The sequence below is a fragment of the Homalodisca vitripennis genome, chromosome 4 (assembly GCF_021130785.1).
Source record: "Homalodisca vitripennis isolate AUS2020 chromosome 4, UT_GWSS_2.1, whole genome shotgun sequence".
Lineage (NCBI taxonomy): Eukaryota > Metazoa > Arthropoda > Insecta > Hemiptera > Cicadellidae > Homalodisca > Homalodisca vitripennis.
This window is the reverse complement of record NC_060210.1, coordinates 167,285,726-167,357,814: the sequence shown is the minus strand read 5'-3', so window position 1 is coordinate 167,357,814 and position 72,089 is coordinate 167,285,726. Positions and strand designations below refer to the sequence as shown.

At 33.9% G+C, this 72,089-nt stretch overlaps 2 protein-coding genes across 2 annotated transcripts in view; both read right to left on the bottom strand.

Annotated features, from left to right (window-relative positions):
- The window catches only part of LOC124360568 (carbohydrate sulfotransferase 6-like), a 25,153-nt gene extending 6,521 nt beyond the window's left edge, over positions 1–18,632 (bottom strand). Inside the window, exons 1-3 of the mRNA XM_046814294.1 lie at positions 18,468–18,632; positions 8,759–8,903; positions 6,187–6,344 (exon numbers count right to left, since the gene is read on the bottom strand). Coding sequence (XP_046670250.1) covers positions 6,187–6,344; positions 8,759–8,903; positions 18,468–18,493 — 329 coding nt within the window. The 5' untranslated portion in view covers positions 18,494–18,632. The remainder of the gene's footprint in view (positions 1–6,186; positions 6,345–8,758; positions 8,904–18,467) is intronic.
- A 21,899-nt stretch (positions 18,633–40,531) lies between these two features.
- On the bottom strand, positions 40,532–71,116 carry LOC124360567 (carbohydrate sulfotransferase 5-like). The gene is made up of 8 exons (XM_046814292.1): positions 70,977–71,116; positions 60,870–60,936; positions 58,456–58,594; positions 56,038–56,174; positions 53,460–53,695; positions 53,148–53,346; positions 49,570–49,749; positions 40,532–42,945 (listed from the first exon to the last, which is right to left on the bottom strand). The coding sequence occupies exons 2-8, from the start codon at positions 60,914–60,916 to the stop codon at positions 42,624–42,626; spliced, it is 1,260 nt and encodes a 419-aa protein (XP_046670248.1). The 5' UTR covers positions 60,917–60,936; positions 70,977–71,116; the 3' UTR covers positions 40,532–42,623.
- Positions 71,117–72,089: the final 973 nt, after the last annotated feature.

Sequence of the window (72,089 nt, the reverse complement as noted above, 5' to 3'; positions counted from 1 at the left end):
CGACACCCACCGCAGACACCTCAGCCCCACTGCCACCCACGACTGAACCCGCGGCTAAGCAGCCCGCTGTTACCCTGCCTCAGGATCTCAGGCAGGGATCACGGAGATCCTCTCCCAACTCACCTCCATGGTTGGAAATAATGTCGAGACTACTCGACTTACTCAACACCACCCATGGGTAGACTCAGAATTGTAAGCTGGGAAACGCCGACGGGGCAGCGGGTAAGCGGCAGGAACTCAGCCAACTACTGACTGACATGGACGTGGATGTGGCACTTCTCCAGGAGACACACTTCAGGCCGACGGACAAATTCAGCATCCCCAACTACCAGGTGCTCCGCACCGACAGGCAGCTTCAGGGCATCAGGGCAAGCGGCGGCACAGCGATTCTTGCCCACCGGCGAGTGGCTCACCGGCTCCTAGTCACACCTCCTGCTCTGGGGGCAGAGCTCACCCGGATCGCTGTCCACCACAACGGGTCGGAGCTAGAGCTGACTTCTCTCTACAACCCACCTGGGAGGAAGCTTCAACCTCGCTGCCTGGACGCCCTGCTTCGTCCTGACTCCCCGCGCTCGTCGCCGGGGACTTCAATGCCAAGCACCCGGACTGGGGATGCCGGAGGCCCAACAACTCCGGAAAAGACCTCAAACGTCTCTTGGAGAACCGTCACCACGTCCAACTACTGGCCCCTACAGAACCGACTCACTACCACCACAACGGACATTTTCAACCCGACATTCTTGACTTCGGCCTAGCTGGATCACTGAGTGGACACATCGAGGTATTTGCCGTATCCGACCTCTCGTCAGACCACGTGCCAGTTGTCTTCGACCTGCCTGATGATGGAGCTCCAGCCTACCCTCCAGCTCGCTCCACCAAGGTCAACTGGCACAGGTACGCAAACTACCTCGCCGACAGACCTCGGCCTCCACCAACTCCAGCCGAGTCATCAGACCAGCTAGACCGTCAAGTACTGGAACTTACAAAACACCCTCCAGGAAGCAGTGACCGTCATCCTCATCACCTCTCTCACGGGTAAACTTCACTCCACCTCTACCTGAGGACTTGAGAGAGGAGATACGTCTGCGCCGTAGACTGCGAAGAGAGTATCAGCAGTCCCGTTGTCCCCCACGCCAAGCACACCTTCAAACCGCCAAGCCAGGAGATGCACCACGCCTCCTGGCAGAACACCGAGCGGCCGCGTGGGATGACTACGTGGAACACCAGGCTGACGGTGGTGTCGGCGGCATATGGAAGATCTCCAAGGATCTCCGAGGGGAAAAGAAGACCATTCGTCCTCTCCACGGACAACGTGGAATCGTCCTACTCCCCCGAGGACAGAGCAGAAGCCTTTGCCGACACCATGGAAGATCAATTCTCTCCACACGCAGACATCTACGACGAGGACACCTGCGAGGCGGTCGAAAACTTCCTCGAGGACTACTCTCCTGACTCCACAGACCCACTGCCACTCGTGACCACACTCGAGGTGAATGAACACATCCCGACGACTTCGCCCGAAGAAAGCTCCCGGCCCTGACTCCCTGGGAACACCAGCCCTGCAGAACCTACCGGCTTGGGTGATCGTCACGATCACCTGTATTTTCAACACCTGCCTGCGCCTGGCACACTTCCCCACCATCTGGAAGGACGCCAAGGTGATCATGATCCCCAAGCCTGGCAAGGACCCCCTCTTTCCGGAGAACCACAGGCCAATCTCCCTGTTGCCCGTGCTCTCCAAGATCCTGGAGAGGATCATCCTGTCAAGGTTCCCAGAGGAGTTTTTCCAACTCTATCAGGACCGAACAGTTCGGCTTCCGGAGTGGACACTCCACCACCCAACAACTTCGCCGAGTCATCAACCACCTCTCAGGGGCGATCGAGAGGAAGCACCACTCCACTTCGGTCCTGATAGACGTCAGCAAGGCCTTTGACAGAGTGTGGCACGAGGGCCTACTCTTCAAACTGACCGAGTCTCCGCTGCCAGGAAAGATGTTCATGCTACTCCGGAGCTACCTCCACCGTCGGACTTTCTCCGTCCATGTTGCACGATCAGCCTCCACGTTCACGGCCAGTCTCCTCCGGTGTGCCACAGGGGTCGGTACTTGGGCCGATACTGTACCTGTGGTACACAAACGACTTCCCAGTCGCCCCGAGGGTACAGCTGTCTCTCTACGCAGATGACGCGTTGCTGACGGCCACCTCTGCCAACCTGAGGATGGCCAGAATATACCTCCAACGACAGCTGGATCTTCTGGAGCCCTGGCTGACCAAGTGGAGGATAAAAGTCAACGTGGACAAGTGCGAAGCTATAAACTTCACCCGACGACCGAGGCAAGCCGATGGACGACATCTGACTCTAGGCGGAGACAACATTCCATGGAAGACGAAAGTCAAGTACCTGGGGGTACTCCTGGACAGTCCGACTGACACTGACACCCCACGTCACGAGAACCTGCAGCCTAGCAAGGAAGGGCTTTGCAAGCATCAGCCCACTGCTCTACTCCACGAAGCTACCGACCAGGACAAAGGTCCTCCCTCTACACGGCCCTCACGCGACCAGTGCTCACGTACGCGGCCCCTGCCTGGTACCACCTCACCTCCAAGACCGCCAGGAGACAATTGCTCGCGGTCCAGAGCGTGTGTCTCCGGAAGGCAACTGGGTCGCCCTGGTTCGTGAGGAACACCGTGATCAGAGAGTCCGCCAACATCCCGACCATCAGGTGCTTCGTGGACCGCTTGACATCCACCTTCGAAGAGGCTGCAGAATCCTCGCCGTGGGAACACCTACGGACACTACGTGCCCAGGAGGTCCCCCAACTTCGTCTTCCTACGGACGACTGACGGACTACTACCAACACTACACTACTAGACCACTGACAGGCAGCGAGAGCTGCTAGGGCTATGACCCGTATAGTCATTGGGTAAAAGCCAGACAACGGCAGAAGCCCAACTAGACGTGGAGGACACCCCTCCACAATCGTACAGACTTGGACTTGGAAAAAATATTTAATGATTAACATTTGCTGCAATGTATCCTTCACATATCAACACGTTGAGTCCATCCAAGTATAAAGTACGTATAAAAAACGTATTAATGTCATTCCACAAAACTAAGAATGCTTTTTTTCTTGGATTAAAAATAAATAAACGAAAACACTTTTGTAAACCTGTTTTCAAATTATTAAATTGATGAAATTTACAACGTGCTGAAAGTATGAAAAGAATTTAAATCCCTACAGGGACTTACACGATGTATTTCAGGGCTAAAAGTTTAGTTGAAACTTTAATATATGAATTTAATAGTTAGTAAAACGAGAATACTGATATTTTCAGGGAGGTTCATGCTTAAGATCAACAAAAATACGATGAGAACAATTAGCAAGCACATCAAAATTATTTTTTTTTTAATTTGACATACTAGTGGGAAAATAATTTTAAAAGTAAGTTACAATTTTTTTTAACAAACAGTCAGAAGTTATTAGCTATATAAAGATAAGCACATAATTAATTCCTTTGAAGTTTGTGATGAGTGTTTTATGCATAGATATTATAATATCCAATGACAAGAGTAAACAATCATAACGCACGTTCCTTATATTTTACGTGGTTGAGTAAAGTTAACCCCCTGCCGGTATTGGTGTTGTAAACTCTGCTAGGCTAAAACTGTCGTGACAAAGCCACCAAGTTAAACCCTACGAACTGTATCCATATGTATTTAATTTTACATTTTGAAATCGTTAGTAAGCCTAGTATTCAATACCTGGTTTTCAAGATAAATTAACGTTTAAAAGTTTTCATGGCCGCCATTTTGAAAATACTAAATATTATATTATAATTGGCCTTGTTACTATAAATATTTGAGCCAAATTTGGCAGGATTTCATTTAATATTTTTTTAATATATAATTTTTTATAAAAACACATACAGACAGGCAAAAAATTAAGCACCTCATGGGGTGAATTCGTTTGTCTAGATCTGAGCAATAATAATAATATACGATTATCCTGAGAATTACAGGACATCCTGTGTATGAAAAACATAATAGGTCCGAGAAGACTACTGTGAGAAACTCATAATCCGGTGTGTTAGATTAAGAATCTCCCTAAATTCACTATCTAGTTCTACTAGAAACTTTCTGTTTTCTAAATAAGATCTAAACCAACTCAAACTATATGAATAGTTCTGCATGTTTAATCGTGTCGAACGCTTTACTAAAATCAATGAATAAGGCAAATGCATGGCTTCTTACTATTTGTAAATCCAATACTTTATCTGCAAAGGATTGTAATGTGTTCTCAGTAAATTTATACTTCTCAAACCTAGCCTATACCAAGCGTTATTCAGAATATTGTTTTCTTTTAAGTATTTACTTCAGTGAACCGGAACGTAATGTTATACAATCAATTTTAAAGTAATCCAATACTTTATCTGCAAAGGATCGTAATGTATTCTCAGTAAATTTATACTTCTCAAACCTAGCCTATACCAAGCGTTATTCAGAATATTGTTTTCTTTTAAGTATTTACTTCAGTGAACCGGAACGTAATGTTATACAATCAATTTTAAAGTAATCCAATACTTTATCTGCAAAGGATCGTAATGTGTTCTCAGTAAATTTACACTTCTCAAACCTAGCCTATACCAAGCGTTATTCAGAATATCGTTTTCTTTTAAGTATTTACTTCAGTGAACCGGAACGTAATGTTATACAATCAATTTTAAAGTAATCCAATACTTTATCTGCAAAGGATCGTAATGTGTTCTCAGTAAATTTATACTTCTCAAACCTAGCCTATACCAAGCGTTATTCAGAATATTGTTTTCTTTTAAGTATTTACTTCAGTGAACCGGAACGTAATGTTATACAATCAATTTTAAAGTAATCCAATACTTTATCTGCAAAGGATCGTAATGTGTTCTCAGTAAATTTACACTTCTCAAACCTAGCCTATACCAAGCGTTATTCAGAATATCGTTTTCTTTTAAGTATTTACTTCAGTGAACCGGAACGTAATGTTATACAATCAATTTTAAAGTAATCCAATACTTTATCTGCAAAGGATCGTAATGTGTTCTCAGTAAATTTATACTTCTCAAACCTAGCCTATACCAAGCGTTATTCAGAATATTGTTTTCTTTTAAGGATTTACTTCAGTGAACCGGAACGTAATGTTATACAATCAATTTTAAAGTAATCCAATACTTTATCTGCAAAGGATCGTAATGTATTCTCAGTAAATTTATACTTCTCAAACCTAGCCTATACCAAGCGTTATTCAGAATATTGTTTTCTTTTAAGTATTTACTTCAGTGAACCGGAACGTAATGTTATACAATCAATTTTAAAGTAATCCAATTCTTATCTGCAAAGGATTGTAATGTGTTCTCAGTAAATTTATACTTCTGAAACCTAGCCTATACCAAGCGTTATTCAGAATATTGTTTTCTTTTAAGTATTTACTTCAGTGAACCGGAACGTAATGTTATACAATCAATTTTAAAGTAATCCAATTCTTATCTTTTGCTTGCTTTTATTCTGGTAAAGCACATTTATTTTTGTCTTTAATTAATTAATATCTCGGCTCCAAGCCAATTTCTGCGGGGTTGATTTCTATGTGTTCGTGGTGTCAAAAATTCGTGGGGCTAAGGTTTGTGGAGTCAAAATTTGAAAGTCTAACTTTTTATTTATTGTACTGGAAGTTGAGCTTCACTTTGGGACACCCGGTTATCAAGGGAGAGGCTTGAAAGTACACAAAGTATTCAGTTAAAGAGGAGTGTTTTATTTTGATTTAACTGGGGAACTTTGCGCCTATAAAAGAAATGTACATGCTTGTGAAGGGTTAAAGACTATGCAATTCGTCTAAAGCATGGTAAAAATACTGTAACTTAGATGAATATTTTATCAAACTTTGCAATCACTGTAGAACTATTATAAGCCCTAAAATGACAATTTTTCTTTTGCTCCCTCCCTCCTCCTGTACTTTAGTATAATTTGTTACTTGAGAACAAATTAATAATATTTTCAAATATACAAATGTAATTCTCCAAATTGTACGTAATTGTTACACTTTAACCTCTATAAAGTGTACTTAAACGAAACCACTAGAGACGGATGGTATTACAAGACAAAAAGTTCGTGTATATGGCCTACAACGTTATAAATAGTCTTACCGGAAGGTTTACCTGAATGACGGTAGCTTGTATCCTTTTGTTTCTTTTTTTATTTGGATCCTGAGCTCATCTATAACTTTTTTCATTTCATCTGTAATTTCATCGTGTATTTCTGCATCTTCATCTATGTCAAGATTTTGATTGGGGTCAAATCCTTTTTCTAAAAATTCCTGGAACAGTCACATTACGGGATTCCTGGTAAGCAATTTACACTAATTTATTAGTGATTTTAAAATTTGAAAACAATAACATTACAACTGGCACAAGTACACTTTTATTAGTTAATGCTTAATTTATCTAACTCAGAGTTCAATTCTGCGAGTTGGGATAGTAATATTTTGTTTAAGAAGACCTTTTCTTGTATATGATTTCTCTACTTAAAACTATTGTAGCCTAATTAATTGATCTTTTAGATAATTTTAGATGAACGAGTTTTACATGAATACTGTTTCCTATTCAATAACTATCACCACTCAGAGTAAGTTTCCCATGCAATAGGTTTTATATTATATTTGTACAGTAAACCACAAAAGGTCTATATTTTCTATGTAACAACAGCATTAGAGCATAAAGTATTTATAGACACTAAACCGTTTGATTGATAGGGAAAAAGAATCAGCAAAGATACTAATTTAAAAAAAAACTATAATGATAAATAACAATTTACAATTTAACAGCAAGTATCTGAAAATTAATATACAGCCAGGTGAAAATAATAGGGTTTCAAAAATCCTGTGCATGGTGAATTTATGTAATGAACCAAACATGTGTGGTGGTAGCTCTTCCTCTATCTAGTACCAAATTTTATCACGTCTCGTGTAAAAGGCTTCGCTAAGGTTGCATGCAAACTTTCAAATCTATGTAGCTCATTTCATTTTCTAGGTGCCTTGTGGACAGAGAGGCAGACGTACAATCGTACAGAAAAAATATATTTACATCCTCGCGGTAGACAAAAGATAATTGTGTTAGCATACTGAGTGATGGCAACAATGACGCTCAGCCAAATTCCATGGTTGTACATTCTAGTTTGTGTAGAAATGAAGTTTCATTCAAATTTAAAACTCAGATGGAATCCTTTTAGATTCCACACGATTCATTTACACCTTTTTTAGTAAGTTAGATGTTATAGCAGCGTTCAAATAAAAGTTCCAGTAAGCAAGCGAGGGTATTAGAACGTAAGAGTGCGCTGAAGTCAAATATTGTCACCGACTTTTAATATTGACTCCAGTCTATTACATTTTCTTTTTACTCTAAGAATAAAAGTGTCACTGGAAAAGAACTCATATTATTGTACACAGTTTGTTTTCAAATTTATCTATTCAGCTAATATCTCGTTTCCATCCAAGTTACCCGTAAGACCGATGTAAAAATATTCACTAACTCTCAGTCAAATCCCATGGGGTGGCATGTACCATCGCCGAACTCAGTGTTTCTCTTATATAAATGAAGCTTGATACCAAATTTCAAGTTCGTACGTTAGTTAGTTTTACAGATATCGTGCGTGCAGGCAGAAACTGAAATGTTTCAAACCCCCAAGAGTGATAGGCTTCGCTAAAGCTCAGCCAATAACTAATTAATTTATGAATTGACGTTTATTGTAAAACAGTTTTCAATATTAACCAAATATATTATAGTGCACTTGTGCTTGAACTACGTGTATACTATACTCATCATTACTTTATGAATTGTTATAGCAATAGAAATTAGTCTTAACTCTTGCCTACGATACAGTACGAAAACCGTTAAATAGCCAATCCTCAATCAAATGCATCGATTAACTCTTTGTTGCGAGTGGATAATAGTCCAGGATCGAGAGCCAATTAGCACTGACTGGCAGAACAAAAACTAGCTTTTCAGGAAACCTATAGGGGATTCCATCATCAGTTAGGTCGGGTCAAATCAAGATGGCAGTAAAAGGATTGATACTCATGTAGGCTACGTTGTAAATTTAAAAGCAACAGTTAATAATCTGGGTTAGCAAACAAAACTCAAAGACTAAAAGTAACAAATTTTATATAAATGAATCTAAGTGACTGGTAGTTGATTTTAAGTGTCAATCCAAAAGTATATGATTTAGGGAAAAAATTATCTTTTGATATTATTGACCCTAGTTGCCTTTCCCCATTCGAACCCCATCGGCAGATAAGCGATTTCTTTCTCAAAATATTCTTCTATTGATTTCATAAAAATATAGGTTATGTTCTTATGTAATGCAAAATTGCTCTTATCTCCCGAGTTTGTATGATAACTATTTTCTTTTAAATCGCACGATAAAAGAATTTGCTCACAGGACGTCAACGGAGGTGGTGCATGTTCTTTCCTAGTGGATTCTTAATAAAAGATTATTATCGTATTAACAGACTTTATGTTTTAGTTTAAAAGGTTTTAGTTTACTACGCCATAAAATTTGAAGGTTGAGAGTTTTTGTTCCACATGTAAATGACGTATATAATATAAGAGTATTTTAACGATTGAAAAATGCCTAATGCTTACTACCACAGCCATTATATAAACAAAATCCTCGCTTAGCACTCGGTATAAAAATGAATATACTTTCAATTCAATACAATCTGACATGCCTTACCTTTTCGGTGAGGTTTCTGGGAAGAGCAGTAGTAGTTGTTAATGTTTCCTCAGTACAGTAATTAATTTTAGGGAACGATGACCTCATGGAGTAAAGCTTCAGAGTGAACACAAACACTATGACGATGGCTAGTTTTGTTGTATTGCTGGAACATGTTCCATTGGTTATATTTTATTTAAGTTACCAAACTATTACTTTGACTAAAGGACATGTCTCAAAACTAATTATATAGCTAAGTTAAACTAAATTAATTTATCTAATTGTTAATAATGAACGTCTAATTATCAGAGCTTTGTTATCGCGTGTGTATTTGCTGTTCGGTTCACTGTTTTTTAATTTATATAAACATCTTTTCACAGCTCTAAGATACCTTTCCTAAAGATAATAAAAATATATAATAAAATCCGGGTCACTTCAGGAAGTATTATAGACATTTAAAGTAGTATTTAGGTACCTTATAATCAGGCTCATATAAAAACAGCTGAAGATAAGGATACATTTATCAGTTTACATTATGGATAACGTGAAAGTTGAGAAGTGACATGTTTTTTTTTTATTTATTTATAGAAATATCCTAATTTTAAAATACTCATAATTTGTTTAACATTTCATTACCTGAGGAGCTACTCATACACATGCTATAAAATTAACATTCTTCATATTCAGCCAATTTTCCTTGGCCTTGAGTACAAAATTCAATATAATTTATTTCTAAATGCTTCCATTTAAATCTCTCCTTTTGGAGTGATCAATTTTATATTAACTGAGAAGTTATCCTAAAAGGAAAAAAGACTCTGACATTTTAAACCCCTAACCAAAACGGATTGCTCCAGTGTATTGATACAGTTTTTATTTCAGTTTGGTGTTTGTGTAAAATGCTCCCAAATGTACTTTTTTAAACAAATATATTTACCACTCTTCTTGCTGACCTTGTTTTACTCTGTGATGATATACAGCCGCATACATAATTCCCCAGTTTTAATTTAATGATATTTCCAATATAAGAAATGAATCTTTATTTATTTTCAATTTAAGAAAAAAACTCAACACTCGTCAACAGTTCCCTTATACATTCCTTATACTTATAGCAAATACAGATCTATAATAAAAAAATAAATATGGGTTACAATGTTCCTACTTTTTAGGCTTTAAGATTAACGTTAAGAAACAATATACTTTTATTATTTAAAGTTTGTTATTGACGATAGAGGAGTTGAAAGGATAATAGGATTTCGGAAATTTGCCAACGTTAATATTGTTACAAAAAAGTACAATACTACCTTTATCTTCGAAACTTAGTGTTATACTTGTTTGTAACATATAATGATGGCAGATGTCTGGAATTCTAATAATACTTTCATACTTTTATACAATTTTATTATTTTTATGATTTTATATTTAAAAGTGACTTTTTGGTTTTTCTCAGAAACTGCTATACCCATGTTAAGGGTAAAATGACTGACGTGATCGTTGCCCGTTGAATCATAAAACCTGTAAATTCACTAATCATCTAGTGATTATATTTTAAATATTATGCTAAATAATTGGTAACAAACATCGATAATTTGATGCTTTGTTATAATCATGTCTAAGATTTGTGGAATTTAGTTTTCAGCTTAAAATTACAATGTTGTGTCACATGGCAAATCTACAATTAATATTGTAACACATTCATGCAATTCGATATCGAATAATAATTGGTTTCGATCAATTGTATCGAATAATTCAAAGCCAAATAAACAAAACATAAAAGGCCTATAAAGAGCGTTTGATGTATAACTGTGATTAATTCTAAGTTAACAGGTGATAGATGTTTAGCTTCCAATGAAAAATATATATTAAATGTTTCATATGTGATGAAGTACAGTATAATACTAATTTGATATTATATTACTGTACGAGTCTTACCGTGGTTTAACTTTTTACAAGAATAAAAAATTGCACAACTTTAGTATTTGTAATTTTAAGAATGCCCGACTGCTTTCATATTATAAGATTAAACGTTTATTATTTTTAATTCGTTGAAATTTGTGAATTATTGCTTGAGAGTGGAAAGATTACATTTTTCCTGTACCACTATTTACTTTTTTACTCATTTCTTAAATGCTTCTTCTGCACATAAAGCACATCTTAGATGATCATTCAAACTATCGCACTTTCACTCGTATGAAGATTGTAGCATTGGTCTGTGAGGTGAGTAGGCCAGAAGACGGGAACATTTTGCATGTACAGGGTGTCACAAAAAGCTCAAATGGCTATCTAAATTAGAACCGCATTCTACACGTAAAAATAACTTGGAAATGTTCAGTGGGTTTAACGACTTCAGCTTAGTTTATCCATAATACACACTTTTATATTTAGTTTTTGAAACGTTGTTTTAAAATAATCCTCCAAAATATTTTTATGAAACTTTGCAGGTATATTACTAACTGACATATGTACAAAGGCTTACAGTTGCGTTGTTTCCTTTAAATTTTTCAAATTGAGCGTTTTTATTTAGGATGTACTAGCGGACCCGGCGCGCTTCGCTGCGCATTTCAATAAGTTTCCCGCGGCTTCGCACGCAATTTCCCGTTGAAAACAGTACACTATATTCACTTATTCATTTTCTATCACATTCTAAACATTGCTGAGATAATTGATAGTCGTTCCTTCGTGAGCTTCTTGGGCGCATTATGAAGGTATGTACCACATTCCTGATACTTCTGTCAAAAAAAAAACAACTAAGGTTGATTTTATAACATTCTTTATATTTGTAGCCAACGTAAGATAGTAATTATGATATCTGCATTGCTCTTCTGATCAAGCATGAGCATGGTTTATATTAAATAAATATTGCAGTTAAAGGTGAATTTTTACGTCAAATTTGAATTGTATTATCTGGATAGTAAAGTCTATGTTTAACAGTGATTGCAGAAACAGTTTAAACAAAATTTGTCGTTTCTCTTAAGCTTACTCTATGCTTTAAAACTATAAGTGTAGTAATTAAATTATATATAAATATATTTTTGTCGCATTATATATGTTTACAAAGAACAGCTGATTAAAAATTTGAAAAGACTCTTTCACTTAATAACATATGTTTGCTGCAATGCATTTCTTACGGGTATTTCTGTAACCAGTGGGGCGGAATCCTGAATCGGGAAAGGGATAAAAAGTATCCTATAACCTTCTACAGATCAAGACGAACAAATTAAAAAAAAAAATTAGGCGAATCCGTCCAGCCGTTTGTGAGTGATGCTGTTACACACGAACAGTTTCATTGTTATATATATAGATTGCAAACCATCAGAAAACACATTTTAATTGCGGTAAAGAAAATTACTATTGAATATGTTACATTGAAATTCGTTTGCATAAAGCTACAGTACTTTCATTTTATAGCGAAATAATGATAGCTACTTGAGGTCTCATTTCCCCCATTATGCATGCGACCATTAATGACTGACCTTAAATAAAATATGCTTTCACGATCACAGCCTGGAATATTTATCCATTACTTGATAGATGCTACCTTTGAGTGCTGCCAAAGCCCGCCCTGCTGGCGAGAAGCGTTCGTGATCAGACCTTCTGAAATATTAATTTCACGTAATGGATAAATATTTTAGACCTGGTCACGAATGCCTTACGGTGCTGCTCCCTTATTTCTGGCGACGAACGAAAAACATCTAATGAAATATCATAACATCCCTAACAGGAAATGGATAAAGATGCCGAGGGCTCTGAAATAATAATAATGTTTCTTAATTGTTTGGAACAATCATTGTTGTATACAACGCGTCAGTGCGACATGGTACGCAACCCATTCAGACATACAGAGTCAGAAAAACTCGCAAGACATACACGGTCAGTTAGTTCATGCTGCACAGCCCCCCCCCCCAGTCAAATTTGGGTTTGCCGCTCCCGCAGTTGTAAAAGCCACTGGCACAAATTGACGCTATGAAAGAGTTTTTAACGCCTGAGGCTGTTGACCTTTTTCATATAATTTGGAAGGTGCTGTTCATTAATATAGCATCCGTCTGTGGAGGCAGTCATATGCTCGTATACTATCGTCTGATGTTGCCCCCTAATTGACACAACTATATTCTGTGGAGAAAATGAAATACCCCTTCGGGGACATTGGGCCACTGACGGCGGAAAACCCTTTAGAAAAGGTGGGCAATTTTCGAGCGTTGCTCGGGTACAGATCAAACTAACGGTCGGAAAATGCAATGGAAAAACTCTACTGCTTAAGAAGTTCGGCTACTTTGGATTTCACTATTTGAGGTGTTTATGAATGAGTTATAATGACGATTTTTTGTATCATTACACTGTAGACGAGTATATAATTATCAGAAAAAAATTTAAAAAATCACTTTCGGTCGGAAATTAAATGCACCTGAAAAACTCTAATGATTAGAACTTCAACTACTTCGGACTTCAGTTATTGAGGTAAACGTGATATTTTTGATTGAGTTAGGACGACGATTTTTTGTTATCATTAAACTGTACTCGACTACCTATATAATTATCGAGAAAAAAAATCACTTCCGGTCGGTAAATACCGATGAAACGCTCTCTACAGATTCAAGTTTTGACGATTTTGGATTTCACTGGTTGAGTGGTTGAGGTAAAAGTGGTACTTATAATTATGTTAGGACATTGATTTTAGGTATTAATTCAACGCCGACTAATAAATATATAATTATCGAGAAAAAAAAACAAAAATAATCACTTCCGATCGGAATATACTAAGGAAAATGAAATAATACCTCAGTCAGTAAAATCCAAAGTAGTCGGAACTTCTTATCAGTAGAGTTTTTCCGGTGTATTATCCGACCGGAAGTGACTTTTTCAATTTTTCTTCGATAATTATATAGGTATCAGTCGGCGTTCAATTGATACATAAAATCAATGTTCTAACATAATTCTAAGTACCACTTTTATCTCAACGACTCAACCAGTGAAATCCAAAATCGTCAAAATCTGAATCAGTAGAGTTTTTCCTTGGTATTTTCCAACCGGAAGTGATTCTATTGTTTTTTTCTCGATAATTATATATGTATTAGTCGGCCTTGAATTAATACCTAAAATCAACGTCCTAACATAATTCTAAGTACCACTTTTACCTCAACCACTCAACCAGTGAAATCCAAAATCGTCAAAACTTGAATCTGTTAAAGAGCTTTTCTTTAGTATTTACCGACCGAAAGTGATTTTTTTCTCTATAATTATATAGGTACAGTGTACAGTTTAATGATAATAAAAATCGTCGTCCTAACTCAATCGAAAACACCACGTTTACCTCAATCACTAAAGTCCAAATTAGTTGAAGTTCTAATCAGTAGAGTTTTTCAAGTGTATTTTCCGACCGAAAGTGATTTTCTATATTTTTTTCGATAATTATATACACGTCTACAGTTTAATGACACCTAAAATCAACGTCGTAAATTAATTCTAAGCAGTCATTTTACGTCTCCCAAGATGAATTTGAACGAAGTGGTCGCTAATTTAAACTGTTCTTTGCGACATCACGTGACCGCGCCCTACACAAATACCGTGATTACACTACACTATCCGAAAGGCCGAGCCCAAAAGTATCGTTTGATACTTTATTATTTAAACGAATGGACAATTATATTTTTAACAACGGTCACTTTAATCAATTAAATCAATCAATTTAATGTTTGTAGACAAGATTAATGATAACTCTCCTTTTTTCTCCCTCTCTATGCTTTATTTTTTAATATGTCTTAAAATTTTGGGGAGGGTCCGGACCCCCTGAACCCCCCCCTTCGCTACGTCACTGCCCCCTATCGTAGTTGTGTATTTCTCTACTACGTTAATAAAGTTTGTTCATGCAGAACAGTATTGTTTCCAATGTGTAGATAAAATTGATTATTAACACCTTTCAGTTTCAGGATATATGAGACCGTAATAGGCAATGAGGAAAAATGTTATGTAAAATGTAATTCAGTTTAATTCCCTTTTGGTTGACTTTTAAAGAACCTCAGTTTTATATTTTTAAATTGGTAAATAAAAATTGAATCCACGAAAGGTTTGGAGACAAACCGATGTCATCATTTGCACAGTGCTTTGTAACTTACAGCAACTAGCCTACATTGAAACTGCTGCATGTTTTAAAATATTTATAATAACAACATAATATGTATGTGAGAACACAGTTGTATTAAGTCTGTGCAAGTAGTAAAGTGTAAATAAGACGTAATATAATTTTAAATCAATAATATTTAATCCAAATAAATAGACTTTTACAGATGGCGTTGCTAAATTTCAGATTTGGTAAACATTGAGTTTGTTATGGGAAAACCCTAAACTGAATATAAATTATAAGTAATTAGTATTAACAAAAAATAGTATTTTTACAATTCATTAGCATTGAGACACTAAAATGCATTCTGCCACTGAAGAAAATTATTGGTTACAAGTTTTGTGTGGCTGACGAATATTTATTACGAACCAATATTTTTTAATTATTTAGTCTTGGCAAGTGGGACTTATTATTAATTTATTTCCAATCTGTTATGATATGTTATTTGAATTTACAATTGACTATGAAATGGCATTGTTTTTAGCAGCTTTCATGAAGTTTCTGTGAAGGTTTTTGTTCTACAGGTTTTGTTTTGTGAACATGCTTGGTGGGTTTTAAACCGACGCGACGGGCGTCATCCCGATAACCGCTTCCTGCCCTTAATGGTCCAAGATCATCGCTTCGATCACCGGCACGGATGTGTCAAAGTCATTTGTTATAACGTTGTCTATTGCTGTTTTCTAAGTGGCCGTCACCCGAGTAGGGGAATTTAAATTTACTTCACACGAACAGACCGAATGAACCTTTAATCTCTCAGTAAAGTGGTTTTCTCATTGAACAAAACTATATCAAAATCCTCCAGAACGATATAGTCTCACCTTTTGTGAGGCAGTTCCCCAATGATGGCTCTAGCCACCACCAGAATAGGGTATCGACGTATCCACTGGGAGAGCGATGCAATCCAATTATTGGATTTGTGGGTTAAAGTCAAAGTTAAAAGTTAAAATTCCAAAGTGTTTTATGATTAATTATGTTACTTTTAAGGATCCTGATTTCATGGATTGTGTTATAATTTGGAATTTTGAAATGATTCATTCTTGGTTAACGGTAGTCAGTTTCACTTGCAACTATAAAATCTCCGGAGTCGATTCGCTACAAAAATAAGACTGAGTTCTCTTTTTTATTTGGTAGTTATTTGTGCATTTTGGCAGATCAGAACAGTACTGTTCGAAATTGGCAATTTTAGAATGTAATATTCTGTAACCTTTTTGTAAAACTGCTCCAAAATAGAAGGTTATGGCTTTATTTGACACCCCATTTTGCCCTAGGTATAATGTTTCACGACTTCTGAGATTACTAATGCCCCAGGCCAGCAGCAACATCAGCATTAACCCACAATCATCTCTGACTCGTAACTAAAATCAGACCGGCCGGCCACAGTACGTGAGGCCTTGACATTGCCCATGAGCACACAATGTACCTGAGCTTCTTAAATGGTTCTACATAGTTGACTCTACGTCACTTAACAAATATGTCTAATGATTATGCATTCCTTTTATGAATAACATCCTAACCTTAATAATACTATAAATTCGAAAGTGCATTCGTTTGTTTGTTTTGCTTTCACGCGTAAACTATCCAACCGATTGTACTGAAATTTTATATCGATATTCTTACCGTTCCTCGAATTAGTATAGGCCTATTCTTATTTCCAAAATCCCTCCGTGATATGCTCCACTGGTCTTAAAATTCCATTAAAAATCCCATCTCGGTCTCTAAAGTTGTGAAATATTAATTAAAAGAGCATGTCTAATGTAATCAACTGTTTTGTGTAAATATTGTTTATTATTTTCAATTTGAATATATTTATAGTGAGTACATTCTCTAATTGTTTTTGACGCAGTTTTAGATTTTAGTGATTAGGTACGTACTCATCTACCTTATAAAATGTCCTAAAACATTATATCATCAGAATTTGACTCCGAAGACTCCCTTTGAAGCAGTCGGCAAGAACTATGTTAAATAAAAGTTCACTGTGCTAATCTACCAATTCCAGATCTAAATGTTCTAAAAACAAGTATGAAAACAAAACATACTAAAAACAAAGTAAATTACAGTGGCCATAAATATACGCTTTTTTATATATTTTCTTGATCATGGCAAAAAGGCAAACTCAGAATTGGCGTTGGAAATATAATTCACTCAAACCAACTTACAGTGGTTATACAAGTGCAACGCAGTGTGGGTATGAGAGATAATGTACTCTAACTTTTAATTTACATTTAAATACTGTTATGAAACCTAAATTAGTTGTCCTTTGACAAAAGGAGGCTTCTCAAAGCTTTGTATGTATATATTTTTTTATCAGGAAAGAGGCAACATCAGCAATGGAACAAAAAATACTAAGATAGGAGTCAATTACAATGACCATAAATATACACTTTTTAACGTATTTTCTTGATAGTGGAAAGAAGGCAAACCAAACACTGGCGTCGGAAATGGTAATTCACTAGAACCAGAAGTACTCATACAGGTAGAGGTACCCATTGGTAACTGGTACTATCAGTATAAAAAATGTAAGGTGACAACGTAACGTACAATTATTTAATTTATTTACCCAAAATTTCTAGAAAAAATAAGTTGTTATTTGCTATACAATGACAATTGGCTCATTGCTTCTAGACTAGTAGGCCTACTATGAAATTATGTAGCCCAAGACTGAAATGAACAAAAGTATTTTATTAACAGCTATCAGTCCACCAGTATAATTGATTATTGAAAGAAAGGCAGTCTGATTGATCATCTTAGGTTTACTTTAGTCACCACTTTAAGTCTTTCACTAATAATTATTTTAGTCTATAGCTATGTTTAGTTTAACATGAAATTTGCAGAAATGTTAAATCACAAAATAGAAAATAATGTTAACATTCAGTTTAACAACAAAAGCTACATTTGAAGGCACATAAATCTTCTTCTTGACGTCTATTTTGAGGTTACCACAACCCAGAGAATATTTTATAAGCTATTATAAGACAAGACTGTTCAGAAAGGACTACTTATTGATTAATACAGTGATTTCATTGACGATGATTGTCATTCTGATCACATTCTCAATATTAACAGATTGATCATCTATGATCCCGTTTACCAGTGGTATTCATAGTTTTAGATACTTTATAGTTAATCTATTAACTATGTGTTTAAAATCTATTTATTTTTCAAACAACAACACATCGTAATCTTAGCCAATAAAAAAAATCATATGAGATTTATTTCTATAATATCTGTTATAAGGCTTTGTTACAAATACAAGTTGTGCACCTACTATCAACACAAGTTGCATTGATGCTTGTGCTGATTTTATTCTCAAAAATTTACTATGCAGAACTATTTAAAACCCACAAAGCATTTGTAGTAATTTTGTTTAACCACTTAATAATTATAAAATATTAAAACCAATCAATAATTGTTTGATTTGTAAAACACATTTTCAAAATTTTTATATTATTGTTTATTTTCTTCTCTTTTTACCCCTCAATGTAAAAATAACTATTTCTAGAGATGAGAACCATTACAGTAAATATAAACATAAATTGTAAGAAAATTACTTACATTCAGTCATTATTTTTATATTAAATAGTGAAAATGTTTTTAGAATTTCAAAACGAATAAACATACCTGCATATAGAATTATTCCTAATCATTGTTTTACTTTCACTAGAATATAGATGGAGAACAACTAAAGCTCGTAACTATATCTGGAGTGGTGACACGTTAACAAAAACTAACAACGGAAAACTGTACCACTTGAGATAGACTTGTCACGATACTTCAGAGCTTACAACTGAATTATCAGTGGAGCTCTGGTAAAAGCCAATTACTTGTGAAATGTTGTATAAACTTCCACACATCTTAACAGTCTCTTAAAATGTGTCTAGTCTGTGCACAAATGTTGCTAATGTTTAAAGGAAAATTATTTGCTCGCATGTATATAAATATATATCTCACCATCATTTACCCCAGTAAGGTTTTTGGAGAGTAGGTAAGAAGTATACCCTGTACTAAAGAGTAGTTTATTATCTAACAGCAAATGTCAGATTGGTCATAATTTTGACTTGTAAACTATTATATGTTTATTATATTTATGTCCTTTTTAATTTGAGTTTGATACTTTAAAATCCTTGTGAGTAGTAGTATTAGTAATTTTAAGGGCTTCAATATATTACTACTAAATTACATGAAGTAAGGACTAAGAGTTACCATAGTTTTTCTTCAGTACCGTAACTCTGTTATACCCTCCCCCCTTAACCAGAACATTACATGCTAATGATTAACACACTCAATTTTATTATTTCAGGTTACAGCAATGAAACATTCTAACACTCAAAATAAAAAATAAGACACTCCACTACTTACTGATCAAAGTATTAAATAGCAAAAATATCCATATACTCAATCACCATACAAAGTTTATTCAAAACATATTTATTTTAATATTAGCCTTAAATGGAATTCATGATCTGATACGGATTACTCATAAACTATGATTTTGTTGTGACTTGTAAGTATATAGAATAATTTTTCAACTTGATTTATTCTTTTTTTAATCAATAATCTAATATTTTTCAAAGTCATATTTATATTTATTAAATTATAATTATTTTTCAATTCATTTATTCCTGAATAACAAATTTAATTAAAAATAATATATGAAAAACATTTAAATATCTTTCTTGATTTGAAAATGTTTTAAATTGTATTATTCAAGTGTTGTATAAAAATATTATTTCTTTGGTCATTTTAGCTGAATTTAATTAAATATAAAAGAAGCATATAGTGAAACAGAATGAATAGAAGACACCGATATTTACAATGTAAGTCAAATCAGTTCATGAATCAAATCACACCAGACTATTCATGTAACCTTTGACAGAGTATCCGTTTGTTTACACATAAAGTGGATGGTAAGATATCACACTGTTCCACTTGATAAATTCTTCAAGCATGAGGGAGTTTATCTCAGTTGACCAAACCGCAAGGTGTTTCCTCAGTGTCCATAGCCTCCTCTTTTCTCTAAGATGTATCGGGAGAAGGGAAGAACTGCTCCTTTCTGCGAGGTTGAAATTGATTACATTGCTGGTGTTGTGGTTATGAATTTCAGTGAAATGCTCAGTACTGCTTCCAGAATATGAATAATTTATTGAAATATAAACAATGCAGCTACATTTGAATACTGTTTGAATGTGTTTTCTACTGGCATTTTTAGGTCTCAGGGTTGCCAATACTTTACAGTTTTTCTGCAGGACAAGTCTGTTCAAACTTCCAGCAGATGATCCTTCCCATACCCCAGCCCATTTATCTTATATATAGGACTCAAATATTAAGAAATACACAACAATAGCTGTTTCTAGATTAGTGATAGTTCTCAGTCTCTTGAGCACATATAGGACAGGACAGTCATTAACTTGTAGAAAATATCCAAATATGATATCCAAGATAGAACATTGTTCATAATAATTCCAAGTATTTAGTCTCTTCTTCCACTTCTAACACCGTTTGGTTACCCCCAATTTTCATTCTTGGCTCTGCCAAACAGAACTTGCTTTATTTTGCCCTCATTTAGAGCCAAGTTGTAACTGTAACATTATTGTTTGACTACAATTACACCTGTTAAGTTATTAGATTATCGGACTGTTTTTTACCACCATTGGTAAAAACAAAACATTGTTATCAAGGCACACCCACTGAGAAAATTAGGCAGGTTATTAGTGAACACTGTATAGAACACTGGGCCTAAAACGTATCCTTGAAGAATCTTTCTAGAATTAGGATTTTTAGAACTACAATCCAGAATAAGATTTTCTACTATTTCCTCACTTGATTGGGAGTTGAAAAGATTTATGATAAATTGTATTCCCCATGTATACAATCTCAACCAGCTGATTCTATTTCTGTTTCTAAGTAAGTTGAAAACCATCACTCCTCGGTACTATGAACTCCTAATCTTTAACATCGCCTGGCGTAGCAATAAATCGTGTTCTAGACTGTCAAACATTTTATCAAATACAAAAAAACATGGTGTGGTCATGTTTCCTTCCTGAGCTGTTTATTCAACAATGACTACTTTTTTTGTAGGGTAATAAACCCTTTATTTCAGATTTGTCTAAACACTTTTGGAAAGATTTATTGATTTTTTTTAAGCTACCACAGAATTGTTAATAATGAACTGCATCAGCTGACAAACCTGTAACAATTTTAGTATGATAATCTTGTGTTGGAAAAGAAACAAGTGATGTGTGTTTCTACACACAGTGAGTTTTTCATCTTTGTGTTGAATGACCAGTATATGAATATACCAGGACATACCAGTATATGAACATACCAGGACATACCAGTATATGAAGAGTCTTGAAGGTTTTACTTAAGGGAATGGCGAATCTCTTATCAAAGGATACATTATATAAAATTTTCTTTCAGGCAAATTGAAAATTCTGTAACAAATATTCAAAGTTACATTTCTTATATTTAGTTCTTCAGGATACTAAAGTGTTCAGAAATAGAATAATTTTTACAACTGTGTTTCTTCCATGTAAATATTTTAAATAATGGTTAAATAATGATAATAGTAAATAATAAGAAAATTTACTGCCAATGTATGGTTATTTTGTAGAAGAAACCACAAAAAACTAACTTAATGTTATTTTTCATACAACTGCCAATTATTGAGGTTCATTATACAACAAAAATTGAAAAAGTTAATCGAACTAAGGTTTTGGATTTAATATTAGATGAGAGCTGGTCAAATAAATAAATCATCCAAAAGAAAAACCTTCTGGTCTACAAATGTAAAAATAATTTCAATATATATTAATTAGAAAACATTAAAATGGTTTATTACTTACTCTTATATTCACACCCATAATTCTTTTTGTGTAGTTTTATATAGAGCAATGAGTAATACAAATTTGCAAAATATTGTTAGTCAGGGGTCAGTAATACAAGTATTTTCACTTTTGTATTTACATATACATATAGTATACATTTCTCTTTTGTAGCTTATGTTTCATGTTGTAGCATACGTATCACTGTTCCTTGTCAAACATAAAGGTGTTGGGAGTAAACATACTGGCGTATTTAGTGAAAGGCATACAATGGTGATCATTGAGCTGCAGTTCCCACTACTGCTCCACACGCTGGCAGGAAATACATCCACATCCACTTAGGTAGCGGGATTTGATGGGTTTCCCGTCAAGTGTAGTAGATCATGTGAGGTCAATTGTTCTACTCCACTATCAGTAATGACAAATTCATGTCAACTTCTGATAGATGGAGCAAGTTGTCAGGTTTCAAGAAATAATTGGGTTTTTTAATTATTAGTTTATTCCGCCAATTTTTCTTGTCATTCAAATTGGCAGGCTCCTTCCTTACAATCTATGATTATATTATTACTTCAGTTTAATAATGAAATAAATGAATCAAAAACAATAAAATTCTTCTAATACACTATCAATGATATTCTGGAACATCCCAACTGCTTTGCACTGTTTATTGTATTAACATTCTCAAATACCATTACTACTTTGAATAAAAGTGTTGTATTCTTAAAAGGATTAAAGAACATTTGTCCTACTTTTTGTCTATTTTAATTTAGATCTAGTGAAACCTGCTACAGAAAATAAATAGGAAAGGGTTAGAGTTGTTAGTAAGAGCTGAATATGCCATAACTAGTATAGATAAGAACTACGAGTATATTGTGAACCAATGTCAGTTTTTTTAAATAATTTTATTGCATCAACCAAATTGATGGTGTACTCTCAATGGCAGCTATCCTGACTAACTTGGAGGCAGATACTTTTTATCCTACTGTAACAACCATCTTCTTCAAATGTATCGTTTGTACAGTCAAACTTATATTTCTTAGCAGATCTTTAGCTAAGAATGGCTGCAGTGAAACGAGTTTTTCTTTGAGAACAATTTAAAACTTTTAAACACTTTCACACCCATATCTTTGGTCATATGTCTAATTAGATATATGTTGATGTATAATTTGAAAGATATGTTTAATAAGGCAACCTGACACTTATTTTGTTTCTTCTAAAACGTGTACTTTTTTTAATTGTACACAGTAAAGATAAAAAATGTTTGACATTTTTCTGAATAACCCAAAAAGTACGTAGATTTGTGTTGATTATATATTTAAAACCAAATAACTCTCATTAGCATATGACCGAAAGTAAAGAGTGTGAAAATATTTAAAGTTTAACATTATTCTTATGGGGCTAAAATCAGGGTGGCCTCATGTACAGCCGGCTCTTAATGGTGTATTCTCAATGCACCATTAAATCTGTCAAGCCAGATCCTGGCAAAATCAGAGGAAAATACCTTTTTAAATCATAAATACAGTGCCTCCAAAAAAGAATTTCAAGATTTTGAATGGCCGTTACTTAAAAAACGATTTAAGATAACTAGACAATTTTAAAATCAAATTGAAGTTGAAATAACTAAATTTTGTGTTCCGTATAGCATGTGAGGAAACATTATCTTGTAATGCTCAAAACAGCTGTGCTATTGCAACTGACACGCCTGGTGCCAGTTGTGGGTGCAATGTTTACGGTACCACAACAGAAGACACAGTTTTATTGATTGTTACTGTGCAGCATCGTTTTCGAGTTACGTTTCGAGACCAAAATTAACCAGCAAAAGTAATTCGTCACTGGTTTAACCAGTTTCGTGACACAGGAAGTGTGTTGAAAGGACATTCAACTAGCTGGCAAAAACAAGTGATGAGTTAGAAATAGAATAAATCCGACAATCTTGCATCAGAAGCCCAAAAAATGAATTGTCCAACAAAGTCTTCAGTTAAACATGCCCAAATCGACAATCCACACACAATGTTATTCTTAAAATATGGGGACTTCATACCTACAAAATTCAGTTAAGACGTCAGATTAAACATACTGATTGTACTAAGCGTGCAGACTTTGCCAGTTTTATTCTCAATGAGATTGATGACAATCCCAATTGTATCAACCCTTTCCGGACGAAATACGGGCACTGCCCGGTGTGCTATAGTTCCACTAGCAGACGAAGGCACTGCACGCCTGGCGTACTGTGTCTTATTTCACTGACGTATGAGATGAATTCAGTGGGTTCTACTGACTCTACCTTATGATGCTACTTCTCAGGAATAGTTTGAACTATTTGAAACATTATTGCAGCTCTGTTTTCGTAGTACATTTACTGGTTTGTTGATGAGCAACAAAAATTCCATCTAATTGAATTGTCTACCGATGTAAAAAAAACTAGTTGAACCACTGTGAATCGGGTTCTTTGTACTTTCATTGTTGTTTTCATCATTTTAAGTTTGTGTGATTTTTTAAAATATGAGGGCAAAGTGCAATTAAATAACATAATCAATTTTAGGCCTCATTTTCACATGAAAATGCGTAACTTTTATTAATTAGGATTGGGATGCTAAGCTATAGTGTTTAAACAATGTATGTATTATTCATTTAATACTATTTATTTTTCTGATGACTGTACATCAGTCTTACTATTAGTAAGTACAAGTGGATTACAAATTAATGACATTAGTGATATACTAGATGATGATTTAACATTCAGTGATGAAAACACTGATTTCCTTCCTCCACCTGATCTACTCCTAAATATCCTTAACAATTTTAATTTGTATGAATTTTATTTTTTACAGTTTATTGGAGTAGAAATAATATTACAAAACAAAAGAAATGTTGGAATATACATATTCTATAAAACAAATATAATTTGATGCACCTACAGCTTTAAAATAAACATTAAACCTGGAAGGGTTAGAAGAGTGCTGTCCACAGAAAAAGCTATATTTCACACAAGTGGTATTGACAATAGACAATATTCTTTATTAACAACATCATCAAGACATGTTACAGAGTCAAACAGTTTTTAAAAATGAATTGTATTATTAAACAAGAGGTCTTTTTAAAAATTCATCATTCCATGAGAAGAACTCATCGAGCGTGTAGTATGCGTGGTCTTGCAGCCAACACCGTAAGGTTCTCTTTATAGCTCTTGGGTTGTCTTTCAGATGATCTGGTAGCTTGTTGAACAGTTTTCATTCCAGCATATGATGGTTTTTTTCCCGTATAAATGCTGTTCTATGGACTGGTAGAGTGTAATCCCCTGCTTGTCTAGTGTAGTGGCCGTTGGAGATCTCTTTGTTTTAGAGGATTCTTAGTTATGCAGTAAAGTATGGTTTCTATGATGTAAATGGATGTTACTGTCAATATTTTCCAGTTTTTGAAGATGTTTCTGCAGCTCTCTCTAGGTCCTATTCCAGCCATTAACCTTATTGCTTTTTTCTGCATCACCAGAACTCTGTGGAGATTGCCAGCTGAAGAAGCACCCCAGACTGCTATTCCATAACGCAGGTGGCTTTCGAATAACCCATGATATGCTGTTCTCGTGGCTTCATGAGTACTAGTTGTCTTGGTTCTCTTTAATGCAAACAATGCTGAGTTAAGCTTTAGGCAGAGGCTGTCTATATGGTTTTTTCCAGCGCATGTTCTCGTCAAGTATTATGCCAAGATGTTCAACTTCATCAGCTGCTTGTATATTTGGTAGTTCAGTTACAAGGGCCTTTTTACTGCCTAGAGTCATTTGTTTTGTTTTTTTCTCATTGAGAACGAGGTCGTTTCTCATTGTATATTCTTGAGCCATGTTGAAAGCTATGTATGTGTTAATTTTCCAGTTGTTCAGTATTTCTATTTGCTGCAAGCAGAAACTGTGTCGTCTGCGTCCATGATCATTTGACAATATTCTCTCAAGTGTTCTGGAAAGTCATTTATAAATAAAATAAACAAAACTGGTCCAAGGACCGAGCCTTGTGGAACTCCTCTTCTCACTGGTAGGGGGTGAGATTGTAGTGATTGTGTGAGTCCCTTGGTTGTTCCCTTTAGTTCCACTATTTGCTTTCGTCCTTTGTGATAGCTTTCAAACCAACTGAGTGCTGTTGTCCAATACCAACATTTTGAAGTTTAGTCAATATGAGTTCATGTCCAAGGCAATCAAAGGCTTTACTGAGATCAAGGTATAAGCTGGTGATAGTGTTGCTGATCTCCATATTGTCAATTATATGTTCAGCTAGGTCAATAATTGCAGTTGTGGTAGATTTTCCAGAGATGAATCCAATGCTGCTTGTCAGTTAGTATTTGGTTCTCTCTTAGATACTTTAGGAGTCTAATAAGAGTTACTTTTTCAATAAGTTTTGAGATTGATGGGAGAAGAGAGATAGGTCTGTAATTGGCAATGTTTTGAGGGTCACCTTGTTTAAATTTCTGATAGATTTTAGCAATTTTTAATTTTGATGGGAAGATGCCTTTTTGAATGGACAAATTTGTGATTTTTACAAGGGGTGTTATTAGTTCATCAGCACAAACATTTAAGGATCTTTGTTGATATTTCATCTACTCCAGAAGAAGATGAACTCCTTAGAGACCTTACAATTTTGTACATTTCATCAGCTGTGGTTGGTTCCAAAGTTGTTAGAGTTTCTCTTAGAACTGCTTCGACATGTTGAGTGGCTGGGACTGAATCATTGTTTATGTAATTTATTGTAAGCGTTTCTTCAGCTATGTTTGCAAAATATAAGTATTCCGTAGTTTAGTTAATGATTAGTGTTTTGTATAGTTTTTTGTATTAAGTGCATGTCTTTAGTGTTAGTGAAGTTGACAAACAACATGTAGGTTGTGATTCCTGACTTAGGCGTGCCACAAACTCTTTAGTAAGATTTGTTTATTTTAACCTAGTTTGTAATTATGTATTAGGTTAGTTCTTTACCTGAAGAAGAGATCAGATTGCAGATCTCGAAACGTAGTGTTACTGTTTTTCTTGTTTCACTGAACGATGGCAAATGTCCGGAAAAATCCTGTTTCCTTCACTCTGGATGTTATATCCCCTTAGCAGTTCGTTGGAATGCACTGCGTTCTCTTGATGTCTCATCAAATTATCAATGTTTACATCCCCCATAACAAGTTTTTTAGCACTCAGCGGTAGTTTGTCCAGAGCTTCAGACAGGACTTTAAGTACATTGTCAAAATTTGATCCTGGTGGTCGGTACACTCCAAGTAAGTATAAGCATTTTTTCTTGGTCATTCTTATTTTAATAGCTGATACTTCACAAGTCATCTCAATACTGTATTGTTCTAACCCTACGCTTTCGGTTTTATAGGAAACTTGGTTATGTTTATATATGGCGACTCCTCCTTTAATGTGTTCACTTCTGCCATAAGCACTGATTAGTTTGTAGTCAGCTATTATGGCTTGATCTATTGTGCCCTTTTTTTAGACCATGTTCTGTCAGTATTATAAAATCTGGATTTATATTGTGCAGCAGGTGTTCTAGCCGCTCAATTTTGCTTGCCATTCTATCCATATTTTGGTGGAAGAAAAGTAGTTGTCCTGATTTTGCTTTGAGTTTTGTTATGGATGGTGATTTTATTGAGCTTACATGGTCTAAAAAAGGGTTGGACCGATGTATTTCTGTCTCAGCTGTTATGTGGTGTTGGTCTAGTTCAGTAGGGGGAGTCACTGATGTTGCTTGTGAAGTAGCAGAGGCCATGTCATGGGTACGGTTGCAGTGTGATTGGTTTGTTTCAGGAAATTTTGATCGATTCTTTTAAAAAAAATCTATGTTTTTTCATGAAGAATTTCCTCAATACTTTCGTTGTCTGGACGAATTATTGCGGTCATTGGTGGTTTCTTTTCTAATGTTAGCGGGTGTTAGGTTTGGACTTGGTTAGAGAGGTATTGTTACCCGCAGCATATTTTGCAGCCTGTAAAGAGATGCTAAAATAGTTGGTTTTGTTCCTAACTGATGATGTTGTGTATAGTTTTCTTCAGTTTTTGTCTACAGGTTTGGCTGGTTCCTGGGGTTGATGTTTTGTTGTTTTCTGTCATGCTTTTTGTCACAGAAGTATTCAGTTTTTGTCTACAGGTTTGGCTGGTTCCTGGGGTTGATGGTCTGATAATTTTAGTCACAGTATTTGTTACAGATGTATTCAGTTTTTGTCTACAGGTTTGGCTGATTCCTGGGGTAGTGTTTGAGTCTCTATCTGCTGTCAGGCTCTGAAAATCTGAGTGGTTGTATATTTTACAATTGATTTGTCCATCACTAACTTTGTCATCATTGGCTGAGCAGTTTTGTGATATTGAGTTACTATGACAGTTAGGATACGAAGTGGTATATTGCAGTTGTGCTTGTATAGTCTTCAGCTTGGTCTTGCCGTCTCTTTATGTGAACTAGTTCTACAAAGATTAGGCTTTTAGGACTTATATCGGGTGTCTCAGTGTTGCTAGTTTGGGTTTCCATATCTTTGAGAGTTTTAGGTTCCCGATCCTGGCTAGTCCGATTTGTTTTGAACTGAGTGAGGGATTTGACTTCATTTAGAAGTTTGCAGATGGTATCTTCCTTTTCTTTATTTTGTTCTTCAAATAATTTAGTGAGGTCCATCCGGATTTCTTTTTATTTTTCTAATTGGTTTTCAATACAAGTTAAATTTTCTACTAGTTTGTTGTATTTGTTTAGTAATTTTTTCCCTGTCATTTTCTAGCTCTTCAATCTGTGATTGGTAGTTTATTTCAGAGTAGGTTTTTAATTCTTCAAAGTCCTGTGTTAGTTTTGTGTTTTTAAGTGTCATATCAAGTAAGTCCTGCTTTAATTTTTGGTTTTTCCGTTAGTAGGGCATTACCAACTTCAGCAGCTAATGAGAGAAAAAGTTTCCAAATCCATTTCTTCTAAGTTGTGAACGTTAAGTAATTTCTCTTGTATTACTCCTATAGCAGAGTTGTTCAGTTGGTCATTAACTGTATCCAAAGTAAGATCTGTAGTTGAAATTTTCAGTTTACATTTATTGCATTTCCAGTTCTCTATTTCAAATTTAGAAAGCTTTGAGAGACTTTTTTTTCTGGCCAATCCAAGCATTTTGAATGGTACCACTGGTTACAAACACCAGTACACAAAATTCCTTTGTGCTTGACTCCTACTGTGCACATTCCACAAGGATATTTTAGTCATTTTTTTTAATAAAAATACTGGATTCTTAATTGAAAATTGGTGTAGTAGGAAAACAGTTTTAAAGACTTGTCTGATTATCTGTCAATTTTTTTAAATATTGATTGTTAAAATAGATACTGGAATACAGTTTTAATAACTTTGTCTGACTATGACTAATTTTGGCAGTCTAAAAGTGGTCATGCTGTAGTGTGTTATGAGAAATAATCCTTAAGTTGTAAAAGAGGCTACTTCTGTTGTCAATGAGATTGTACAGTCAGCTGTGTGTACAGTATGTACGACAAGGTCAGGGCTGTTGTGTCAGCAGGTGTCAGATCACTCACGCTCAGCAGTGACACACTTTGTCCAGCAGTCTGTCGGCATCCACACTTGTTGTTTGTGTCGGAGGAAGTGATGAGTTGGAGTTGATGAGTATGTTGCTGGCACTGCGTCACTGCCAAATGTGTCATATTTTTTTATATCTAAGTAATTATTTGCATTGAAAAATTTGTCTTAATTAATTCTGCTTAAAACAGCTTTGTCTGAAGTTTATAATAGTTTGAATAGTACTTTTTCTTTAGTGTAGTTGCTTTTTATTAGAATTATGCTTAAATCTGTTGGAAAGAAACTTCCCTGGCTTGTATTGGAAATTGTGTTTTTCTGGTGAGTAAAAATGTTGTTTTTCCTAATGGAACAAACTTACAGTTGTTAGTTGTAGTGTTGTGAGACACTGTGGTGATTTTTTGTTGGATTAATCACTACTAAATACTGCACTTAAATAAGAGGTTACTTTCACTAAATGTTACTTGTCGGCCATCTTGGATAGGTTTTAATTACAATCACAATTGTCAGATATGTGGGTTCACCACAGCTTAACATTGTACAGGAACATGTGTACAAACATGAGCATTAAATTGAGCTCACATTGAAAGGCATTAAGGTATGAAAACAAATTTGTTCTTTTCTCTTCAATTTGACATTTAAATCTTTTTGTTATCTTGAATAGGTTTTAAGTAACAGCTGTTTAAAATCCCAGCATTATTTTCGGAGACCCTGTATTAATGTTAATTATTCCTGATAATCTATGATGTGGATAAATACAGGGAAATAATTAGACAAGTTCCATTTTTTGCTCTGTAAAATTTATTAAGATTGCTTTATTAACAATTAAGTATTGGCTTATTATAAATACTTTAAAATAAGTGCAAACATGATTGTTTCATTGGTTGGTATCAAAATATCTGTATTTCTGATCAATTCGGAGATTTTAGTTATAAAAACTCACACCAAACAGCCCATCCATCCTAGTATTGAAGGTTAAAGCTCATACTGATGGAACAGTGTTTGGAGAAAATATGATATTATTTACTGAATTCTCCTCCTTCCACCAACAATCAATATTTGTAAACATAACAATGTTTACACCATTATTAACAAAAATCACAACATTCTGTTTTAACAATCATTTGTACACTAGTATTTTTGTATGTAGTGTATTAACAATGAACTTGTATACTTAATCTTATTTTACAAGCTACAATGGCAAATTGGTGTGAGTCATTTGAGCTAAAAATATTGCTTTTCAGTTTCCTGACAAAAGCTAACTCTTGTAGATAGGCAATAAGTTAGGCCTAAGTCTATTGGTTCAAGGCACTGACTTCTAGCTATGGCAGTGTGAGCCAATCCAAATAGCAAAGCGAGGAATAGCACAGTAATAACCCTTTTGTTGTTATTTTAATATTTTAAATTGTTTATCAGCATTTCAACTAACAATAAGTTTTTTTTAATTTACCGCACATTTACTCATGTTCACAAAAATTGTGTTTTTATTGTAGTTTTAATAAATTTGAAAACAATAAGCTGTCAATGATCTTTTCCATATAAATCCAGTTCCATAAAATTATAAGCTTATAAAATACCTTACAAGAGTGCATTGCTACATAATATTAGTGATAGTACTAGTCTTTGCAGTAGTTTTGACTCATTAATGTCTGATTGTAACAACTAAAAACTGAATGAAAGAAAAAATGTGTTCTATAATTTTTTTTATGTTGCTTAGATGTAAATGAATGTTATATTTCTACTGTTCTAGAATTATTTCACTTTTAAAACTTTAACATTAATACTACAATAATTATTTCACAAATGAATACAAAATATTTTATTTACCACCTTAACCAAAAACCTTTCAAACGTGTTGTGGTGTCTTGATATGTACCAATACCACACATATTACTAAGGCGCGTCTCTAACTTTTAAAATTATATAAAAACAAAATTATAGTGTAAAATACAACTTTTTTTATTAATTAAAACCCTAACCAATGTTATTTTGGTTGGAGCGACTTGATAACTAGGTCTCGCTATAGATGCAATGTTAACTGTCTCCTGCATGCAGGAGAGAGTTCACCTATTAGTACGAGGGGTATTAGAAAAGTAAGGTTCCCTATGCCGCCAAGACAGAATGCGATATGTTGGGAGAAATCTGGTAACACTGTCTTACTCATCAGCTGTCCCTCTCTCTACCCATACCATTCGCGCCTCGCTACGTTCAACAGTGCCGGCCTAGCTGCCTTCGAAGATGGAGCTCCCTATCGTTGTTACCGCCAGATGCAAAATTCGTGCTGTGATACGTTTTATAAATGCAAAACAGATTTCACCTATTGCAATTCATTGTCAGTGAATCGAGGTTTATGGGGAAACATTAAGACACATTAAGAAAACTGAGACGCGCGGTCCAGAACCGCCGTAGAGGAAGCTTGTCCAGTGGTGTGAGACTTCTCCATGACAATGCTCGACCTCATGTCTCACGTCAAACTCAAGAACTGCTGACAAATTTTGGCTGGACTATTGTCCCCATCCCTCCAACAGCCCAGACCTAGCCCCAAGTGATTATCACTTATTCCCAAAATTAAAGGAACATGGGTGGCCAACGCTTCAGTACCGATGATGAAGTCAAGGAAGAGTTTAGTCAATTCCTCAAAGGATTGGCGCAGAATTCTATAACATGGGGATAGAAATTTTTAAGCATCGTCTACAAAAGTGTTTGGACAGAAACGGTGATTATGTGGAAAAATAGCTTAACTTTTAAGTTTTAAATTGATGTATAACACTAAGTAGAAATATAGAGCTGCCTATTTTAAAAAATCATGGGAACCTTATTTTTCTAATACCCCTCGTACAACCACTTTCAGCCCAAGACCCTAAACCATCTTTTAAGTTTCTACTATGCCTCGCTAATTTTCCATTCAAGGAGATAACAGCAGAGTGAATATTTTGAAACAAACATTTTATGGAACAAAATCTTTCTTAATCATTAAAATTCATTTTATAATATACCTGCAATATTTGTATACTTCCAGTTCACTGTTATAATACAAACACCCCTGATCACTACAGATGTATTCAGAACCAATAGTTCAAAAGGGTTATTGTAGTGCTTAAGCATTATGAACTTTTTTCTAGTTTAAAGCAAAGAATATGATAGTAAATATGCACAGCTGAGCAAGTAAATCCTGTATTGCTATACTATAGTCACTCACGTGTGTAAATACTACAAAATTATGTAATATAAAAGCTCATAGTAACATTACTGTTATTGTGCACCTGTCATCACAAGGCAAAGAATTATATTAAAAAGTACAATGTTAGATTCTTAAATACTTAATACTTAATACTGTGATATCAAACATTGAAAATTGCAAGGGCTGTTTTGAGAGTAAGTTCCAGTAATGTTTATACGTAGCTGAGTAATTTCTGCGTTTCTGGGTCATCTGTCAGCAAATATTGCAATAAAGTTATTGAACTGTTTTGCGCACCATAAAAGTAAATAAAATGGCTGCTACCGTAAAAATATCTCACCAACTGTGAATTATGTGCCATAATCTTTAGTTGGGACAAACATAAACACTTTAAGTATTACTCATGAACTGACTATATAGAAAGGAGCAACAAGATAAACTAAAATATTAATGTTTAAATCTCATGAGCAGATTGGAACAATAAAGTTGGAATTATGCCATCATTTTTCTACACAATAATTAAAAGCAACAAACTGGTATGCAGAAAAAGAGTTATGTGATCATCCTCCGAAAGACCATCTTTTATTAGCCATGAATTTTCACCTGTTCTTTAGGACAAAATAATGGTTAGTGTGGTGACTTGAAGATGATGAATTAAAAGGAAAGGATTATATCAGCAAGACTCCAGAGCAATTATGTGTAAAAATATGTAGGAGTTCACATTTTGTTGTAATTAGGGATGGGCAAACACAAAAAAATACAATTCTAATTTTGATACCTATACCAAAATTCTTGTTTCTAAATTTGATACTGTTTCCAGTATTATTTGTAACTAAGTATATAATGGTAAATGGTTTTAATTTGTTACTGTTAAAAGCTAAAAATTTCAACTACCCGTAGCTGTGATAAAATATTTTAAAATATTAACATAAATATATTATAATAGTGTATAGGCTCAGATGGCATTTGGTTCGACATAAAAAATAAGTCCTATTTATACTTGGACAGTATAAATTTTAATACAAGTACACAAATTACGAGAGAAACAAAAATTAGTGAACACCTGTTTGTTTACTGCTGAGCAGCAGAAAGCTCTGCATAGACACAATAGACGCGCACCACGCAAAAAAAGATAGACATAGGAAAAGGAACTTTAAGTTATGTATACAAATAAAATATTACTTACAAATCTACAATAATGTGTTAATTTGGTTATTTATCTATGTGTTTTCATAAACAAAATACAACATTAACATGTTTTAACAATTGGTAATTTGTGTAGTACCGATGATCAACTGCTGTCCGTGAATATTCACAGCAGACTTGTGGTAATGCACGATCGTACATATATAAAATACGATCTCTGAGTAAAATACTAATAAAAAAAATGGCTATTATTTGAACTACCTATGTTCTTCCATACAGAAAGTGTATGACAATAACATGTTTTAGCAATCAGTAATTTGTGTACTGCCAATCAGCTACCAGTCACGAATCATTTGAAGATTCAGTGAATTCGTGCTTCATCTTCAACTCATCACTAGTTGTGATATTGTGAAATTGTGACTTTCTGAGCATATTTTAAGCACTTCTATTAATTTTATTCATTATTTTACAAAAAAATACTTTTGAAAATATTGATATCAGAATCGAGTGAAAAGAGCACTTAAGTATCGAGATCTGTCACTTCATCGAAACCACTAAATACAGTATTGAGTATCGGTATCGACCCATCCCTAGAAGTAACTATGTGGTACTTACATTCTTAACAGCCCTTTAAATACTAGATCAGAATATTCATAAATACTCGTTTATATATAGAGCTGTATTTGTTACTTTCTTATCTATTCAACAAAAAACACCAACAAGATATGTTTACTGTACATTTTTTGTTCAAATGTGACATTATTGGATTAAATAACGTACAAGAATCATTCCAGTTTATCTAAAAAGCAAATGCTGAAAATATCGAATTTTTAATAATGTTATTATCTATTCATATCACTGCTCAAAGGTACTAAATTGATTACATTTATTATGTACACTATTAATAAACGATTCAAATTTCAAATTATTTACACACCCTTACTACTAAATTAAATATCCGTCTATTGCTGATTGCATTATAACTTTATTCAGAGTTAATTTCATTTAATAATATAATTATATTTATTGGTAGTACATTTTTTACATTATTTTTATATGTTAATATCAAAAGAATTTGTAGCAATAATATTATAATTAACTTGTATTTGTAGTAATGATCATGGAATATTTACGTAATGCAGAATTTGGACTGACTTGACAATCATAGAACCAGTCAGGGATAAGTTGTCATGAGTTAAATAGGAGAAAAGGAAAATATCTGCTAAACAAAAAATTACTAAAATTGTTGCTTTAGTAACTGAATGCCATCGAAATCCCCCACTTCTGGATGGATTTGATACATTAATGGACTCACTCAAGATAGTTTAGAAGATAAGAGAAAAAGGCCAATGCCTTAATTAGAAGTGAGTTCATCGATTCATAATCTCATAAAACTTGTAAAGAAAATGTCGTAAAACTTCTGAGCAAAATTTGTATTTATAATATAGAATTAAACAAAATTAACAGAAATTGTTTGTAGAATGGTGCATGCCATCTAAATAGTATGTTAATAGCTGTGACACTTTTCATCTGTCACATTAATCACTTTACATGAATAGATAATGCTGATACAAGTACATTGTTACACGGTTATATGTCACTTTTGAACTATTTATTGCCTTGAACAGACATGGCTGTAAATACTAATTAACGTACAAAAGCCTATTGAAGATGTAAGAAACCGATAAATACAGCTCTACATACCAGTTACACTTTGTGTTTCTATAAAAATCTCTACTCTAAACTGGTACATAAGGAACCGATTAAACATATATCTTTGTGTTTCTTAACAGCAAAAGTAATAATAACAAGATGACACAGAGACAAGTTTGAACATTTGCCATCATTTTGTATTACATAAACAATAATAAGAAATTTGTTCCAGTGTTTTGTAAAACACGGATGACAAATGTTTGATCGTACGATCATTCTCTTTATCATCACAAATAATTCATTGGCAATAGTAAATTCTAACAAATACAATAAGTGTAAAGGTTAAAATACTTCCATAATTCAGGCATAACTGGAATATTATTTATTATAAGAGTTGGGCGTATTTATTTGCCAGACGATATGTTTTATGATATGCTCTAAGGCCTAAATCTAAATCTATTACAAAATGTAGTAGTGTAGTTTTACCGCATATTGTCATGGAATGTAAAATTAGTAGTAATACATATAAACCACAATAGTTATTTAACAGCATCTAGTAAATATTCTTGGATTTAGATGGATACGATATTAAAAAGCTAAAGCTTTAATACTAAGACTCTATATTAAAATTTTCTGGCACATCCTGACATATACTCCTAAGTCCACTAACACGCAGCTAATAAACATTAATTATGTTTTATAAAAAAACAAATTGAGGCAACACTTTTAATCATTTATTTAAGACAAATTTATTGAAACCAAATTGTATTTTAAAGAAGCAAGACAATCTATTTAACACTTTCAAAATGTGCGTGTTTCTATCATTATTTTGTGATAATATACAATCGAAAATCTCTAAGGAATTAATTAAGTTACAACATAAGTTACACATGGTTGTATCTTACTCTGTAAATAGGCATAAGTCCACTCTCTGGAAAGGCTGTGCCAGAATATCAACTGCACTTAGTGTTAAGGCCTGTACAGTCAGTCCATCTATATAGGCAGGCTTACTCTAATTATTGCTTATTATAGATTTGGAGCAAAGTTTAAGCCACTACAGTGATGGTGGATTTTTAACAAAATGGAGCTATCAATAACATGATATTCTATATCATAAAAAGTGTCCTCAGCTAAAAACAATATTATTAAAGTGTTTACTTTTCTAAAAGACACGTAATAGCGGAAGCTGCTGAACTGAGCTGCTCCCTATGTCAGAACAGAGCTCACATTGACTACAGGGAGTGCAAACACCTACATACTATTTCATAGGCAAAATCTTACTTTTTCACAATGGCCACTTTAGCTGAACATTAAATTGCTCATTGATCGTTAAGGAAGTAACAAATAATCTTTTTATAAATAAAAAGTTGCAATATCAATCCATCAAATAATAAAGATCTGTAGTTGAATTATTTATGATTTTCAAATCTCCCACTGAAACAATAAAGTTTAAACAGGAATTTCATTCACAATATATAACTTGAGGATTCAAAATGAAATTCTCCTTGTGCCTATTCTTAAATATTATATCTTAAGGTTTACATCACTAAAGCAGATCAAGTACACTATCACAAAATTCCTTATATAAAGATGAGATTCAACATATTAAGAAGAGAATTGAATTGTAATGAGTATTAAAATAATTCAATTGTACACTTTGGAATGAAGTAAACCAAGGGTGTTGTACATAAAATATTATTACTATTACTACTACTACTACTACTATTTTTAACAGAGGTGGTTTTAATAACAAATCTGCACATTCTATGGCACCTAGTGTTTCTGAGATTATTTACCTTGTAATTGTTTGCATAGCACAGTTTCATAGATTTTAAAATAATTGTTTAGCGTAAAAAAGGAGGTGGTGTAACAGTGTTTGATTGACATGGCATCAATTCAGTTGTCATTACCACATGGAATGTGCAGTCTCTGTGTACATAAAGTAAATGTAGATAATATAATATAATATCTATAAATATTGCATTTATTCATATTTTAATACAAAAAGTTTATTTGTAAATTAAAATTAAATTCTATCAATGTATTGGATTATAGCTGTATGTTCTATTAATCTGAGCCTTAAGAATGGTTTTTATTAACAGTATTAGGAAATTACTTGTAATAAATTAGGGGTAAAAGAACAGCTTTTTAAGATATTTGATTAAGTTAATAACAATATCAATAAATTTGTCAATGTCAACACATAAAACAAAACTTCTGAGCGAACAAGTTGGATTTCAATAGAAAGCTACTGAAACCTTATTATTTAACAATATCACTGTTGCAAAATTGTCTTTTACCCTTGATATTACGTACCAATCCACCACCATCTTCTAGCACACCAAGGACATACAACAAGCAAATATATATATATATATATAAAACAATAAACTGTCCAAGGTCATAATATTCATAAAAATAACAATAAATATAACTCATTTAAATAACAATGTAATGTTACAAATATACAGCACTATTTTAAATGACAAACTAACCCATTACACAACAAAAAATTAACAAAGTTATGAATGTAATTAAGAGTATTAATATAAGTTAAAAGTATATGTTTAAATAATATATTCTTTTTTAGTTACTCAACATATGTTGATTAAATAACTAACACGTGTATCATTAAAATCTGAGTATGTCTGAATTAATCAATTATATAAAGCTTATGTAATCAAGAATTCCTTTATTAAATTTATCTTTCCATCCAATACAAAATATTATACAACATGCAATAGCGTACACACCAGTTCTGTGATTGTTTTAATTGGACAGTTGGTAGAACATGGCCCCTGACGAACACAACCACATCAGGTTCAATAAGCGTTTAGAATAAAATATTCTGGTGACAAGATCTCAGACCCTTTGTTAAGGTCATATCACTTGTTACAGAGAAACCTGCGCATATGCAAATATTTGAACAGCCATGCGCAGAAGGGACCCCCCTCCAGCAGTGGGGAGTGAGTCTTTGTTTTATCAGCTGTGTGGATTGTATCTCGCTTGCGCTGTTTGCTTACACTGCAGCTACTTACCTATTCTATAACTATATTGTATTATTGTGTGTAGGTCTTGACAAGTGTCACAGTCCAAGCATAAAATATTAATTGAATAGACTAATGTTACCATAGGCGTATACATGGAGCTTGCGTTTTGGTGTCAGGTTAGCTGCGCAGTGGCAGTGAAAAGGTCAGGGGATAGAGCAGTGGTGGGGATACTCCGAGAGGGCGACATCACAGCTGCAGAGGGGTATTTACCCAGCCCTGCGTAAACTAAAATTGCCCAGTGTCTTTTTGTAAGCGGTTTACCTACAGGATGGGTAGACTTTTATCCATTGTCTGCAAGAGCGCAATATATCTACCTATACAAGCTTATTCTGCCAATGGTGATGACGTACTTTACTATGCAACTTCACTGAATATTTCTACCATGTATCTTATTAAGGCATACTGTATATTACGGATTTTTGCCGAATTACTGTTACTACAATTTGTACCTTCTATATCCATTTATAAATGAGATTTTATTTTTTTTATCAAATAAAAAAAATCATGACATTTTTTAACACATAATGAATAGTAATATTTAAAAACTATGCAAGATGTAAAAATGAAAGCAAGTAGTCTATATTTTCATTTAACCCTCCGGCTGGCGCGCATTTGAGCCTTGACTGGCACCCTGTTTTGAAGCTTCGTGCAGAGTTTTTAATTTTTTATCCTGTACAATTAATTATTGGAGAAAACACAAATTTGTTATACATCAAATTACTCTGCAGAATATGTTGTACAATATAAACATAATTATAATTTGACTTACCTGAATAATGGTGGATGTTTGATGGTCAGAACTCAAAACTATTTTTTCAAAAAACACTTTTTTATATTAGGCCATTAAAAAAAAACTCAAAATTAATTTTATTTAAAAATCTAAAATATGCATAATGTTCACTTACTTATGCAAAAAAAGAAAATACATAGTTATAAACACTTTTATTTACAAATAAAATTACAATTGAAAAAAACAAGACTATATACAAGCACTAACAGTTGCCGAGTCGCGTCACGCGGAAGTAGTCGGGAGCTTTTAGCGGCCAGTAAAAGAACAAATATTCATATATATATATATATATATATAAAAGTGAATACATTATTAGAAGGCTTGGGATCTTGTGATTAAAGTGATATAACTTTTATGCGATTCGAGCGGTAATTATCGGAACTATGACGTAATTAGTAGACGATGTTTAATGAGTCGTATATTACGACTCTGCCAGTTCACGGCGGGAAAAAATGAGTCGTAATTTACGACGTTGCCAGCCGGAGGGTTAAATAAGTAAAATCTAAAGTAGAAATCAATACAATAAAAAATACAAAATTATACGAAATATTAAATATCCATGAATTGTAGTGGGCTGAGGTTTTGTCAGTGGTGCAGATAAAGAACAGATTACATTCCGTTATACACGAGTTCCAGCATGTATGTGTAACAAAGGACTGTTTAATGGACCAAGTGAAGAATAGTAGCACTGTATTTGTGTCAGTATGTTATACTAGATTTACTTTTATTTTATGTTACTCACAGCAAATATTTTAATTTAAGCTATTTTTTTTATAATGGTATTCTGGTACTAAACTTAAATAAATGGGTTAGTTTTCATCTATAATAAATTAATTATATGCTCAAAGAAAATAATCAATATTTTATACATAAACAATTTTATCGATCTTCACAAATAACAAAATTGAGAGATTCAAAAATTTGAGATCACGCTGGTGGCTGGTATTTAATTTAAGGTTTATATAATAACAGATGTTTTGCTACATATTGTATTAATATCATATCGGTAATCTGAATTGTTCAAGGTGACTGGTAAATTCCATGAAAAGTTATAATCATTAAATTGTACAACTGAATACTTAACATTTATTATAAATTTATATTACTGCCGTAGCTAGTGTAACTTAGGTTTGAGATTGATCATTTGAATCTATAAGCATTATGAACATGATTTATTATCTTTATGTGGTTAATCAATGTTTCTGATTAATTAAAAACTTTTAGTACAAATTGATAATATTGGTAAAATTTATCAGACACCTTGTGTTAACAATGAAATAAAATGTATATATGTACAACTACAATTTCTTCTAAGGCAACCAACAGTTCATCACTTTGACTTTAAAGCTTATGTTCATTTAACAAACAATCTCTAATAACAATGATGAGCTTGTAGAGTACTTACTGTTAATGTACATAATATTGATCTTCAAGGCTATGTCCCTGCATATTCAAACAAGTGTGTGCTATAAGTTAAAGTACACTTGTGTTCATTTGTTTTACAATAATTACAAATTCTACAATGAAAACGTTAGCAACAAGACTAGACATTGGATTCTTCTCAAAAACAAGTACATAAGTTAAAACGTCAGATCACAAACCAAAGCACTACATAAAGTAACATGGCAATGGTTGATGTAATTATTACTATCTTATAAACTAACATAAAAATATATACAGAAAATAAATACAAGTATACATAAAATATTATTTGTTAATGACAGTAAAAAAACTAGGAGAAAGATAATTTGTTACTGTTTTACATAAGTAACACGTTTAAATATTGCACAAAAGCATTTATATCTTTGCCAACTACACATCTCATAGCCAATTCTTTTTTATAATAGAATTATTAAATGCATGTAATAATTTAACACGTAGGTGTCCCATAAAGAAATGGCTATTGTTATAAAAAGCATAAATGACTTGTTTCAATGAATAGGTAATTTTAAAAAGTTGTGAAAGTTTATATCACTAAATGAAAGTGTCAATTTTCAAACCCAGATATTTAAAATCTACCCACCTTAAAGTATTACATGTGTAATTTTTTACTAATCAAACACATTACATATCTGTGTAAAAAAGTCAAAGTACATAGCAGAATTTTAACACACACCATCACCTTGCAATAAATATAAAAACTCATTAAATCTGAACTCCTGTATCCATAACACTTCTGGCACATTTAAATGAGCACTGAAAGCATTGCATTTTCATCATTAGTTAGGCCACGTGGTTGATAAGGGCAATGCCTTTTTTTAACTATTAATGGGAAACCGTACTAGAGAGCATGTTTTGTTCAAATATTACTGCAAATTCTGCATAATTAACTCTGGACAACAAAGGCCATGATATCAACAAAATATGATTACTGTATTGTTCAATAACTTGCCAATTTACTCTCTCCATCTACTAATGTTGATACCACGGTTTTCTGCCACTAACGTCATCAAATTCTGATAGAATGTTTTACTGATGCTGGTCACTTCAAACAATACTGTATAGTGTCCCACTGACTTGTTACATCTACCAATGCTGATGTAAAGTTTTTGCTGCCATTTGCAATATCAATCTATACTGTATAATGTTTTACTACCGCTTATCACATCTACCAATGCTGATGTAAAGTTTTTGCTGCCATTTGCAATATCAATCTATACTGTATAATGTTTTACTACCGCTTATCACATCTACCAATGCTGATGTAAAGTTTTTGCTGCCATTTGCAATATCAATCTATACTGTATAATGTTTTACTACCGCTTATCACATCTGCCAATGCTGATGGAATATTTCACTGAGTGATGCTTGTCACATCAATGCTGATATAATATTTTACTACCAAGTGCCACATCTCCAATGGTGACAGAATACATCAATGTATATGTAACATCAACGATGTTAACAAACAGTACATTTTTGAATCCAGATATATGTCATACTTACTGTATTTTTTAAGTTAGCTCTGGTAGCAGAGAATCCTCTAAAGACAGGATTCAGAAAAAATTCCATTTACATCAGAATAGCCAGTAAGGACTATTGGTGCACTAAAATTTGTTGAGTGAAAGCAAGAAGCCAGTTTCATCTGATTGTGCTCTCTAAACGAATCAACTAAAATCACCTTCTTATTTAACATTACATTAAAAGCAGTATAACAAAATTAACAATATTTTTATGGGACACCTTCTTTAACCATTACATTTAAGTGAAATGATGTGTAAACATAACTTCCCACTACACATTTAAAAACTATCATCTGATACATCAAAAAGTGTTCTACTTTGAGTAACTAAACAAAGTATAAATTAAAACTACATTGGCCTTCTATGATGTACTGACTTCAAACACTTATAATGATCTATCAGACAGAACAAACTTACGGGTGTTCAAGAGGAACATCTTACTCTGATGACAATAGTAAATTATATTAATTCAAGTGGGACTTCCCAAAGCCCCAAATATAAGCATAGTAAAAAAAAACATATGTTATTTATCTATATAGTATGCGTAAATACATCTAAAAATTGTCCAACATAATCAAACCTTGCATTTTCTGGCATCCTCCCAATGGCAATACTTAAAAAAAGATTTGCTTATTAAGTATAAAATCCACAATGTGTACAGGGTACTAGTCCAAAGTAAAGTGTTTTGTGATAGGGTTGAAATCACGTTGGTGAGAGGCGTTGTGGGCCAGCTGGTATCCCCAAGCAGCCATGGCAGGTCGACAGACACGCTGAATGGCTCTTACCTCTTTGTGTGTCAGATCCTGACGCCAATGGAAGGGAGCAGCCTTGGAGTTCCGGAATGTACTAGATACTCCTCCTGCATCTGTCTTTGTGTGTGAATCGAGAAATGCTTTTACTTGAGGATGAAAGTCCAGCCCGAAGAACTTAAATAGCTGTTTGACTCCTGAATATGGGTCTAATGAAAGATCTTCATACCGCATAGTTCTGTTAAGACACAACATATTCTTTGTAATTTTACAATAATATTACGAAGATAAATCAATTCTCAACCATGATCAGTAATGAATAAAAATATATTTGTCTATACACTAAGCAATCTTTGCCTGAGAAATCTAATTTTCATTGGAAAATTATTAGTAATATATATCGATACTAGCAGTTGCCCGCGGCTTCGCACGCAATTTCCTGTTGGAAAACAGTAAACTATATTCACATATTCTTTTTCTATCACATTCTAAACATTCCTGAGATAATTGATAGTCGTTCTTTTGTGAGCCTCTTGGGCGCATTATGACGGTATGTACCATATTTCCTGCCTCTATCTTTTGTGGTGTTTGGTAGGTGTTGAAAAGTTATTCAGTACAATTAATTTATATGGATCAATCTCTATAAACTAATTAGGTTATAAAGAATCAAATTCGGTCTGTTAAAATTAATTTTCCGTCTAAGATATTTCCAGTATTATTGTGGAGTTTGCCTTGTGCTCCGATCAAGAAAATCTATTAACAAAAAACAATTTTGATCATAAATCATCTTCTTTCGGCTCTTTTAATTTACCTTCGATCTAACCAAATTTGATTTCCTTATGTGCAAACATTCACGGCTTTGTACAATGAGGTGGCTTTTATATCAGCATTTAATAGCATTTTCATTGTATTAGATAGTTTATTGATTATTGTTGGTGCAATCTAAATATAAAATTAGGCAATAACTCCTTCTATGCAATCTGCATTACATTACTGATCAAGTACTTTATAATAATAATTTCTAAATTTTAAATGTAAGAAAATGTTTCTGCCTCTTTGGTGAACTTCAGCTGCAAGTATTAACAGCTGTTAAGTATCAGTTCACTTTGTATTATGTGTCATAGCGCAGTCTGCCGGATCGAAGGTAAAACATTCCAAAATCAACAACAGTTTATAAATAAAATATTGATTAAATGTTTATTTATTGGATGTTTATTAATTTAAATTGGACCGAATTGTAAATCTAAACCATTCTCGAATTCCATTGAAAACATACACAAAACTTCATAAAAATCGGTCCAGTCGTTTAGGAGTTCAGTCACATACACACGAACACAAGAAATCTATAAATAAAGATATATATATATAATTGTATAATTTTATGTAATGTATACATTTAATTGTATAATTTTATATTTTATATATGTCATATAAACATGATCGAGAAATGTCTCAATTAGCCTCTAAGCTGCTATTTTGCATTTTGTTATAAAAAAATTATTATCTCCAAAAAACTAGTTAAGCTAAAGAAACCAAATTTGGCACATAGATTTGAATAGGTATGAGGAAAATGAAATAAAAATTTGCTTTAACTTTTGTTTGATTAATTATTTTAAACTTACATGTGATAAAAAACATAATATCTGTTTTACTGTATCAGCTGTTCGTGGTAGACGTCAATTTCAGCTTACTGATCTTGCCACAAACCATTTGAAATTTAAATTTGACTCATGTTGATCTATTACAATCTTTATGCCTGCCATTTTGAAATGTATAGATTTAAAATTTTAATTATAAGTTATTTTAAAAGACCTTATTAACATTAACATCCATGCAAAATTTAGTTTGTATATGTAGGGGTTTTAAAGAAAAATTTGTTTTGATAAAAAACACAACATAGGATACCAAGAACCTAAAAATCTCACTATAAATAAAAATTATTGTACTATAACCATAGGAACGATCCCTAGAATATTCAATGAGAGTTTTGAAACACCATATAGAGTCTGTTCAATAAGTATCGGTACTGGTTAAAAATCAAAATTTATTGCAGGTATCATTACAATTACTTAATAAATTTCAAAACACATTCCTCCTGCAATCAATACATAATTCAGCACGACTGCCACTCGTCAAAAGCCTGCTGGAAGTCAGTTTCCGGAATATTGAATACTGTTGAAACCTTTGAGAACCTCTTAAATCGCCTCAATTGGTTCTAACCGATGTCTTTTGAATTCTATTTTCATTCATGAATCAATCAATCAATCAAAATGCTTTATTTACAATTTCATCAAGAAAATGTAATGGCGTCAAAATACAGAATTGTCTTCATGCTTCTTGCTTTACAAAATTAGTAGGTTTTGTGTCATGGTGAAGAATTCCTCCAATGTGTATAGCGGTCGTTTCCACCAGCCAGTCCTGTAGTTGTCTCTTCAGTTGTTGGGTGTTCAGGTTCTTCAGTGATTCTGGTAGTGCATTATACAGTTTACGTCCGATGTACGACGGCTTCTTTGCTGTACTGTGTAGTGTGGTGTAGTGGAAGTATGTAGTCTTTTGCTCGTCTCGTGTTGTAGTGGTGGATATTCTCCCCTCGTCTGTAGTCCTGCTGGTGTGTGTGGGTAACAACAGTGTGGATATAGAGACTTATCACTGTTAGAATTCCTAGTGCTTTGAAAGATTCTCTACAACTCTCTGTTGGTTTTAGATCAGCAAGTGTTCTTATTGCTTTCTTTTGTAGGACTAGGATTCTATTTAGGTTTTGTTTGGTTGTGCCACCCCACACTATCAAACCATACCTAATGTGGGATTCAATCAAGGCGTAGTAGGCTGCTTTCGCTATATCGAGTCCTCCAATCCACTTCATTCTTCTCACAACAAAAACTCCTGATGCCAGCTTCTTGCTCAAATTATTGACATGAGTAGTCCAGGAAAGATCAGAGTCTATGGTAACTCCCAGTAATTTGGCTTCTTTTTCTACCAAGAGATCAGGAATTTTTGGTATCTCGTCCAGTCGCCTACTAAAGTTTATGCAGGTTGTCTTTTTTGGATTTATTACCAGGTCCGTTTTGGAGACAGTAGTGAAGTGTTTCTTGCGTTGATGATATTATTATGTCAGAGTGGAGCTCTTCAGCAGTATTTGTGGTTAGAAGGAGAGTAGTGTCATCGCATACATTACAGAGTTATAATTTATGGAATTTGGAAAATCATTGGTAAAAAGGACAAACAGAAAAGGGCCCAAAACTGAGCCTTGTGGTACTCCTCTATTTGAGGGTTGAAAGGTGGATTTGAAGGATGTCTTCTTACCATTTGTTGATGTTTGTAATTCTACAAGCTGTTGGCGTCCTTCTAGGTAACTCGCTATCCAGTTCCCCGACCCTCCCCTGACACCCAGAGTTGCCAGTTTTGTTAGAATGAGGTCGTGTCCCAAGCAGTCGAAAGCTTTGCTATAGTCAACCATAACAGCTGCTACAAGTTTGTTGTCCTCCAGCTGATCTGTGACAAATTCAACTAGGCTGACTAATGCACTTAGTGTTGATCTTCCTTTTAAGAAGCCGTGCTGATGTTTTGTTAGCAGCTCTTGGTTTTGCAGATGTTCAGTCATCCTATTGATTGCAATTTTTTTCTATTATTTTTTGAAAATGTGGATATCAATGAGATTGGCCGATAGTTCTCTAATTTTGTAGTTGTTCCAGTCTTGTTGTTTTGGGTAAATCTTCGATAATTTTAGTAATGATGGGAAGTGTCCTTGTTTCAAATGATTTATTTATCACAGCAGCAAGGGGGGCAGCGAGTTGTTCAGCACAATGCTTGACAGCCTTGGATGGTACCTCATCCAAACCACATGATAATTTTGATTTGAGAGAGCTAATTATTTCTAAAACTTCTTTTTCATTAGTTGGAGCAAAGTTGAACACTTCGATGTATTGCCTAATGGGAGGGTTTTGAATTGACTGCGGGACATAATGCAGATCATTTCTGTTTTTTTATCAGTGTATTTTCTGCTACTTCTGCAAAAAATTTATTTAGGTGTTCAGCAATCAACGAGGGATTGTTTTCAAATGTACCATTTATTTCCATTTGAAGAGGTGTTAACACTTGGATTTTTAGCCTGCTTCTCTGAGTTTATTATGGTCCACAGTGCTTTTGATTTATTGTCGGATTTATTTATGTATTCTGTTGCTGCAGTACGTTTAAGGTTTCTAAGCTTGAGGTCGTAGTCTTTTTTCTTAAGTGATCATTTCAGCCTTATCTGCAGCATTGCCAGTTACTTCATATTTCCGAAAGGCCCTGAGAAAAATTTCTTTCAATCTCCTGGCTTCTTCATCGTAACTTGCCATTTTGCTTAGATCTTTTTTGGTTCTTTGATTTCTTATTTGGGCAAGTTAAGTCCAGATTCAGCCTTACATTCCTGTAAAAGGCATTGTACATTTCTTCAGCATCAGGCTCATTATACACACAGCTCCAGTCTACTTTCATAAGCTCCGTTTTAAGATTTTGAAGATTTTGTTTACTGAAATTTCTTCTGTGTTCACTCACTGATGTTGTGTGGGATTTTACTTTCTAGGTGTAAAAGACATTGTTGGCCTGTGTGATCTGATAAGCCTGTTTGAAAAATATTGAATTTGACAGTTGAATTGGGCATGTTAGTGCATATGCAGTCTATAGATGATTTGCAAAGTGTTAGTTATGCGTGTTTCTGGGAGAGGGAGGCGTATTATTCCATGACTTAGCAGCTCTTCTTCAAAATGTTGGTTTTCTGGATTGTCAGTTAGTCTGTCAAAATTAACGTCACCCATTAAAAGTATTGGATTTGTCTCTGCTCGAATATTTTCCAGGATACTAGCTATCATCTCGATTGCTTGTTTACTTTGTCCTCCTGGAGGTCTATAAACTACCCAATATATGTAGTGATTGTTTGTTAATTTTGATCTTTATCAAGGCTGCTTCACACACTAATTCTATGCAGTAGTTGGCAATATCCGCTGCTTCTCCCTCAATGCCTGATGTTTCCTCCAGATATATCGCAACTCCTCCAAGTTTATGATTGCCTCTGCTGAAAGCTGTAATTAGTTTTTATCCATGAATTGATATTGAGCGTAGATTATCTTGATTTAGCCCATGTTCAGTTAATATCAGTACTGTTGGGCGCAACTGGTTCAGAAAGTGATTTAGCCTCTCAACTTTTTTAGACAGTCCCCTTATATTCTGGTGGAAAATTGAGATTTCTGAGGCTGAGTCCTTTTTTTCAGAGTGGAGTTGATGAAAATCCTTGTGGTTTTGTATGTTTTTGTATCTTCCTGTTTTGGTTGGCAGTTTTCTAAAAAAGCGTTTTCATTTTTTGAGGCGACTTCCATATTGATGTATATTTGTAGGGGTTGACTTTGGTTAGAAAAGTTTTTACTGATGGGTTTATTTTGGCGTTGCTGGGTTTGAAAATGGTCATTTTCTGAGCATCCCTTGAGGGCTTCAAGTTCTCTAGTTTACAAACTCCTCAAGGGTTTCTCCACTTGGGAGGATTTTAGCACTCAGTGGTGGTTTTTTCTCTCTTCTGATCCCTTCAATTAATCCTTCATTTACAGTAGTCCTTCTCAAGCCTGTTTCTACATTGGCAGGTTCTTCATGCCGAGCTTTGTTTTTGGCTACTTGGAGAGATACACTGAAATGGTTTCCTCTCCTTCCCAGTTTGTTTTTTTGCTCTTACTTATGTTATGGTTTTTAGAACAAGGAAGACTCTTTGCAGTGGGTGTACTTTGTGTGAGTGCTGGTGGTGTTGCAGGGTTTGTTTGTTCACCTTGCTTAAGCAGTTTTTCTTGCAAAGTTACCACAGAGCATTCTAGTTGGTCTTGTCGAATCTTCAGTTGAGTCAGCTCAATTAATAGAGAGGCAGAGTAGTTGGGAACATAAAATTCTGAGTAATCTGTTTGTGTTTCTGAAGCGCTAGTGAGTTTAGGTGTCTGAGGTAGGCCCGTTTTGTCATCTTGGTTTAATTTCGGTTTGTTTATTATTACATGTAATTGCTTCACTGGTGTTGGACTTGACGGTGCTGTTGTGTAGGCTGTGGCTGGTTGTATGGTTTGACTTTTTTGTATGAAAACAAGAAAAAGTCTAGTGGAGAGAGGTTTGGGATGTAGGGAGGGTCAGGCATCATTGCCACACTGAATTTCGCCAGCAGCTACAGCACAACATCGCACCATGGCACGGCGCATTGTCATGGTGAAATTTCCAATTCTTCCCAATGGCTGGTCGCACACGCATTACTCGATTTTGCATTACGTGGACGATTCCAATTGAAAGGAAGGAAGATGGTTAAACAACTGTCAGAGTCCAAAACTGTTTTCACTTTGGCCACCTGAGCATTGGTTCTAGCGGTCTCAAGCGACTGACGTGATGATCGTCTTCGACAAGCTCCCATCCTTCCTTAAACATTTTTTTCCACTCAAAAACTCTTGTGCGGCCTGAAGCATCATCCCCATAAGCCTGTTTAATGAGTTCAAGGGTCTCGGACACAGACTTTCCGAGGTTTTAAAGCAAAACCTCACAGCGTAGCGTTGCTTGATGGTCTGCTCCATGATGGCGCGAAGATGCCATAAAAAATCACACGTCACAAAAATCCACCTCTTATCTCAAAGCATGCCTGCTGGTGACTGAATTCAAGTGCGCCTGAGTGTTGTGGGACCCCTCTACCCCGACCGGTCGTACTTCCCTCCACTGCTCTGTTGAGTAAACAGCAATAATACAGATACTTATTGAACAAACCATGTATATATAAGCTATTTTATCAAAACGTCATCCGAGGTATTAGTAATAAGCCGTAGGACCTAATGAGGCTGTAAACAAAAGAAAGTAAGTAGCTTGCACATACTTGAATGTGTGAGGATATTTGTCAGCAAACTTGATTGCGGTGCTGTAATCAGCTGTGAGATCGGCACACAACTTGGCAGGGTCCCAGCAGTCCGGCTGACCAGGGCACCAGTCTCGATGTCGACGAGATTGCATTGTGCCTCGTGGATCTCTCACTAGTAGCAGCACTCTCACGTTTAAACTGTTCACACACACACACATTTCCTTAATATTATTCATAATGTTAACTTTATCTTGTCTAAATACTGAGATAGAAATAATGTTTTCAACATTACATGTTGTTACTTAATTGTTGAATCTTGTAGGATTAGTAACAAGCATTTTCGATACTTAATGACTGTCGAGGTTATTTTATTTGTTTCATAAACACACAATACACAAGCCTTACGAGTTCAATGGTAACCTGAATTCAATTATTGATTTTCAGTTGGTATTTTCATCCCTCCACAGACACTTAAACAAAGGCTTTTTGAAAAATAGTTTTTCTGACAAAACTAAATTCAAATATGTTCTATCATTGTAGAACGCTATAGTAGCATGTGTATACCCAAAATGCCCTGCAGACATGCGAGACTTAACTCTAATTTTCCCGAAATAAATTTCTTCTTACAACACTCATAATAAGTTCTCTACAATATATTGACAAAATCCACAACAAATTTTTTTATTGTCTTATATTTTCTACAGCTTACAATTTACAGTTGGCAGCATTTTTAGGCAGATTTCATGTAAATTTCTTAATGCAATCTTCCTCAAGACAACTCCACATTTTTAGAAACAGATTTATATGTTTATTCTGTTTTGTTCTTTTCAAGATTATGGAGTTTCTAAATACTTAAAAGTGTTTTGCATACATACATTAACATGACAACCCTCAGAGTCATCATGCTACAAGTATTGTACAAATTAACCTTCTAAAGTAATCTCCAGTTTGATATTTCCAGACAACAGCCACCAATGAAATATATTTTTTCCTAATAAGCCAGATGGGATATTTATGTTAGTGCTCTTGATGATTTACAGTTACAGAGCTTCAAAAACCATATTTTTATGCACTGCCCGATGTGAAGTGGGTGGGAGCCTCAGGTATACAGAAATTACACTGTTACCACCATTCTAGTGCGCATCAGACAGTATTGGAAATTAGTTTGTGAAGAGTCCAAGTACAATGATTGTCAGTTAACTATATGTTGATAATCCTTAAAGTTCCAGAGTTGAAGTCAGTCTGTTAGGAATACCTTAAAAGTGTCAAGCTATCTGAAATGATAGCATTCACAAACTTGTGTTGAGCTAAAATTAGTTTGTGAAGAGTCCAAGTACAATGATTGTCAGTTAACTATATGTTGATAATCCTTAAAGTTCCAGAGTTGAAGTCAGTCTGTTAGGAATACCTTAAAAGTGTCAAGCTATCTGAAATGATAGCATTCACAAACTTGTGTTGAGCTAAAATTAGTTTGTGAAGAGTCCAAGTACAATGATTGTCAATTAACTATATGTTGATAATCCTTAAAGTTGCAGAGTTGAAGTCAGTCTGTTAGGAATACCTTAAAAGTGTCAAGCTATCTAAAATGATAGCATTCACAAACTTGTGTTGAGCTAAAATTAGTTTGTGAAGAGTCCAAGTACAATGATTGTCAATTAACTATATGTTGATAATCCTTAAAGTTCCAGAGTTGAAGTCAGTCTGTTAGGAATACCTTAAAAGTGTCAAGCTATCTGAAATGATAGCATTCACAAACTTGTGTTGAGCTAAAATTAGTTTGTGAAGAGTCCAAGTACAATGATTGTCAATTAACTATATGTTGATAATCCTTAAAGTTGCAGAGTTGAAGTCAGTCTGTTAGGAATACCTTAAAAGTGTCAAGCTATCTGAAACGATAGCATTCACAAACTTGTGTTGAGCTAAAATAATTTTGCTTTGTTGCTCTTTTTATTACATTATTTGTTTTTAATTTGCTATACATTTTAATTGCAATTTTCCTTATTTATTCATTTTTTTTAATTCTTAAAAAAGCTAATTGTTAAAATTGTACTTTGTTACAGTTAAGTATTTGGCATGTTACTTTTAACTTTTTCTATTACAAAAAAACCAAAGAACTTTTCCTTTTTTTATCTATTGGCATTTTGAGATTACAACAGTTTCCAATGTTAAAACAAAACAACAAATAAAGCTTTGATTTTTATCTTTTGATCTGATTCCTGAATATATATGCAAAATGTAATTTTATTTGTTTGAATAAATCCTGAGAGCCTAAGATTTTGATTTTGAAGCACCAGTACAGTTACATTAATATTTATGCAAAATATTCCATAACTTGTATTTGAAGTTTCTTATATTTATTGACCATTTAAGAGCAAGTGAGGCTAAGCCCTGTAATAGGAGAGAGAATCCATTATTAGTGAACACCTAAAATATTATAAAAATGTTCATTAAGAAATTTGTTTCAATAATTTCTGTGATTTTTTTTATCCATTTTTTAAGTTTTTAAGATCACTGGGACAGAATCCTGAAGTCGGAGGGTAAAACCATTTCTTACTGAGCATCCACAAGCCAACATCTTTGCTAAATTACGTGGTATTTGTTTAGTAATGTCCGAGATTACATTAGTTTCCAACATTACAGTCACTTTGGTGGAGCCTAAGACATGGTAAGTGAAACAGATTGTTACTGAGCACCTGAGAAATGATGATTGTCTTGTTATACATATTACATTTCCTAAGAAGTTTATTATCAAGGATATAATTTTTTTTATGAGGCAACCTAAAAAGATGAAGAAAAGAACACTGATTAAACATCCAGCTTTATTCAAATTAATTTATGTTTTAAATTACAAAAATAGATTTCTATAAATAATTTTGGAATGAATGATGTAAGGTTTTCTCAGTCATTAACAAAACAAAATTCTGTTGTCCCTTACAAACACATATGTCTCACAGATTATCTTTCCAATTATTCTTAGTTCAGCAATACCCCTATCCTGTCAGTACTGGTAGGACCTATGACATTGCCACAACCGCATTAGTCCATTATGCTTTGTTTACAAGTTGACTTAATCATCTAACAATTTAGAATGTTTTAACTGTTAAAGCGGCAACTGTAATGAAGTGAACTTAAGCTTTTCTTGTTAAGAACAATGTTAAACTTCATGGCACTTTTACATACTTATTTTTCATCATAGCTTTTTGGGAGATGTCTCATTTTAAAGATATAATAAATACACATCAAAACACTTTTTACTTTTTAAACACTTAAACAATGAATGAAATCCAAAAATGTTTTTCTGGATAACTTTTAAATATACACACAAAAATAAAAAGCGTTTGGATGCATATTAATTATATACTAAAAATGAGTTATCTTCCATAATTCTACACCTAAAATAAGGTTGGAAAAATGCGAGGGGGAAAGGTTGTAAAATACATTGTTCTTATGGGGCTGCAATCAAGACGGTTGCCAGTACAGCCAGCTCTTAACTCTAGATTTTTAATTAATGAAGCTACTACGATTCTAATCCAGAATTCTGAAGCTTAAATTTTAATTCCAAATTTACGGGCTCAAAAATATGGATCAGGACCGACCTCGGGTCATTCAGGAACTGTTCGATGAGCCTCAGCCTGACTCGCACAGTCTTCATGGACTGGAAGGGGAAGAGAGAGCAGAGAGGTGACAGCAGTTGTGGCAGCCAGCACAGGTGAGGGTGTATGAGGCAGCGGTCCCACAAGCGAGAGTTGTGAGTGAACAGCCAGGTGTGATCCTGTCCATATTCCAGGTAGTGCTCTATCGAATCAAAATATACTTTGATAAACTTTTAATACATTTTTACAGTATAGCACTTATTTCTGATGCTATAGTAATAGGATATTGTGCAACCTACATTTATAAAACATTACCTAAATTCGAGTAGTTGCAGCGAAGGAGGTTTTCGAGCCTTTGGATAGCACCAACAGCCAGAGGAGGACCTCTAATCTGCACAATGTCATAATCGAGGAGAGGTTCATAGTGGTAGAAAGTGCCGGGATGGCTGTTAAGCACCTCTCCAAGGAATGTAGAACCAGAGCGCCAAGTGGTCAGTACCAAACTGCGTACAGGCCGACCTCCCAACTCTGGCACCAGATCTTTTAGTGACCTACAAAAGAAAATCACTTTTCATCCCTTTAAAACTTTAAGGAGTATGGACGTCATATGACGTCTTCTTTTGATAGGTTAAAATGAGTAATGGATTAAATCCAAAATATCACCAAAAGGAGTAAAAAATTAAAATCTTTAAAATCTCTTAAAAAATGTTTATTTACATTTGAAAGCTTAATAAAAAAAAACTATAGAAAAAAAACGAAGAGAGAACAAAACAGCACAAGCAAAATCAAATCACTACAGCTAAACAGAATAAGTCAGGACGATACATGTCTGTCTAGTGGGAGAATTATGTACTATGCAAGCTCTATTCCAGTTTTATTGCGGTATGTATATATATATATATATATATATATACACATATATATCTGTATTGTATATATACACATATATACATGTAAAACAATACACATGTATATATATATATACATACATATGTATTGTACATATACATATATACAAAATATGTATATGTATGTATATATATATATATATATATATATATATATATATATATATATATATATATACATATTTTCACTACATATTTGTAAAATTATGTTTATTTTCTTTATATAATTCACACATGTATAACAGACCTGCAATAAGACTTTTTTAACTTGCTACACAAAAAATATGAGGATGTATTATTATTCCTTTAATTACAAATATATTATTAGTTTGGAATTTTCTTTAAAGATTTACGAGGTGTGTCCAAAAAGTACCCGACCTTGACGTCTGACATGAACTGATGTTACTCGTTGGCAATGGCAATCTGGTCCCCTTCAAAGTACTCCCCTCCACAAGCCACTACCTTATTCCAATGCTCCTCCCACTTCCGGAAACACTCCTTAAATTCAATTTTCGGAATGGCTAACAGGTCCTTCGTCGCATTTTGTTTTATTTGTTCAACATCTTCAAATCTTTTTCCTTTCAAAGGAATTTTTAATTTCGGAAATAGCCAGAAGTCACAAGGAGCTATATCAGGACTGTAGGGAGGCTGTCGTAGTTGGTTGATGTCGTGTTTGACCAAAAAACGCTGAATAAGATTTGAGGAATGAGCTGGCGCGTTGTCATGGTGCAGGATCCAGTCACGGCTTGTCCACAGTTCATGTTGTTTCCTTTGCACTGCATCTCGTAGCCGCCTTAGGACCTCAAGATAATACTCCTTATTCACTGTCTGGCCTCTTGGAGCATAATCGTGATGAACAACGCCGTCCTGGTCAAAAAAAAAACTGTCAGCATTGTCTTGACATTGCTTCGACTTTGTCTTGTTTTTTTAAGCCGTTGCTCTTCGCGAGTTTTCCACTGTGAAGATTGAGCCTTTGTTTCAGGCTCGTAGCCATAAACCCATGACTCATCACCAGTAATAACTTTTTTAAATAGCCCTGGGTCACTTTTTATCAAATCCAGATTGTCCTGTGCGATTTCAAGTCGACAGTTCTTTTGGTCTTTTGTCAGCAGCCGAGGAACAAATTTTGTTGAAACACGGTTCATTTTTAAATCTTCGTGTAAAATGTTACAAACTGACGATTTTGGTATTCCTAAATCTTCTTCCACCTTTCGGACAGTCAATCGACGGTTTTCATTAGTTGCTGCATGAACACATTGAACATTTTCAGCGTTGAAGGCCGTTGAAGGCCTGCCAGATCGGTCATCACTCTCCACTGATATGCGGCCATTTTTAAACCGCCTAAACCACTCTTTTATTTGTGTATCACCCATAGACACGTCACCATAAACTTTCCGTATCATAGTAATCGTCTCTGATGCTGAATGGCCAAGTTTTTGGCAAAATTTAATGCAAATGCGCTGCTCAACACGTTCAGTCATATTGAAATGCGACGCACACACACGGCAGTACTGTACGGAACAGAGCGCTGTGACTCACTGAGTGACTGGATTGTATTCAATGCCTGATATGGGAAGGAGTAGGCTCGCCCCTCCCCTCCAATAACCGGTTCAAGCCGGTTGGTTACGTCGCGGCTGTCTACTGGTCAGCGGTCGGATACTTTTTGGACAGACCTCATATATAGGTTATTGATTATGATATTTAATTTTAATACAACTGAAAATGGTATGCTGCTTTACAACTGTAACTTCTGCAACTGTAAGGGTTAACTGGTCAAATGCTACACCCTACACTGACTCCTTAACACTTTCAGTACCACATCCATTAGTAGATACATGTTACCGGACACTGGTACTGTAAGGAGTAACACAACTGACAAAACAACTCCAGTATCAATGTTATATAAAGATAAGCATCTACGTCATATGTGAATTCAGTAATGTAGTTTGAAAATAAGTTAAAACAAATAAAAACCTGTTTCTCACCGAGCTGATAAATTATATTTCCCAGCTGGATAATTATAATCAGTCATTTCCTGAGCTATAAGATTCCGTTGTTCAGTCAGTGCCTCCTCTATCTCTGCTGTAATGTTTGCCATTTCTGCTTCATTGGTTGACCAACTCTGCAACAAGCAAATGTAACATTTACAATCAAATTTATAAGACACGAGTAATATAAATTAAATTTATTAACTTTATTACAATTTTTTGGAATGTTACATAATAATAGAACTGATAGAATTAATGATTAAATGTGTCTTCATGCATTCTTTACTGGTGTAAAACTGTAATTTAATATGTTTTTATTGGTACTTCTAAAACAGCTTTAAAATTTGATTGGTAAATGAAGTAAGAGTACACTTACCTTTAAACATTCAACTTACATATATAAAAGCTAGACATATTAAGAACTTTATTAATTAAAGAAAATTTTACAATTTTTAATGTCTTACTTAACAAAGTTTTATTTATAAAAAGAGTAATATTTACATACTCCAATTTACTGTAACTTCTATATTAATGCCACTATTTCTGACTGTACTTAATTATAGTAGTTAAAAGAATAAAGTTTTGCAAAATGCTAAAAAAGGCTAACAAAAGTGTGTTGATAAATTTTAGGCAAAATTTTTAAAAATGGTACAGAAAATAACTAAGATATTACACTTGACCAATAAGTTTTGTATTAGTACAAAATCTTACTTCTTTGGTAAACTTGGAAATTCATAAAAACATTTCATATGTTTTCGATAGAGAAAGATAAAAGTTTATAAAACTGTTGATACATCTTGATCAAGGATTTTTTTAACTTAAAAGTTTCTAGACAATTGAAAATACAATAAAGATTATATACTGTTATTCCTTGAAACTTTTCTAAGATATTCAACTAATAGTATTCACTTGTTTAAACTTCACTAGTACTGTATGTGACTGTTCTATAAAAAATAGAAATGATGAAAAAGTTGTGCCAGTAAAGGAGCTAACACTGGCAGCTAGAAAGTTTAGGATCTTTTAATGCAGATTTTATAAAAAATAATTGAATACAATAAGTATAATTATAATTTAAGTATTATTGTTATATTCTATTAAAAATAAGCAAATTTCAAATGCCAAGATTTAAATATCATTTGATTTGGAAGGGCACTAATGATTACTCTCCAGTACACAAACTCTGTCTTAGTTATTACAAAGGATTTGTTTCTGTGATTTTTTGTGTAGTTGATTACACGTTCAATAAAAGAAACTTTTATGGAATGTTTGTAAAATATATAAATAATAATAATATGAGTAACAAAATGTGTAAAAAATAAATAAATAAATAAATATATATATATATATATATAATTTAAATGGGTGCACTGCAGGCCTAGGTCTTAATGTTAGTTTGTCATTAGTCTCTATTTACTTGTGTTTTTTTTTTTAAACTTTGATAACCTCATGTGAGGCACTTTCACGTTTTTTAACTACCTAATGATGGAAATGTTATTCTGAAACATATAGTGGAGACCTACACCATTTAGAACTGTTTTGACACGGTATTGTACCATATTTTTCCTTTATTCAGATTTGCACAAATAGTTTGTAAGGCCATTTTATTTCTCTTGGAAACATTTTAACCCTTCCCACGCGGAATTTATCTTTCAATTTTTACTCATAACGCGTAATTAACTTTAATTTTTTTTGTTACATTTTACTAACTTTAATTTTTTTTAGTTAGTAGTGGCTATTAGGAATAAAAAAAATAATACAGTATCACAAAATAATCAGACCCCTATATTTTTTAACAAATTTTCAAATTTTACAAAAAATTGAAAAAACAACCTTTTTACTTTAATTTCTAAAAATATTTTCAATAACGACACAACAAATAAAGTAATAACAATGAAATAAAAAGATAATATAATGCTAAATACAACAGGAACACGAACAGTAAATAAGGAAATATGGCAAAACAGCGTTAAACACTAAAATATGCCGTGCCGGGATATATCCGTTTACCGCGTATTGGTTCGCCGCAGACTGAGGCTAAATCACACCACGAGGGACAAAGCCACGCCCTCCCACCACTGCGACGCGCCAATGAGGTTCAAACTGTAACATCTGCTTTTCGGAACAAGTATTCAACACTCCCTTAAACTCTAGCGGATTCCACGGCAACTACATTTATTAAATAACACAAAATAGACTTTGAAGGATATATCCGTTTACCGCATTTCGGTCAAGATTAGGCCTAACGGATATATCCGTTTGCCATGTGGGAAGGGTTAAATTTTTTCTTGTTATTAGCCTTCATTTATACTCCAGTAGAAGTAATGCATGTAGAACTGATGGTAGGTAATTAATATTTAAAAAGAACAAAAATATAAAAGGCTGAAAATGAAACTGCATTAGCTCAGAAATACACACCTGGATTGTTCTTCCTATGGTTAGATGGATGGATGAGGATGTTGCGAGGCGCTGAGTGAATATCAGTGTAACGAGGCAAAGTGCCATCACCAGGAACAGACTTGTACTTAACCTTCGCCACAAACCATCTGCACGTGATCTATACAGTACATTATATTTAGTAATAACAAACTTTATTGGATTCAATAAAATAATATGTCTATTGCAAAAAGACTATAAATGTTATTTTGTCATTTTTTATTTTGTAAAACCATTAGATTTATTGGAATTTAAGTTTTATTCTTTGTATTGAGGGTTTTAGCAAACAATCTTTCATAAAACATTGCAACAGTACTTCTGTCCTATATAAATGTAAACTAATATATAATATAACTAACACATTGCTCAGCATATTTCTTGATCTCTCTAAAGCCTTTGATGATGTGCATCATTATATACTGTTGCACCAATTAGAGGTGTATGGCGTGCGTGGTCTGACACGTAATTAGCTTAGCCCTACCTCCAAGACATTCTATTGTGTGCAAATATGGAACGTCATGTCTAGTAAAAGTAAAATGTTCCAAGGAGTTTGTCAGAGATTAATTCTTGGGCCTATACTATTCTTAATTTATGTCAACAATTTGAGTTCACTTATTCTGAATGGGGAAGTGATCCAATATATGCCGATGACATGACTCTTTGTTTTAAATCAAATTCTATTAAAAATTGGGAAGTAAAATTTGTTATAGAACTGTACTCATGCATTCTCATATTTCTCAGAAATTAACATCAACACTAATCAAACAAAACCCAATGTTATCAGTTTTTGCCTTCTGCAATAGACAAAATATGCATCCAAACTAGTGATTGTGGTAGATGCCCTCCTAGAGGAAACTTATTCTACAAAGCTCTTCAGAATGCACATTGATTGTTGAATGACTTAGGACTATCGCATGAACAATGTTTGCTCAAGCATTCTAGTAACTGCCGTTACGAGTTGGTGCCAGTATGATCAACAAGCTCCCTGACAGCACAAAACACATTACAAATCCTAACCAGTTTAAAACTTAATTGAAACACCTAATTATGTCAGATGAATGTTTAACCTAAATGAGCCACTCAAAGGCTGAAACAATGCTGTCCAAGTATATATAATTGTTTGAAAGTTAAGTAAGAATAGGCCAATGCAATGCAGACACTATTGCTCCGAAAAATTCAAAATATTGCTGTGGTCAAAGCTCTAGCATCAAAGAGACGGAAGAAAATTACTTACTATTTCCAAGCTACATAACTATTTTACCTATAAGTTTATATTACTCTATATTAATTTGCCACATTCGTAGCTACTGGACGGATGTTTTTATCATGTAATAAATAGTTTTATTTGCTATTATAATTGTGTTTAATTTATTTTCACTCCAAAATGTATTACATTAATGTGGTAGTGATATCTGTCTGTAATATAATTGGTTGATGTGTTTTGGAGGAATAATACAATGTTTCTGTTATCCAACTATTCGGTCAACTGTCACGACCACGGTCTCAATGATGACAGTTCATCGAGTTTTTACTGTATAATACACGTACATTTTTATTCTTACTGGAATAAAGAGTAATTCAATGTAATATTGTTTTATATTTGTTATATCTAAAATTTTATAATAATAAATATTACTTTTTATTAAAAACACACTATGAATCTTTTCAATTAGCGTTTTCAGCCTTGCTAACAAATGATAATAATGATAGTAATAACAACAAATGTTGCACTTCCTATTTATGCCAACGTAAGCAAACATAACCTACAGACTGTTACATTGAAACTACAATTCTTCTAGTTTCAAAATATATTAGTTTCGTTCTAATATATCCAAACAGTACGAGCAAAAACAACTAGATTTGAGTCGTTTTCCATTCTAGATAAACACACATGCAGCTGCTAGGCAACCAATCTTTTATACATCTAAAGAACACGTATTGTCTTGTAATAAGAAAAACTTTGGAAAGAGCTGTTCTTTTGAGTGTGTCATTCTCACAATAACAAAATTCCCTTCGGTATAATACTTGAAAATATAGTTAGTTTTTTACTCTTCCTACAGTTTTGTGGCTAGCTCTAACTATGCAACCAGTTTATAACTTCCTAGAGTCACGCTTAAGTTTTTTTTTTAATACCCTATTGGTATAGTTGAGTTCATTGAGAACACATGTATATCATTCTTTTCTGGGTTTATTAAAATGAGTCGTTAGACTGAAGGAGGGTTTAAGGTCTGGTTAATTTTATAGGTGTCATTAATGAAGCTTGTCACTGAGTGAGCGATACATGAATACTTACCAGTGTGGAGCTTGCCATTTAAAAACAGGGCAAGTATAGAAAAATTATAATTGATTTATATCTACTGTGACGTGCATTATTTTGATTGTATCAAAGCACTTACTTGTAATAATGTGCAGTGGAGCATAGCAGAGGATCCAACTCAGGCATTTTATCTTTTGTCACGACGTCTGAAAACAAGTTTACAAATATAACAAAAACTATCTGTACTATTGTTATCTATTAATAAACCAAACCAAATATTATTGTAAGATATTATGAGAATTACAATTCATAAGCTTGTGTTCTTAGCCTTTTTGGTCAAAGTACAAAATAAAAGCTTTTCCCAAAAATGCCATAGATGCATTTTAGGAATCCAACTCTATTAGAAAATGGTATACTTTGGTATGCAGACAAAATGCTCTGTTTTAAACAGTGACTCCTTAAACATTAATCCTATACAATTGTTTAAAGGTTCAATTTTATCTGATTTTAACAATCATTATTTTTATAATCAATATTAATCTTTTAAAGTGTGTTTTGCAACATTATGTTCTAATAATAAATATACTACTCCAAATTATATGCATATTGACCAAGGAATACATTTAAAATTTCTAACACACACTCCAAAGGCCATCCTCCATAGATGAAGGTTTATCTTGTGATGGTTATTGCCTAAAAATTAGTTAAAATAGCTGTATAGCATTCTATAAAGTTTGTAAATTTTATCTGCTACTGTTTCAAATATATTTAGGTGTATCCAGACATTTTACATACCCTCTATATAAAACGATATATATATCCTTATATATATATACAGCCGCATGTGTAACTCACTGACATATAATCATACTAATTCTAACATAGTTCTAGAAGTGCTGGAAACGTGAAAATTTTGCACACGCGTCACTTGTGTCTTCAAACCACACGGGAAAAGTCTGAAAACGGAAATTTTTACTTTTGAACCCTCAAAAAAATTCGCGAACATACCCCTTTTTTGCCCTTGCAGGGTTTCCTTTGGAGCCCGATAGCGGGCGAAACCGTCGGAGCTAGCTTCGATCTGACGAAAAATTCATAATCAAGAATGAAGTGAACTACAAAAAAGGTCCAGTGACTTTTTGCTCTATCTCAATTGGTTTGGCCGCAAAACGCGATTACATTAAAATATTTGGAAATTTTCGCCTAAAAATTTACCTTTCGGGCTCGATAGCGGTCTAAACGGTTGGTCGTAGCTCAAAACAAATTTTTGAAGGGATTTAGAGAATTGCGTGATCTACAAAAAAGGTTCAGTAACATTTTGCCCTATCATCAACGGTTTGGCCGCATTACGCGTTATAAGTATCGACTTTTTAAGTTTAACGCAAGATTTTGTTTTCTGGGCTCTATTTCAGACAAAATCTTAGTTCTAGGCCAGAATAAAAATTTTAATTTAATACAAAATAATGCGATGTACACAAAAGTTCCAATGACTTTTTACTCTATCTTCCATGGTTTAGCCGTTAAAAACGTGATTATGTCGAAAATTTCACTTAAAAACTTACATTTTGGGCTCGATAGTGGCCGAACCGTTGGCCGTAGCTTAAATGTAAAACTTTATCATAAACTAGCTTATATTATGAAATCAACAAAAAAGGTCCAGTAGCTTTTTGTCGTTTATCTTTCCGTAAGCCTGGTTAATGCTCTAAAAGGCAAATTCTTTGTCGTCAAATTTTAGGGGTTTTAAATCTTGCAACTATAATTAGTGCGATTCGTGCTGGTTTCCAGATTGACCTTGTATTACTACGTTACCGAGTGACTAAAACCCCCCTCCACGTCGGGAGTTGGCTGAGCGTTAGTGAAGCTTCAATAGTAGATAGGGACAGAGTGTTTTTTTAATTATGTTCACGACACAACACCCTCAAAAAATAGGCCGAACTGTGTAATTAACCCCCGGGAACACCCCCCCCCCCCCCGGGGATTTCCTGGTATGACCAGATAACCTCCTGAATAAATTAAACCCCTGATGTGTTAACCCCCCCCAGGGAATTTCCTGGCTTGACTAGATAATCTCCTGATGATATTAAACCAACTGTTCAACTTAAAATACTGCCTTAAGGTCGGTTTTTATTATGTTTGTACTAAACAATTCACGATAGCTGACCAGTGCAGACTTTTCTCCCGAGCTCATTCCTGGCTAAACAAAAGTCGTAGCTAAAATCTGACGACAAAATCGAAACACAAAATTAAATTTCCGACAAGAAAGGTCCAGTCACTTTTTGTCGTACCTCTAACGGTTTAAACCGCAAAATGCCCTCAAGTCAAAAGTTTTTTACGAATCCGGGAAAAAATCAATGATAAAGGTCAATTTTTAAATTCCCTTGTCATTTACCTAATGTCCGGACTTAACCAGTCACCGAATTTCCGCTTATCCCCGAATTTTAAGTGTTTACTTCGGGGGGCCTGGGGGCGTAGCCCCCAGCGAGCCAAAGGCGAGTATGTACTATATATATGTATTTATATATATATATGTACTATATATATGTATTTATATATATATATGTACTATATATATGTATTTATATATAATATATGTACTATATATATGTATTTATATATATATATGTACTATATATATGTATTTATTATATATATTTATATATATGTACTATATATATATATATATATATATGTACTATATATGTATGTATGTATTTATATATATATATATATACTATATACCTATATATATGTATATATGTATTTATATATATGTACTATAATATATATGTATGTATTTATATATATATAAATATGTACTATATATATATATATATATGTGTGTATTTATATATATGTACTATATATATGTATTTTTATATATATTTATATATATATGTACTATATATATGTATTTATATATATATATATATACTATATGTTTTTTCTTTTAAAGAACCAGAGAATCAAACTGCATGAATATCAAACTATGAAAATAATTTTACTTTTTTGTTACAGGTTTCAAAACCTTGTACCTGAAACCTTGAAATTAAAACAGAAAAATATTTTATTGAAATATTACTTTTACAGAATATACGGAATACCCGAATTGAAAACAACTTTAATATGAATACAGAAATATACAATATTGTAATGAGGTTCATTTAAGAAATATTATTTTCTTACATTTTCAGGAAGAAACTCAAACTGGTAATTTTTTACCTACTATATTTGCAATTGCTACATAAAATATTCAATTATTTAATAAAGCTATCTCGTATAGAATATGTACAAGACTATAATATGTAAAAAAACACTTCCACCCACCATTGTCTAATACAGGTGACATTGTGATTCATGTGAGTGGCAAGTTCAACACAACAGTCACGGAACTGACAAATGCTGCTCTGAACATGGTGGGGAAATGATGTGATGGGATAGGGTCCTAAATTGGGGACACCATCTGGAAAAGGTTACTGCCAGAGGGAAATGGTCTTTAATACAACCCAGACGTATGATAGATGGGTCTTGAGGATTTAAGCCGAGGCTTGTTTATTGGCTGTATATCTCTGTGGTCAGATCTTCACTAATGTTTGGGACTGTTGTCTTGTAGCCAAAAACGGAGGCCAAGATGGCGGTAGCTGGTCTGGCTGGCATCCAAAGGATGGCTTGCCTTGCTATCACTGGGGCATTTCCAAGTGTGCCGGGTGCAACTCTAGACTCAAACCTCGCCCCCCTGAATATTGTTATTCGTGCTATGGTCAGGAGGAGTGCCTACTGTAGTCAGCAGACGGGACTTTGAACGGCCTCAGGCTGTAGCAGAGAGCACTGCAGAATTAGCATCCTGATTCAGGGGAATGCTCTGTACATGATCTCTGATGAGTTGCCACAATTTTAATTTAACAAACCCTTTAGGATTGTTATACCTTTTAGGGAGGATTTGTCGGACGGAAAGAAATCTCTTCCACCAGTGGAGCTTAAATGGTTTACAGACTGCTCTAAACAAAAAGTGGCACAGGTGCTGAAATTGTGGTGGTGAGACCATGTAGAAAGCTGGTGGTCCTTATCCCACAATCTTTTCAGGCAGAAGTCACGGCCATTATGGAGTATGCTCGTGAGAATCTTCGTCTGCGGTATAGGAGTAAGACGATTAGCATTTTCACAGATAGCCTGGCAGCACTGAAGGCGTTGGACTCTTGTGTGTTTAACTCCAAATTTGTCTGAAATTGCTATCAAGTCCTTTCTTCCCTTGCCAGAATCAACAATGTGACTGTTTGTTGAGTTTCTGGTCATGAGGGAATACCTGGGAACAAAAGAGTTTATGCCCTGGCAAACTTAGGTTCAGCATCCAATATGATGGAACCTCAACCGTTCAGTATTTCTAGGTGGGAATCCTTGGGAGCTGTCTCTAAATCGGTTCGCGCTGAACATGAGAGAAGTTGAATGCTATATCCGGGTCTGAGAATAAGCAGAACGGTTCTACAGTCGCCTTCCCCTATGATGGCATCTGACCTTCTTTCAATAAGTATATCGGTGTCTTCTCGGGTAATGGGTTTCATTACTGCTAATGGTCACCTGAGGAAGCATTTTCACAGAGTCTCTTCAGGAAGATCTAATCTGTTGAATGTGTGAGAGCAGGAGCAGAGTACTGAATACCTGCTCTTTGACTGTCCTGCAATAGCAAGGGAGCGGTGTGTCATCTTTGGTAGTTTAAACAAGGGTGATTAATTTACCCAGGAGGGATCGGTTATTTTCAGCGGTTTGTAGAACTGCTGAAACCGCAGACTGGTCCGCCTCATTGTATGCTTCCAGGATGTGAAAAAGGCCCTTGAGACAAAGTGCATGGTAATATGTTGACAAATAGAGCCATAAGACCCTAATTTTGCCTGTATAAATAAAGAATTTTTCATTATGATTTTAAATATTTTTTTAGAAATGTGGTTTAGAATTACATTGTAATTTGGAATCCTAACGAATTTTTATTTTGTCAATATGAAAATTCTTTATTTTTGTAAACGTATAAGACAGTACGGGAAGTTGGAATTCACACGACCTAACCCACTTATTCTCATGGTGGTGGTGTCAGGTTGATTTGGAGTATTGTTGATTTGTTCTATAATTACAATTTTGTTGTAACAGTGATATTGTTCTTTGGTTACATTGAGTGTTTCTTAGTTTTTAACAGGGTGGACGTGTTCAGATTAATAACATTGTTATTGTTTAGTAATATAAATAGTAAAAAGGTTATATTTTATAGCTTTCATTCTGCTTCTTTAACATTATCAGAATTTAAAACTATTAATTTATAATAAGACTTGTAAAGGCTTAACGGGCATATAACACGTACAAAGACTTTATTTCTATATATATAGATATTTTAAAAAATATATATATAGAGAGAGAGAGAGTTGCGTTTATTTGGATTACATGTTAGAATAAATTACCGGTATGCTTAAGATAAGAGACAACTATCTTCCTCCTTCCTAATTATGTCGTATTGAGTTTGCGTGAGTTCCGAAAACGCACTGCTCATAACGGCCTAGTTGTTGTGATTACCTCTACAGAAGCGAAAAGTGTAGTCAAAAACTGTGCCATGGCTCTCATGAGGAGACTCCACGACGCGGAAAGGTTGATATGCACTCAACACCACATATAGAAAGTATTTTTATTGAAAGCTGTAAAATGTTTTGACCGTTTCACGAACCAGACCCCACTTACCCATTCTATACTTCTTGGAGCTGTCCAATCTTTCGCAATTAGTTCTGTGCCCCGAAAAATTACTGTATGTGTTTCCTAATACAGAAAACTACTTACAATACCATTTTTGTTAAGGACAACTATTGAACGTATTTACACATGTAAATATATTTTATTTCTTTTTAATTTATTACACAAACAAACCTTTATTTACATGAATGATGGTTATATAGGTCTAATGCCAACATATTTTATAAATTAACAATAACAATGAAATTAAAATTTATTACAGAGACATTTGTTTTTTAAACAGTTGATAGTACATGGCTAATTTGTAGACCTAATTAACTTGTCTACTTCAGATCTTTATCTGTGTTTTTATACTCTCGGATCAAAAAGTGTACTTTTTTTCTTTTTTGTGAAAAGTATGTATCTATTTTGAGGCAAATATATACCTTGTGTAACTATATTTTGCATGTCATGTGCTCACTGTGTACAATAAAACCACAGTATGATTATAATCTCAATGAAGCAGGCACGGAATGTATAACTGTATTCTTTACCTTTACATAGACAAATTAAGTGCATCTGACTGTATATCCTATTTCATTGAGGAAGTTACAACTTCATATTGAATTAATAGTGATACTGTTAAAATCAAATTATTGATATTGTGTGTGGCAATAATACAATGATAACTAGATAACACTGCAGAATAATATTTCATGAACAAAGATAGGTTTTCAAATTATAGACACAATTTTCTTTAATAATTGTTAATGGGTTACAAATAGCTATCATGCTCACATAACCAATCATAATTACTGGCTCCCTCTAGAGCAATATCAGGACATTTTACAGTCAGCTGTAACAGATAATAGAAATAGTGTGCCATCTGTCAATCCACTTGTGACCTGAGTGAACAAGTTAAATGGACTTTTTACACATAAAAAAGCACTAAATAATGTCCAACTGATTTCAAACTTACAGACAGTACAGAAAGTTTTGTAATACATCTTAATTCCAAGTTTCAATGGGATATCTCAATTTTTAGTACTCAATAACTATACAAACTATCTTACTTTATTTGAATTATTGTGACACAATATTTTTATTCAACACATCAAAAAATGCTGGCAATGATTAAAGTAACTATACTTAGAATGTTTTTGTATTCGATAGGTTAGGTATTTCTAATCAATAATTTGGTACGCCTACCCAAATTCAATTCTGGTGGTGGCCACTGCTATAATGCAGCCACTTATGCTAAATTAATTTTGTTTCTGCATAAAAAATGAATGGCCTACTATATCTGAAATTTTAGATTTGTTACCTAAAAAATTATGAATAAGTAGACCTAAGATTTAATACCTTTTAAGTCTTTCAGGTATTCACAATCAGACGTTCTAAAATATTGATCTGTGGCTGCAGTATAATAGGCGTCCAACTCTCGAATGAGTGATAATATCGAATCAATATTCATGAGTATACTTTATATAACTACTTAAAACAAATTACATTATAGGTATTTCAAATTAGGTATAAAAAGTAATAATGATATGGTGTTTTTTAATGAAGTAAAAAACAATCAAGGCTAATAATGTGTATTTATAAATATAAGAAATAAAACAGTATAACATTTACTCTTTTTACTATTTTGAGGGATAAACGTGTCTGACACAAATAAAACATGTACATAACCATTGTATATGTTACCATTATAGATGGGCAGTATTAGTTTCGGTAACAGGTAATTCAGTGGTAACCTATTACTGGGATACTGTTATTTCAGTAACAGCTGGGCTGAACGATTTGGTGTTCTCGTTACGATTTTCTGATTTTAGGTTAACCGGTAACCAGTAACAGCCGAGGCCATTTTGTTCAAGCAATTAGGCTAGGAATAACAATATTACAGTATGGAATGTTAATATGCGATATAAGTAGGTTTAGATTAGGTTGTTGTAAATATGTTACTAGTAACACCAAAGTTAAACATAGCCTTTTCAAGTACTCACTTGATCTGAGGGTTAGAGAAGTTGGACCATATGAAACGTAATCTGAGGTGGGTAAAATACCGATCAGAAATGCCCCTGGCCATTGGTGCGGCTTTGGTCAAATAAGAAAAATAAGATAATACCTGAAATTGAAGCTCATTTCATGTGAGCACTTATAAAGGTTATGTTTAACTACAGTATTACTAGTAACATATTTACAATAACTAATCTAAACTTACTTCTATCGGAAATTAACATTCCATAGTGTTTGCCATTATTAGCCTCATTGCTTGCACAAAAACGTCTCAGCTGTTACTGGTTACCGAGGAAACTAAAATTGTTACGAGTAGATAACGACTTTGTTGTACCACATAATTCTGTTGTGGTAAAAATTTGAATTAACCCATTTATAATTTTATCAGTCTGATGTTACATTGTAGTGAGTTAGTTAAATTTTTGTACACTAACTTGTTACCACAGTAAAATCAGTAGTTCCTGTCTCTAGCGGCCTTTGCTTAAATACCATACACATAATTTAACTGGAAATTATAAGATTAAAGGCCGACCTGGCAAATTACGAATTTCACGTTATCAACGTATTCTGCTCGCTCATCCTCCTGAACAAAAAATATATATGGTTTTAGGTGGTGCAAATGACAAATAACATGATTTTAGAGGGTATAGACCTAAATAGTTAAGTTCTTAATGTTTTAATGTTCTGTTTGTGTGCTGTGTCTGGATATCTGTAAATATTATATGCGGGTGGGACTGATAATGTATCTGTTATCTGAGCGCTCTGGGGCAGAAATCAGAGATAACGTGTACTGTAGGTTGGATCAAGTGAGTGCGTGACAATCATGGATCAACCATCCACTAGTTCGACCAATCGTAGTGAACTGGTGCGTCGTAAATATTATCTGCGGCTGGGACTGATAGCGTATCTGTTATCTGAACGCTCTGGGGCAGAAGTCAGTGCTTCACTAGATATCGTGTACTGTAGTTTGGATCGAGTGAGTGCATGACGATCATGGATCTACCATCCACTAGTTCGACCAATCATAGTGAATAGGTGTGTCGGAGTGTTTTGTCGGGCATGTTAAGAGTTTACGTTTCGACCGAAACAAGATTATTTAGTTTCTGTACATTCTTCAATGGTAAGTGTTCTCTATTAATGTCCATTTATATGCGTATTCATATTAGGGGTATTCATGATTTATTAGGTTTTTTACACAGTACATAATTGCCTTTCCATTACAATTCAATTTATATTTCTGATCAGCCCCTCTAGAATTTGATATTTTACTGATAGGTACTATCTCGAGGGATGTTTTTCTTTTGTTTCATTCTTTCGTGGCCGGAGGCACTCCTCTCAACTCGATAACAACTAATTAATTTGTAGCTCGAAATTTAAGAAAAACATTGTTCATTTGGATCAAAATTTTGCTAATTTCAGTATTATTTTTCATTTACGTTTGCAAACATGGCGCCGCATCTGATGACGTCATCACGAGGTTGAATCATGGTCACAAATGGTCACGTGATGCCAGATGTGGATGTAGAACATGGAAATATTGCTCCGCGCTTGAACAGTTGTTCCATTTTTTATGTTCTAATACTTCGTTATTTCTCTTTTCCACCCCGTCAAACCTTATATTGTTTTGTTCTGTAGGACGATTCCAATAAGTTAATAAAGCGAAACTCGAATTTTGGCGCTCCGGCCGTTAATGTGACAATTACCATTTAACTTTGAATTAATTTGGACCAATAATGTCAAACTGAATTAAATTTAAAATGTTTAACTTGTATTAGAGTGAGGTTATATTATTATATGACAAAGAAATATACACAATTTAGATTATGGAAAATAATACAACTTTGTTTATAGGCTACTAAGTTTGAGCAGCGTAGTACTTACAGTTTCTTAACAGGGAAATCATGTCTGACAGTATTTATATTGTTCTCATCATGATTCAATATTATCAAGCATTCGGGTGTTGGATTATTATTATATTGCAGCCAAAATACTAATAAGTTAATTTCTGTCTTGGGAGTTGTTTTCTATCCATTGCCATCAGTACAAGGCAGCACCAATCATAATGCTTCAACTCACACTGAAGGCCAGAAACATTAAACTTAATGTCAGGCAATTTGAATAGCCTACTAGTTAATTATTCTAAGATATTTTTAAAATTTTGATACTTCAACTGTTTGATATTGCTTTCCTATTCACTTTTTGAGCATTTTCCATTTGAAAAATCAAATATTATGAAGTGGGTAAAATAAATATTTTATTACATTTTCAAAAATTAGCATATATAAGAGGGTGTATACTTTGTACAATTTCAGTGTATGAATAAAAAATATGCATGAACTGCATTGATTGATAATATTGAAGGTTGTTCCTTATTACTATAATAAGAGGACCTAACTAGGTTAAAATAATTATTTTAATTAAAACCAAGTTTGTCTATATAATTTATCTTACACCACAAAAGAAAGTGTTGCAAAGCTTAACTTTTTCAGTATAAAATACCATCTAGATTTACTACTAGTAACCTTACCAACATTGCAGAAAACACAAATTGTTTACTAAAACTTATGCAGACAAGAAAATAACAAAAACATACAAATTTAATTTGACAGTGAACAACATGGCAAAAGATAAAACCACTATCAAACCAATCAGATTATAGATGGAAACACAGATCACAACCAGAGCCCAAACTTTTTCCTCTATGTGAAACACGCAGCTCATACTGTTATAGTCTATAATATTATGGCTTAAATACTTGACCATATACAAATAATCAAATATTAGATAGGAATATATTATATATCATATATATCTATATAATAAATATGGTGTATGGTGTATGTGTGTGTGTGTGTGTGTGTGTGTGTGTGTGTGTGTGTGTGTGTGTGTGTGTGTGTGTGTGTGTGTGTGTGTGTGTGTTGTGTGTGGTGTACACATATATATAATATAGTGTAATGGTAGCACATTCACCCGGCAAGTGAAAGATCCGGGTTCAAGTCCCGGCGGAGCAAGTACTTTTTGCGATTCAATGTTTATTGAAATTAAATTAGGCTATTGCCACCTATACAATATATATTTTATATATATATATATATATATATATATATATATATATATATATATATATATATATATATATATATATATATATTATATATATATTCCATCAAAAAAGGGGATTATCGCGCTATATATATATATATATATATATATATATATATATATATATATATATATATATATATATATATATAGAGAGAGAGAGAGAGAGAGAGAGAGAGGGAATGAGAGAGGGAGTGAGAGAAGTGGGAGAGAGGGTGTGAGAGGGAGGGGTGAGGGTGAGCGAGAGGGGGAGAGGGAGTGGGGGGGGGGAGAGAGAGAGAGGGGGAGGGGGAGAGAGAGAGAGAGAGAGAGAGAGAATCCCCTTTTTTGATGGATATTAAGAGAATGCGATAATAATAGGATTACAATGTTTTATACAATGTAAAATACACAAGTAATGGTGTATTTTTATATGTTGGTAAGTCAAAGATATTACAGAGAACTACATATATATAATTGAACCATAGTGTATAAAAATGGGTGGTTGTAAATAATAAATTTTAAATTTTCTGTACGAAAAAGAGTTCATTCACAAGGC

Excerpts from the sequence above, each read along its gene's own strand:
- LOC124360567 (XM_046814292.1), bottom strand. The coding sequence starts at position 60,916 with ATGCCTGAGTTGGATCCTCTGCTATGCTCCACTGCACATTATTACAA. Across the intron at positions 58,595-60,869 it reads TCCACTGCACATTATTACAA|ATCACGTGCAGATGGTTTGT; the intron begins GTAAGTGCTTTG and ends TGTACTGTATAG. Across the intron at positions 42,946-49,569 it reads AAATATCCTCACACATTCAA|AACTATGCGGTATGAAGATC; the intron begins GTATGTGCAAGC and ends GTGTCTTAACAG.